The sequence below is a fragment of the Cygnus atratus genome, chromosome 2 (genome assembly GCF_013377495.2).
Source record: "Cygnus atratus isolate AKBS03 ecotype Queensland, Australia chromosome 2, CAtr_DNAZoo_HiC_assembly, whole genome shotgun sequence".
In the NCBI taxonomy this organism is placed as follows: domain Eukaryota; kingdom Metazoa; phylum Chordata; class Aves; order Anseriformes; family Anatidae; genus Cygnus; species Cygnus atratus.
The window spans coordinates 158,711,082-158,782,795 of NC_066363.1; the positions used below are offsets into that span (position 1 = coordinate 158,711,082).

At 44.2% G+C, this 71,714-nt stretch overlaps 1 protein-coding gene, 1 long non-coding RNA gene and 2 other non-coding genes across 4 annotated transcripts; 1 reads left to right on the forward strand and 3 right to left on the reverse strand.

Moving 5' to 3' along the window:
• Positions 1 to 5,620: 5,620 nt before the first annotated feature.
• LOC118257930 (uncharacterized) lies at positions 5,621 to 7,128 on the reverse strand. The gene is made up of 3 exons (XR_004781744.2): positions 6,988 to 7,128; positions 6,280 to 6,448; positions 5,621 to 5,863 (listed from the first exon to the last, which is right to left on the reverse strand). It is a non-coding gene; the product is annotated as an uncharacterized LOC118257930 (long non-coding RNA).
• Positions 7,129 to 8,550: 1,422 nt separating this feature from the next.
• ARC (activity regulated cytoskeleton associated protein) lies at positions 8,551 to 9,765 on the reverse strand. The gene has a single exon (XM_035566395.1). It carries the CDS (start codon positions 9,763 to 9,765, stop codon positions 8,551 to 8,553), a length of 1,215 nt encoding a protein of 404 aa, XP_035422288.1.
• Positions 9,766 to 28,216: 18,451 nt separating this feature from the next.
• On the forward strand, positions 28,217 to 28,289 carry TRNAF-GAA (transfer RNA phenylalanine (anticodon GAA)). Its single transcript has one exon. It is a non-coding gene; the product is annotated as a tRNA-Phe (tRNA).
• A 10,818-nt stretch (positions 28,290 to 39,107) lies between these two features.
• TRNAF-GAA (transfer RNA phenylalanine (anticodon GAA)) lies at positions 39,108 to 39,180 on the reverse strand. The gene has a single exon. It is a non-coding gene; the product is annotated as a tRNA-Phe (tRNA).
• Positions 39,181 to 71,714: the final 32,534 nt, after the last annotated feature.

Below are 71,714 nucleotides of genomic sequence, written 5' to 3' on the forward strand. Positions count from 1 at the left end.
AGTTCCCATTGTTCTTTTTCCCTCTGTTTCTGGTTTGAGATGATCTCAAATGGACCCTGAACTCCTCGGCAGGGTATAAGTGAACATCAACACAGACCACTTGAAGGATTGCACTGATATCACTGCACAAGATGAGCTCAGACATAAGGTAACGACCTTAAGTTTGGCTTGTGCTGGTGTCAAAGCTGAAAGTAGTTTGAACCCTCCATTGAATGTTTTTCTAAGCCTTCGTGTGCGTGTGTCCTAGGCTCTGTAATTCTGGTTGCAAAGAGGAATTGTTCCTCATTTTGGTTAAGGAAGGGATTCCCACTCTTCCTATGATGTTCAGAAAATCCTGCCTCACTGAAGAGTGAAACATAGAAGCACACGGAGTGTATTATTTGCAGTGAGTGAAATAATGGAGGCCGTGTAAATTCAGTAGTCAGATCAGGACTGCACAAAATGGGGTGAGCTGAAGTCAGAAGAGAAATCCTCCTAATGACTTAATGGATCAAACTGGAGCTGAAAAAAGCAAACACGACATGCCTCTGAGTCCTGAAAAAATGAATTCCATTGTCTTTGAGTTTTCTTACCTTTCTGTCTTTTTTTTTTGTTTGTTTGTTTTTGTTTTTCAATTAGAAGTCAGTTTATAAGAAGAGCTGTTTAGAAACAAAAAGTCAAACAGGTTATTTTTTAAAATGTCATGATATTATTCCTTTAGGAAAAACAAAACAAAACAAAACAAAACAAAAAAAAGGAAACAAATCCCACGCACTAAATACCAGCAAGTGGTTCTGTAAGCTTCAGGACTAAATGAAGTCTGATTTTCTGTGGACTTACGGCTTTTGTTTGAATACTTTTACATGTAGTGTTAGATGATCACATTCTGTCTGTGGCTATGTGGGAACAATGGAACAACTGTCCTCTGTTCAACAACTCCCTATCAAAAGCATACAGGCATTTAGTGATTTTGGAAGCCTTTGTTTGTGAGTGATGCAGCTAGCTGGTTAAAAGTTACTAAGTTTGCAAGGGGAAAGGCGGAAACACACACTGACACCACACGATCACTTTCAGAAATGTAGCCTAAAAAGTAATGAAAATGGTTGTCCCTTAGAAAATTATCACCTGCACTTTTTCAGCTAAAACAGTTTGCTGAAATGAGCACCATTTTGCACCTAGCAATCCTCCTTTCTATTTTTAATGATTAGGTATCGGCTGTAAAAAGCATGTCACCTGCCTGCAATGCCTACTTGTAGTATCTGTGGGAATAGGGCTAAAATAATGTCCAGCTACATTATCAGAGTGAGCGCCCAGAGCTCACCAGAGCATCGTATTGACACGGTAAGTGGAGCCATTAGAGCTGATTGTGCCAATAAGGAAAGTTTCACAGCTTCCCTAATTACACATTGCTTTGCTGGAAAGAGTGGCTCCAGGGGAGCAGTTAGGCTGTGCATAAACAGACGCCTGCCTGAGGAGTCAATAAATATGATTTACATGACTGACCGGTGCAATCAGTTTGATTAAAAAAAAAAAAAAAAGTGAAAGGGGAAAGAAAGGGAGAACACTTATTACATATGTGAATGCCATGCTCTGAGAAAGTAAATTTCACCACTTTTTTAATTGCCCTGAATAAGCAAATTAAGGGACTCATAGCTATGATAAAGAGAGAGGAAAGGAAAGGAAAGGAAAGGAAAGGAAAGGAAAGGAAAGGAAAGGGAAGGGAAGGGAAGGGAAGGGAAGGGAAGGGAAGGGAAGGGAAGGGAAGGGAAGGGAAGGGAAGGGAAGGGAAGGGAAGGGAAGGGAAGGGAAGGGAAGGGAAGGGAAGGGAAGGGAAGGGAAGGGAAGGGAAGGGAAGGGAAGGGAAGGGAAGGGAAGGGAAGGGAAGGGAAGGGAAGGGAAGGGAAGGGAAGGGAAGGGAAGGAAAGGGAAGGAAAGGGAAGGAAAGGGAAGGAAAGGAAAGGGAAGGGAAGGGAAGGGAAGGGAAAAGGATTATCAAGAATTAATTAGTGACTTTTTTTCAATTCTTTATGTGTCCAATCCCACATTCCTTCTCCACCAGTGGAAGAACATTTCTGAATAGCTCTGCATTTTGGTTCATGCCCCAGCAAACACAGGGATGGTTCCCACTTGGATTTTGGAGAGGGTTTCCATTAGTTTGAGGCAGTTCATCCATTGCTGGACTATATGTGTCCCAGGTGACTCCCTACTGATGGAGTTAGGAGTAGTAATAAGACATTTCTTCATTAAAAGAAGGTGTAGGTCCAGTGAATCTCTTGGATTTTAAGCTGGAGCTGTCAGGGAAAAAAATAAAATAAAATAAAATAAATAAAATAAAATAAAATAAAATGAAATAAAATAAAATCCAGAAGGATCTGCAACAAAAATGGAAAGCTTCTGAGTTCATCTGACGCTGTCAGGTGTTCCCCAGGGTCATCCACCTTTCCCACCTCCCTTGGCATGGTATGCTCATCCCACCCATCTTCCTCCACTGCAACTTGGCCATCAGTCCTCCACGCCTCCTCCTGTTGTCCCTCATTGCTCTATTTCTCCTTGCCCTTAAACCTCCTCCAGCAAAGCAACCATGTATCTTGCATTGCTGAAGCTGTCGGAGTGTGCAGTGCGGGGATGAACAATGATGAGGATGATTATTCTCTTCTATAGTGGTTTTTAATTTTAATTCCCACAGTGTAGAGTGGAGTTCTGCCCCCCTCTGCTGGAAGAGCTCAGCACCTCCAGCTGAGTTGCTCCTGCTTTTCACTCTGCAAGACAGGGGGTTGGTCCTTGCAGGAGACTCAGCCTTTTGGCCATGTCCATAGACCTTGCAAAGTCTAACCTTGTTCTCCTGTCCAGTTTTCTCCTATACTCTCCCAGCATGGGATGACTCTGTCTGCTCTCATGTTGCTAGTTTGACTCCTCAATGGTTTTTCACCTCTTTACCATTGACAGAAGCTGAGGGCACAAGGGTGGAGATTCAGCTGTGTACTCAGATTATATCTTTAAACTTTCTCACACTTAAGTTTGTGGTTGAATGACCTGGAGACACAAGGGTTAGCAGCTGGCTTATAGTCATCTTTCGCCACTGGACCATGTCCTGCCTTTCCAACCTGAGAGCAAAATGAATGCCTGGGAGGTGCATTTGGCAATACACATTTTAGTGCCTGTTGTGAAATAAATGAATTTATTTGTTTCTCATATTGACCAATCCAAGTGCATGCTATCTGCTGCAACACTGCACCCCACATTGTTTGTCCTAGAGTCCTTCTTGCTGGGGGGAGACCAGGGACAGAGCAGGGAGTGGGGACTAAATCCACATGATTTAGCAAAACCTTTTCAGAAGAAAAGGGAGATGCAGAGGTAGAGCAGAGTCATGTACCCCATGGAATGAAGGTCTTTGGGGTCAGATCTTTGAGCCCAGACCATTGCAGAAATGCTCAGTTCAGTTCAAAACTCTCTGAGGTATCTCCCCTGCCATGTTCCCTTCCCCTGGTCCTGATGACCTGGAGGTATTTTATAGGTAAAGAACCCAAGGAAGTGAAAATATCCCTGCTGTAGGGGAATACAACATGTAGCAAAGCACTAGACTGATAACAGCTCCAGGATATCTGTGCTGCTGAGTGTTGGCTCTTCTGACTGCTAAGGTCCCTTTGGATATCAGGTAGAGCTGATTCAGGCCTAGCAATTTCTTTACCTTGCCCCAACTTGCTCATCCATGCAAATTACCTCTCAGGCGTGGGTATGAATGTGATTGCTCTATGTTTTATTTGACTTTCTCTTAGCTGTACCCAAGGACTGAACAATCCAGTCCTGTGTCTCCCAGCCTCCTGGGCCACCACCTGGCTCAATCTGAAAGGCTAAACAACCCCTCTTAAAACACCTCCATATCCACATCCAAACCCTCCTCTCCAAAGGCCCAGTACTTTTCATTTTGATGTTAGTCATCTGCTTTTGCTGAGAAGTGAGATTTAATGACTCAAATAAGCCCAAACAACTGACAAGAATACATCTTCAGAGTGCTATAGATACTTGAGTCCCCCATGAACCAAGACAGAAAGACCAAAAAGCAAGGCACAAAGCAATTGAAGCAGATATTTCAAAGTTTTATTGTATAAATCTACAAAAGGCTTTGCTACAATAGCAAATAAAGTGTAGCACTATTCTATTGACAGGTTCTAGTGGCTTGGTGTGATCTTGTAACTCCAACATGACACATGAGGAATAACTGCCTGATACAGTCAGATCTAGAGCAAGTGATGTCGGCTTACAAAGACCTTTTGGCTTCAACCCCTATAACCTGTAGTGATTCAATGAGTTTGCCTTTTGTACAAGGTTGTTTGAATTACTAATATTTCTAGTAAAAATAAAAACTCTAAAGTAGTTTTGTCAGAGTCAAATGTAAAATTACCTAAGGAAAAAAAAAATCTCCAGTGGTTGAAATATGCTAAAGTTTCACAGACACAGCACATACACACTTCATTCACGTGACTCTACCCCAGGAAAACAAACTACCAGTCCTTCCTGGAGAAGCTGGTAATATAAACCAGGGTGCTACAAGTAAAGCTCCAATCAGCTAGGAGCAATAACTGAAATAAAACCAGCCAAGGGCGTTCAGTTGTGCACACTCCACAAAGTCAGTGGAAAATGTACAAAGCTCAGGGCCATATAATCAAGTAGTTCAGGCAGGATAACTCATAGAAAAGGCAGGAAAGTCTATGGACATTGAAAATACCCATTGAGGCAGTCAGGTCCCTTGAGAGGGACTGTGGAAATTAAGCACCTCAAAATCAAACTTCATTTTGACCTTGGGATGATACCTATGAAGTCTGCTTTTACATGGTTTCACATAATTTTCTGGTCCTGGACATTTTTGGCTGAGCAATGTTGGAATGTGCATGACGTCCCATTGGCTTGGTTCAAATTCAACAAAACTCCACAGAATTTGGTTAGGTGGATCTGATCACTCGACACATGCACACCCGCACTGACGCGCACACGCATACCCGGGACCCTTGGCTCTGGAAGAGAGAGGAACCAACGGGATCCCTTCAAATGAGATGTGAACCAAAGCTGTCTTGCAAAAAGGCTTGGTTCAACTCACTCGAGCTGTTGTCTCTCGTGCACCTTTTGTGCTCCCTGGGTCTGTATGGAAGCAGTCACGCTAAAGCCACCACAAGAGCACCGCTTCTTGCAGTAACTGTAGCCCATGCAGATCCAGGAAGCGCCTGCTGTCTCACAAGTGTCCCTTTTGGCAAGACAGCTGGCCCAGTTGTGCAGGCTCAGGTAGTTCAGACAAGCATCTGGACCCCAGGATGCTTCTCCGAACCTCCAGAGCTGTTTGAGGTTTGAAAACTGATACCCGCATGAAATGAAGCGACCCTCGACTCAGGAAAAATGAGTTACAGCCTTAACAGCATGGAGGGTTCGTAGCCTAGGGAGGGTCAGTCATTTTGCAAAGTTAATCAGGAAAGTGTTTTTGTTTTAATCTGATAATCTAGTGAAGATTTCTTTAGGTGAGTCCCAGTGGCCCCAAACTGCAGAGGTATGGCATCATCTCAACAGACAGTCGGTACAAGTCCAGCATCCTTGCTGTCCCCAAAGCCCAGACCTGGTTCTCTTGGTTTATCTTTTCTCTTGGTTTCTCTTTTCATTCTCATCACTTTCTTCTGTTGTTGGACTAGTTGGACCAGCTCAGCCTTTTCTTCACCCTGTTGGAAATGTCTCCCACTTTCATTCCGGCTCTCAGCATCTTGAATACAACATTGCACAGCATGGTTGGCTCTTTGGTGCATATTTTGCCCTCTTGTCTTTCAGCAGCACTTGCTTCTCACTTGGGAAAGCAGGTGTCTTGGGCACAGAGGAGGAAACTCAGCAACAGCAGCAGGAGTCTCTGTTAGAAAAAAAAAAAAATGGAGCAACCCAAGTTAGATTTCCAAGGTCTCCAAAGAAGTTCTACAGAGAATACCGGGGATTTTTCTGGATATAGGTTAATATTCAGCTGGTGTGCCCACCATGTGCCTGGGCCTGGAGGTCCCACTAGGCAGTGGTGTCTAAGGATTGCCAGAGGTCCAGCAGAAAGGAAGGCAGGACAGTCTCTGTCCCCAGAACACTAATCACTGGAGCTGGTGCTTGTGTTCCCACATTAAGCTGAAATCCCACCTATCTGATTGCGTCAGCCCCTTGTAGCCATCGGGTCTGAGGTCCTAAGACCAGCCCAGACATTTGCACCTGGGCTATCCCATATCTTGCCTGAGGACACTGGGGAGGCTAAGAAAGACTCTCAGGGGTAAGATGGGAGGTAATTACCTGTGCCAGGCTTTCATTCAGGCAGGGGATCCGGCACTCGGCAGCTGGGGATCCTGGCAGCAGGTCCCATGTTGAATCCTTGGTTTTGAAGTCTTTTCTCTTTGGCTTTCCTTCCGAGTCCTGAGCACCATGAAGCGATTTCTTCTCAGAGGAGGCTCTGAGTGAGTCACTGTAATCAAGAGAAGATAATGTTTGTAATGCAGGGCCAGCTCATCCTCAGCACTGACACCCACTCCTCCACCACTCATTCCCAGGTCATTCGTGAGAACTGCTCCCTTCTTTCTGCAGACACAGCCACTGCAAGCTAACTCACTCTGAAAAAGTGAGGGGAGAGCCCTCACTCCTCCTGACACTGACTCACTTCTAGGCAAGGATGCGGAGCAGAGGTTCATCTCCTCTGGGCTGTGAATAGCCCTGTGATGTGTTGTCACTGCTGGGCACTCAAGCCCATGGCTTCACGGGCCAGTTCCTTCCCATTCCTTCCCTATAGTAATTAGAAAGTGTAAGATGCTGTCCTGTTTGGAAAATTTTCCTATTCACTGTATTTTATTTCCCTTTGGTTGTCCCTCCCTTTTTTCCTCCATGCCCTAGTCTGCCACTTACAATGCTCCTGTCCCAAATATCCCACTGCAAGGATCCCACTGGACAGGCTGAGACTAATTTAGGCCTGAGGAGTGCACAGAGGACAATGTCAGAAAGTTGTCTTACCTTCAGCCTCTTGGAAGGAGGCATGCCAAAGGCCTTCTAAGCCGCCGGGGTCACACATCGCTGCTGTTGTGGTGCCAGGGACATCCCAGGGACACTCCTGTCGCTGCATCCCTGCTGTACATCTTGCAGAGGTGTTGCTTATTTGGTCTGGTGGTGAATGCAGATGATGCTCAAGATGTGTCCAGCCTCAAGAGGTTTTGAAGAGCCAAACTTCCTGCATCTTACAGCAATTTCTTCTCAATGTCCTACCATCAGGCCTTGGTCAAAACAAGGTGAATGCTGAGCATTGCTGTCTCACCATGGAAAATGTGACCGAGTCCAAGTCCATCTCCATCCATGGCAAAGGGGCTGTTGTAGAAAGTTCTATGTGAACAGGCAACTCTTTGTCCTCAGATGACAGAGGTGCCAGGCTTTCCAAGAGCATTTGAGTCTGTCTGTGAAAGCAGAAATTCTTCTTCCTGATACACAGGCTGAGGCTGTGCTGGGACACACAGCTCTTTTCTTCACTTTGATTTGCTTTTATATGGCAAAAGTTCCTGTTGTCTCCACACATCAGCATGGACACGATTTGCTGCTCTGGGGATATTTTGCTCTGAATTTTGGCTGTGTTTGTTTGTTTCATTCAATGTATAAGGATTTGTTTCCTCTAACTCCCCCCCCACACACCCTCTCAAAATAGCTCTGTTGTTTGCTTTCTCCACCTTGACACCCTCCCTTCTCTGAAAGGAGACAGGTTCTCCCTTCAATAAAATAACCCAGAATTTAATTTGAAACTCTGTTTACTGCTGAATGCACAGTGTAATGCACAGAGAAAGGGTGAAATTTGCTACTGCACTGCAGTAGCTTTGATTGGAGTGAGCAGAAACTAAGATAAGGAGTAAACCAGCCTCTTGGGAGGAAAAACATTAAAGCAGGTATTGGGTGCACTGAAATTAAAAGCACTAAACATTGCCCAGATTCTTAAGGTTTTCATTTCCTGAAGTCATAGGATTTCCTCTTAATTAAACAAAATAAATAAATAAATAAAATCTTTTATCCTTTAAAGCAAGACAGAACAGGAGATTGCCAAGTAAACAGAAGCCCAGCGGTAAATTAGAAATGGGTGAGGGTCAAAAGAAAGATGTCCTCTCAGAACCTCTTCACAAGAGGGAGGGGAGAAGGAGGAGAGATCCAGATGGGTAGGAACCCTCAGCCAATAGCTGCACTCGTCAGAAGTCCTTGAAAGCCGCCAGTGCCAAGCAGCTGCTTCTGAAGTTGGGAATTGTCTCTGGTTTCTTGTCATGGGTCTTATAAAATTGTCCGTCCCCCACAGTGGTGCAAGCAGCATCCCCGGCACCACCGTATGGTGTGGCTCGGGTGAGGTGGGCAACCACATCCTAAGGTTGCCTCTCCCCCTTCGCCTCCCTCCCCCCACAAGCAAAGTTAATTCCTTTGCTATGGGCTGTTGGACTGAGCACACCTCGTGTCGCGGCTCAGCCGGAACCTCTCTCCAGGGAGAAGTTTCCTAAATACGCCCCCTTCTCCCATTCACGTAACCCAGATTGCCATCTCTGTTGGACTAGCTCATATGACAGTAGCTGGAGGGCTAGGGGGCTCGGGTTGTGTCCCATTGCTGGGCACGGGGCTGGCGGTGGTTGAGGGAGGCATGCTCTCAACAGAGTCCCCTGACTGAATTTCGGGGGTCCTCTGTGGGCTAGGCTCGTCGGAGTGGTCCATGTTGCCTTGGACTTCCTTCCCTCTTTGGATCAGCTGCTCTAAGGTCTTGGGCAAGGGGTAACTCAAGAAGCGCTTCAGTTTGGGCTGGAGGGTGCCTACCACGTACTGGATAATCTCCTCCTCATCAGCATCAACATACAGGGTCTGGTACAAGTCTCTCTTGCGCCAGAGGAACTGGTCCAGGGGCTCGCCCTCTTTCTGGGGTAGATCCAGCTCCCTTTTGATAGCATCCCTAGTCAGAGTCCCCTCGCTGTACTGCAGGAACTCCTTCTTGAACTCAACCCAGTTCTTGACAGAGTCCTGTTTGTATTCCCACCACTTTTTAGCTGGGCCGTTCATGTGGTTCTGGATCTGAGAGAGCCAGTACTCCTCTGTCCCACCCACCTGCTTTAAGTATTCCTCCAAGTGGCTCAAAAACTCCCGGGGATCCTCAAAGACCTGGGTCTCCACTGGGGAGGCTGGAGCATCCTCCGACACGGAGACCCACTGGTAGGAATCGTGGGCCTGGGGGATGCTGGGCACCTCCCCAGGAGGAGGGGTCAGAGCATACATTTGGCTCATATCAAGGGCATAGTCATAAATCTCCCCCTCGCTTGGCCTTATCTCTGGGCCTCCCACCCCAACGGACACAGTCTGCTTGCCGTGTTCCCCAGGGCAATATTTGCCCCCCATGGACTCCAGGCGGTCTGCCCACTTCTCCAGACGGAAAAAGACCTCCTTCCAAACATTCATCTCTCTCTTGACCCATCTCTCCAGATGGGCGATGGTCTCCTGGCACCTGGCCAGGCAGGCCTTGATGGACTTCTTCCATCTCTGATTATCGGTTGGGACGTGGTCCTCTAAGTTGTTCTCTAACTTCCCCACCGATTTCTGCAAGCCCTTCAGCTCACGCTCCACCTGCTTGGAGACCTCAGACAGGAGGTGCCGGTGGGTCCTCCTGACGTGCTCCAACATTTCCGCCCTGCATTTCCCTATCTGTAAGATCACATTGGGCTTGTTGGCCACTCCACGGTGCCCCTGGAAGGAGTGGATGCCCGCATTGGTGACATTATCCAGCTGCATGGCTCCTACCGTACAAGTGTCAAACACAGAAGAAACTGGGTTGTAAGCCCCGGCACTAAAGCCTGCTCTCAAAACCCCCACTGCAACACTTCCCGAAAGACACACAGACACTTCTAAACCCCCGTCAAAGGACTTTTCGACACAAACACAACCAAATCAGATATCACCGCAGAGTGAGCTGCTCGGTCCCCGTGGATCTCAGAGAGAGTTGTAGGCAAATTTCTCCCAGTGCCCTGCTGAAAACGCCTGTCTCACGTGCTCAGGGTGTCCCAGAGAGAGCCAGGATCCTCCAGGAATGAGGAAAGGAGTTGGCTAAGATGTCCAGCCCCAAACGCGTGCCTGCTACCTGCTCGTCCGGAGCTGAGAATCTCGAACGATGAAGAGTCCCCGCTCGGTTGAAACACACAGCGATGCACACAGAGGCTGGAAGCTGCCGCAGAAGAAAGAAAGAAAAAAAAAAAAGAAATCCTGATGATTTCTTCTCCGGTAAACTTGGCGAGTCAAAAGCGCTTTCACTAGAGATGCAAGGAGCTGCTTCTCTTCCCTGCCTGAACTGCCACTAGTCCAGGCACTTCCATCTACTTATACCCCGCACAGCTCAACATGTGGGTGGTGCCCTGCCTCCTCCTGCACCCTCGGCACAGCGTTCATTGGAGGAGAAGCGAGGCCGGTGTCTGTGGCAACCCAGATCTTGGCAGCCTCCCCTCGCTTCCCACCCCCTCGCGTACGCCCCCAGACTCGACGCGAGATGCACTTGAAAGGTGCTGGAGACAGTTGGAGAGATGGATGAGTAATCGCACCTTCCGCCTTTCGGATTGCAGGAAAAACACTTATTCATTCCACAACTATTTACTCAGCAAGGTCATCATTAGCATGCTTCCCCTGGCAGGGCTCGCAGGGGGGGGAGATGAGGAGGAATTTGGTGTGTCACCCCAAGCCAGACGCCCACGGGCCCCCCGCACGCCCTCATATGCATGCACACACACACTAAGCTGCTCACTCCTATTGCACACGCTTGGAAATGGTGGAAATTCAGCAGGGAAAAAAAAAAAAAAAAAGAGAGAGAGAGGGAAAAAAAAGAGGAGGGGGGAAGGAGAGGGGGAAGCACTCAAAGAAGACACCTCAGGGCAAATTGGGGCACTCTGGACTTTCTAAATCACTGGTGGGTGGGAGTCATCCCCAGTGCTTAATTGCAGCAGACCGACCTCTATCTTGAGAATATTCGGTCAGGGAGGGGGATGGCATCCTGGTTTTTACACCGAATTAAATCCGCCCATCAGAAGCCTGTTCCGTACTTAGCTTGAATCAGATGCTTAATCAGTTAGCCAACCCACAAGCGCAGATGAAGCCACATTTGTTCTCCGCTCTTGACAAAGCAGGAAAAGCCAACCATAAAAGGAGACCCGGGGACTTATATAAGCCAGAGATAAAGGATTCCCTAATCCGAGAGAGTTCCCCACCGGAACCTCCTCAGAGAGGTTCTGAGGACATCCGGGGCTTCTTGTTCCCTCCTGATGACAGTGACCGGAGGAAGCAGGATGCTGATTCATGGATATCACCTAAAAAGGGGTTTCACGCTCAGTGCCAGCGAGGGGGTGCCTTGCCTCTGCTTCAAGGTGATGGGCAGTGTGCCAGGCTGTCTTAGGATGGGTCCCCGCTCCCGTGGCTCCTTGCCACATGTCCTCCAGTGGGACTCCAGCCAGACTGGTAAATGTAAAATGCAGAGGTGATGGGTGGTTTTTCAGTGAGGTCCTGCAGAAAGGGGGTGTCAGTGACCCCCTAAACAGAGTCAAAATAAAGTCCTCTGGGAGCAAACAAGCAGTGTTTAAGCTGTATGGTCCAAAGAAGGACATGAGGGACAGGGGGTCAGGAGTCCCTTGCTCCCCATGTCCATGTGCTACAGGAAAATGCACGTCTGCTCCCTGCCAGGTGATGTGGTAACAGCAAATGGGCAAATACTTCTGCCATATGGCTGTAAGGGGAAACAGGAGGGTTATCTGGGGCAGCAGCAAGCTGGCATAGAAGGGCTGTGTGGCTGGGTTAAGGTGGGGAGTGCCAGTGGGAAGGGAAGGGGACAAAATCTAAGGCTGGAAACCCAGGATTCCTAACCCAGCAGACCCTCCCAGTGCCACTTTATCCCACACATATCATGTTAGGAATGTGACTAGGAGACTGCTATACCCTATGTCTTCCTTATTTTTCCACTTTCATCCAGGTTTCCTGATTGTGAGAGGTTTGTACATCTGTGTGTTCAGAAAGGGTCAGATGTGGATCATCTGAGGGTTTGGGACAGATCTGAAGCCTTTTCTGCTGTGGTCCCTATACCCTAGAGAATTCTCCTTAAATCTGCCTTGCCTGTAAGAGATCACAGGAACTAAGAAAGACTGTGCAATCTGTGTATCTCTGGATTAAAGTAAGGTTGTTCTCCAGAAAGATTTTCACCCAGAATCCCCAGAAACGGCCCTTAAGAGACTGACTGTGGATGGGGACAGGTTATAGGCTGGATTTAGCTTTGTAGGAAGACACGGTTTCAACCTCGGTTTGTACCATCAAATGCCAGAGTCTGGGATGAATTCGCTGTGAAAACTGCTCCACCATATCTGTCCCTTTCCATCCCCTGGTAATTTTTTTTTATTTTATTTTTTATTTTATTTTTTGTCTTCTCCCTTTTTATCTTCTCCCTTAGGTTTCATGCTGGGGGGATTCGCCAAGGTCTGAATGGCATCACTTGGCACTTAGGTCTGGTCACAGGATAATTAGGGCTGGAAGTCACCTCAGGAGGTCTTTAGCCCAGCTTCCTGCTCCAGGAAGGGTCAGCTACAGGGTCAGATGAGGTTGTTCAGGACCTTATCCAGACACATCTGGAAGGCCCAAGGGACAGAGATTATACAGAGCTCTTTGGGCAACTTGCTCCACTTGTGACTGTCCTCAGATGGATGACATTCCTCCTTACATCCAAATGTATCTTGTTTCAGTTTATGTCCTCTCACCAACCACCTCTGTGAAGAGTTTTTTTCTCCTAGATAACCTCCCCACAGATACAGGGGGAACACTGTTTGATTCTCCCCCAAAGCCATCCCTTCTCCAGGAGGAACAAGCTGGTCCCACACCAGGCACCAACAAGTGCTTCATCCCTGGCCATCTCACTGGCCTCTGCTGAACTTGGTCCTGTTGATTGATGTCTCGTACTGAGGGGCCCAAAGGTGGTTGAAACAGATAGAAATATATAGATAGATAGAAATACATCTCGAGTAGAGGGTGTTAATGACTTCCACTGATCTCCTGGCTGTGCTTATGCTCCCTTAGCCCAGGATACCCTATTTTGCTGCCAGGACACACTGCTGGATCATGCTCAGCTAGCTGACCCCCTGCACTCCCAGATCCATTTTTGATCTCCAGCCAGAGTCATTGCCAGGGACTCTTTATTCCCAGGTACAGGACTTTGATTCTGAATATCTTATCCCTGTTCAACATCAGAAGGTTTCTGTTGGCCTTTTTGCTCCAGCTTGTCCAGGTCTCTAGGTTCACCTCCTCCTGTACCCTTTCCACTGAGCTGTCCTCCTAATCTATGTGGGGGTGGTGGTGGGGGAGACCAGAGAGGGGAGGAACGGGGGTTTTCCTTCTGGACCCGCTGGGGAATGTCTTGCTGATTAAGACATAGTGATAAGAATTTTCATTGTACTTCTAATTAAAGTAAAGTGCGTGGGTAGAGGAGGAGGAGAGAGGGGAGCCGGAAGAGAAGGGAGGAGGGAGAGCACTGAGAGCTGACAAGGAAAGGCAGTCTGAGGCAGACAGACAATTTCATGGTGCAGACAGACAATTTCATGGTACAGACAGACAGACGGGCATGGAGGAACACTAGCCATGGACTGGGGCAGGCTGGGAAGGAGGATTTCATTGCCACAGCATCTTTATTCTGTGGCTTCACAAGGAGACAGCCAGACTCCTGTTGAAATTCACTGTCTGGCTAATTTCAGGCAGCTAATTTCAGAGGAACCAGCAGTGGGATGGCTGAAGGAGGATGTGGTCTGGGGTGCTTTGGGTTGTCACTGGATTTAGGAGATGAGAGGGGGCAAGAAGAAAGAAAAGCGAGGTGCCAAATGAGGAAGGGAAAGGGGGAGCACTGAGCAGGGATAATTTCCTCCAAAACATCTGAGCAGAAAGAAGGAATGGAGAGAAAGCAGCAAAAGCCACATCTCAGCTCAGCAGGGGTGCTGCCAGTGTGGGTTGTCTCTACAGAGCTTCCTGAACAGCGTTAAGGCACAGGAGATTAGGATCAGGCCCAAAGCATGAGGAAAGAGAAAGAGAAAAGCTGACAGACTAATTACAGGCAGACAGAAGAGCACATGGCATTGAGCAGCCACACAAAACCCCACTGCAGGGAGGGGGACCAGAAAAAGGGGTCACTGAGCCATAGCCAGCACTGCACCCTTCCATGGTGCCATCACACCAAAGCTTTGCTGAGGATTCACTGCTCCCAAAATTGGTGGAATTCACATCCCTTTGCTGCCCCACTTGCACAGGTGTTTTGCCTTCCTGATTCTGTCTCATGGCAGGACATGCCATTTCAGGGGGATGAGCCTGACCTGTGAGCCAGGTGGGTCAGTGAAATGGGAGGATCTCAGGGCTCGGGGAAGTTTATGGGGCAGCAGAGTTATGCACTCCTTTAGTGTCTTATCCTCAGAAAAGCTCTGCTGGGTGCTGTGTTAACCTGCTGCAATGCCAGGGTCCCCCCCTGGTTATACACCATGCTGTGCACTGCTTTCCTTCTCTGAATCACTGTCTGGAGGGCCCCATCCTTAACCAAGGACTGTGTGAAGAGTCTCAAGGTAGAAGTGTGAAAGCAAGTGTGCAATTAACCCCATACCCTTGCAGGGACTCATTTCTTCCACTGGTGAACAAGGGATTTGTTGTCAACCTATAGCTGCTGTGCTAGAATTTTCTTTTTCACTTCCAGAAATGCCTTCTCTTTCTAGAAGGGGAAAAAAAATTAAATAAAGAAAATACAATTCCTCCCCTCCGCCTCCATGCCCTTTCAATCCCTATTGATCTTCCTATAGGTTACCACAAAAAGCTAGCCAGCCATTTGTTTCTCCGGTAGCAAAATCCTCAAGAAGGAAAGAAAACGAAAAGAAACCAAAGTATTGGTCTTTTTAATATATACATATATATATAAAACAATAATAATAACATGTTTTATTTACACCACATGTCTCTATTCAACCACATCCATCCCTGGAACACTTTATTGCATTGAAGCTGGCTCTCACAACGCAGAGCTTCGCTTTCAAAACACAGTTCGCGTCAGTGGCTTCATTGTTCCTGCCCACCCGGCACAGCCACCCATTGTCCTCCACGGCTGGGACCCACACGTCACATGCTGGGAAGGTCGGGAAACAAGCAGTGAGCTGAGGGCACTCTGCTACCAATATTAACAAAAATCCTAATAATTATTATTAGTGCCACTCCTTCTGGTGCGGAGGACTGCGCAAGTTCTCTCCATTTTCTTTTCCTCTGAAAAGCCCTCCTTTGTGGGGATGATAGAATGCTTTGTTTTTAGACTAAAAATATCTTCTGCCTTCTTTTTTTTCCCCTTTATTTAACGGGATCTTCGTTATTTTTGTTTCCTAACTGGGCAGAGGAAATGTTAATGAGTGCCTCTGTGTGCTGCATTTACCTCCTCAAGTGTGCCTGAAATTAAATCAAGCAAGTCAAAGAAGGCATCAGTATTTTCACTGTACAAACCAGAACTTTGGTGTTGGCTGTTAGAACCTTCACAGGGTCAACACAAATAGACATTTCCATATTAACTTCAATTTCCTCCCATGCATATCACTGATGAGCGGGTAGTGTACATGTGAAGCTAGCAAAACAAGAAATCTCCATATCTAAAGGCCTGATTCAGACCTGGTTTATGATGAAAATCCCAGCTGCCTTTATGTCACGTGGCTGAGAGCTGAATGTGGACCACATTTGCCCTCACTCTCGATTCTTTCCCACCCTGTCTCCATTCAGGGTGCCCTCTGAGCGATCTAGTAAAAGTTTCTGAATTTAGCGTTTTTTCACTCCTCCTCAGCAGTAAACCCTGTGGATCACAGGTCTGCTAAATAAAGAAAAGTGGTGGGGTGGCTGCAAAGCGCACAGCCCTGGTTCTCCTCCCAGCACACTGCCCCAGGGAGAACCTGAGCTCCTCACTGTCTGCCAGGACCATGCACCCATGCTGATCCAAGGGGTACCTGTGGTCCTGGGAGCTGGTCCCACCCTCCCCTGCAGGCTTGGATCTGCTTTACCATTTTTATCTGGGTATGGGATCAGACGAGGTCTAGTGATGGTAGAGGAGCACCGAGGGATCTCAAACACATAAGAAAATGGGACATTGCCCTTGTTGGTGGCAGATGGTTGTGACTTCAAACCACCAGGGGAAGCTGTGCAACCATGAGGGACCTCGATGAGGAAGAGGGTGGCTGAGACTGCTCCAGATTGTTCCTGCTCCTACTCCAGCTCCCTTGGAGACAGAGTGCTGTTCCCATGGGGTGAAACTGCATTAAACTCCTTTTTCACCTTCCCAGCACCTATACGGATTTTTCCTCCTTGACTAGGGCAGGTGGGAAGGGCATTAGGGGTGACAGGAACCTGGTTTTCCACCAGAGGAGCTGGGCTGACTCCCTGGAAGATTTCTGAGCTGCAGACTCTTAGCTATGGGATGTGGGGAGGGAAAAGCAATGGGATATTCCTGAGGTAAGTTTGGCTTCACGTGCTGCTGACCTTTCTTCCCAACATGATCCCAACACCCAGCCACAGGATCCTTCTAGGGGTCTGTTACAGAAATAATTCCTTGATGTGGTTGTTACCAACCAGTCCCACTGAGAAGCCACCACAACCCCTTTTTCTCATCACACTGCATATTCCTACCCTACCCCACATTCCTTGCCCTGCTGTGGCAACAGCTCTGTCCCCTGAGGAGGAACCCAAAAGTCAGCTCAGGAGTGCTCAGAGAAAACAGGTCCAGATTCAGAGAAGGTTCAGAGCGTCTTTGGACAAGTTATTGTAGGAATTCTCCAAGATGTGCAATGGTAACAAAAGCGTTTGGACACCAGCATGCCACCCTTATTCTCAAATCTCTTATTGACTTCCCTATGGCTGACGTCCCCAACCTGTGTTAGAGAGCTCCAGATTAATATTAGGGACCAGCTAAACAAGATTTGTTTCTGTGTTTGAGTCCAAATCCTTTCATCTGCAAAATTATAGAGTTCAATCTCCTATTCATCCAAAAATACTCTTCTCTGTCTGAAGGATGAATTTGCTGTTGTCTTACAGAATAGACAGGTAGATACACATAAACTCCCCTAAATGCTTTATTTGCCCTCACACTGAAATCCCAAAGAATTTTCAAAGCTGCCCACCCCAGACAATGCAGGATTTGGCCACATAGGTGTTTTCAGACAGCACCCTAGGCAGCTTCAAAGTTACGCTCTGCCTAGTTTGGTGTAGGGCTATCAACCCAGGTCATGTCCTTGCTAGGACACTCCTAAAACGAGAGGAAAAGGTAAATGCATTATTTCAACTCATTTGGGGGAACTTTGTTTACTTTTCTTTTTTTTTTTCTTGTAGTGTTTGGAGAGTGATTTCCTCGCCACGTCCTCCTTTGATGGTGGATGCAAGATGCTCTCATGCATCTGGCTCTTTGCAGTGGGCTCTGTCAAAAAGCACCAAAGGGCCATGGGGCTTTCCATGGTTACAGAAGGACACCAGGCTGCTGTCACCAGCCAAACCCCTATCTCCAGAGCTTTGCATGCTGACACCTGTCAGTTCTCAGCTAGTTGATCTCACAGCCGTGCCACCATGAGGTCATAAACTAGACCACCACTTACCCATTTTCAGCAATTGTGTCTCTCAGTGTTTACTTGATTTGCCTTTTTTTTTTTTTTTTTTTTTTTACATTTTTCCTTTCGCTTTTCTTCTTCTAGGCTACTTCCCTTATTTTCTTCTCCCCCAGGCACTGTTGTTGACAAAGGCTTTCCCTTAAGCATCTTTGCTTTCAGCTGCTAATCTCTCCTAGCCACGGGGAGCCGCAGTTTGAGTCAGTGCATGAGTTGTGTCCCCTTGGCTCAGGCTAACAGCAGGGCAGCTGCCTCGCTTGGTGTCGAGGAGTCTGCGTCACTAGTAAAAGAAAGGGTGATGTTAGGTCACTTCTGAGGGGAATGGAGCCCAGCGCATCCTCATCCCAGCCTAATTCAAGCAGCTTTTCCGTTTCCATTCTCTTAGTCCTTGTAAATGAGAGATGGATCATTAGGGACAGCAGGAAGGCTCAGGAGAGACGTGGAACGTGAGAAGCAAGGAGCAGACCGTACTCATTACTTCTTTCTGAATGTACGAAGCCCCAAACATCACTAAAAACATATTAGATCATGACTAGCGGTGGCTGAGGAGTAAGCTGTTGGTTAAAGCTCTCTAGGAGCTTTCCATTTTCCCCCAAAATGCTGGGACAATGCCAGAGCTCCCCAGTATGCCACTACCTCTGCACTGAACAAAAATGTTTGGTGGTCTCAGGATGGAAATCACGGGTGCATGGGAGCAAAACACTGCAGAGACTTCACATCTCTGCACTGAGAAAGGTGTGTGCTTGGGGGCATTCAAAGGGGCATTGCCTCAAGGTGCACGTGTAGGTCATGTTTAAAGCTTGAGACCTGGAAGGTCAATTTTGGGCAGGGACAGCAGGGCCCAAGTGTGGTTCTCTCTGCTCCAAGACAGGAGAACACAGGGAATGAGGCTCCCTTTAAGGACAGAGGAATAAAAATCGAACGTGCAACACAGGTTATCCCAGCACCAATCTTTCCCTTGCTGGTGTCTCCCCACATGAATTAGTTAAACCTCCCTTCTCCTCATGGAGGTTATCTCTTAGGAGGGCTGGTTCCATCCAGAAAGAAGACCGCTAAGAGATACAGGAAAGATTTGTTCCCCACAGGTTTCCCTGACATCTGAATGACCAAAAACTGGAGGGAAAAAAAATAATAAAGAATAAACATAGAATAACGGTATTTAAGAAAATAATAATAATAATAATAATAATAATAATAAATAGTCATGGGCTGCAATTGCAGCCAGGGTTATTTGAACCTTAGTTTAGGGGAAGGTCCCTAAATCCTGAAAGCTGATTTTTCAGGGAGGGTGAATGTTGTTCAGACGTGACCTGGGGAGTGATGGTCGTGCTGCAGGGCTATGGGGCTGGGAGCAGCAGCTCTGCCCTCATCCAGGGCCCCTGTGTGCAATCTGGCAGATGCTGGGGAGGCGGTGGCAGCTCCCTCCCAGCACAATAGGATTTAGCCCTCCACAGGGCCTCATAGGAACGTTGCAACAGAGAGAGAAAAGGATCTGAGGGGAGATGCAGGGGCAGCTGGCTGACCGAGCCGCTGTTCCTCTGCTGATTGCCACTGTTTCTCCCCGTTTGACACCACCAGCAGCCTCAGCGCTGCCCTTCTCCACACAAAACCAGCCCACGCTGCGGGGGAGGACGCGGTGGCCTGGATTCCCCACCTCGCACCCCCTTTTTTTTTTCTGTCATGTTATTCAGCAGGCGAGGCTAGCTGCAGGGAGGAAGGGGAGGGAAATGCAACAGCTCCATATTACAAGGTTCCTTAAAGAGCAGCCTGGCAGAGGTTAGTATCCATCCCCGCAGCTGCCCAAGGGACCCTGAACCGCCCCTGGATGAGACATGGAGGTGGGTGGGTTTGTGGGGGAGAAGGGGTGAGTGGGAGCAGGCAGAAGGGATGAGCAGTGCTGCATGAGAGGGAGACGGGATCTGCCGCACGCTCCTGCCTTTCCCCCTCCACCTTCCTGCAAGTGGGGAAGGGAGACAGCTTGCTAGGTGAGCTTTCAGGGGGAGAAAGTGGGACAGGGTGACAATGCTGAAATAAGGGTGCTGTGGGCACGGCTTCCCAAGCGTGGTGCCTGTCACGGTGTGGGTTACAGCTTTCTTTTCTTCTCCCTAAGCTCTACATCAGGGAGGGAGATAGGGTCCCCGTAGCACTGCTTTGCCCAGAGACAGCAAGGCTTTCTGGAGGGATGCTAGTGGTTAGGGAGCTTGTGACAGAGGGGAAAACCTCAAGATTTGGAGTTTTTTTGTCCCCCATGATGAACAGATGCAGTCCCCTGCTTTCCATCCCCTGCTTGCTCTCCAACATCCTTTTTCAACCCCCTCCCCAGGGTTTGCATGTGATGGATGTGAAAAGCACTGCTTGTCTGCTACATTAAGCCTTGTGAGGGCAAAGGAATCAGATCAAGGTATAGAATCACAGAATTGTTTGGGTTGGAAGGGACCTTCAAGGTCATCTAATTCCAACCCCTCTGCCATGGACAGGGACACTTCCCAATAAATCAGGCTGTTCAAAGTCCCATCCAACTCGATATTGAACACTTCCAGGGATGGGGCACCCACAGCTCCTCTGGGCAGCCTGTGCCAGGGCCTCACCACCCTCACAGTAAAGAATTTCTTCCTTATATCTAATCTAAATCTACCCTCTTCTAGTTTAAAGCCATTTCCCCTTGTCCTATCTTTACACTCCCTGACAAAGAGTCCCTCCCCAGCTTTCCTGGGGCTTTTCCTTCCCTTTAGGCACTGGAAGGCACTGTAAGGTCACTTAGGCACTGGAAGGCCACTGGAAGGCCTCACTGGAGTCTTCTCTTCTCCAGGCTGAACAACCCCAACTCCCTCAGCCTGTCTTCACAGGAGAGGTGCTCCGGCCCTCCAGTCATCCTTGTGGCCTCCTCTGGGCCCACTCCTTCAGGTCCATGCCCTTCTTGTGCTGGGGGATTCATGAGAGGTTTCATGAGAGCAGAGCAGAGGGGGACAATCACCTCCTTCAACCTGCTGGCCACGTTTTTTTGATGCAGCCCAGGATATGGTCGTCTTTCTGGCCTGCAGGTGCACATTGCTGGCTCATGTCAAGCTTCTCATCAACCAACACCCCAGGCCCTTCTCCTCAGGGCTGCTCTCAATCCACTCTCTGGCCAGCCTGCTTCGGATTGCCCCAACCCAGGTGCAGGACCTTGCACTTGGCCTTGTTGAACCTCATGAGGTTCACACAGGCCCACCTCTCAGGCCTGCCCAGGCCCCTCTGGATGGCAGCCCTTCCCTCCTGTGTGTCGACCATAACACACAGCTTGGTGTCATCAGCAAACTTGCTGAGGGTGAACTCAATCCCACTGTCCATGTCACCGACAAAGATGTTAAACAGAAGCAGATTTTAAACAGATGTTTAACAGGTGTTAAACTGAGCTTATCTCCATGCTTCTGCCAGCAGTCGTTCAGGAAGCACCAACCGCCACTCAAAATCCTAGTCAGGACATAGAGGGCATGTTTACCAGTCACATTACCAACAAGGAGTGCAACATTGTGCAGAATAGTCTAGGGGTAAGGCAGCCTTCTGAGGACCTGTGGAAAACCAGGTCCAAAATACCTCTTTTGACTAGGAGATGAATTGTGACTTCTTCATATCTGAGGAGCTCTGACCTCCACATAGCAAACTATGCTCTAACTTGCATCTGCTGCAAAAGGTTTTCTGTTTCAGATAACTCACCAAACATCCATTGGACCAGACTGAGATACAGGCCTGGCAGTCTCAAACTTCAGGATACAAATCCCAGGCTATATTTCCCATATCTCACAGGAAAGCTAACACTATCTCTCTGCTTGTTTCTGTTTAATTGCACACAAAACATAAGGATCCCACAAGGAGCAACCAAGCCTTCTCCCCACCAAGAAGGACCTCCTCAGGTGTTCACCTAGGATGCAAGAGCTGAAACCAAGAAGGGATCTGAATTCATATCATCCAGGCTGGCCACCCCCTTTCTGCCACCTTGAGAGTGCCTGTCTGTGGGACTCAGCCCCATAAAGAAATGGTTTCCCTGTTTTGTCCTGCCAGGCCTGGATGAGTTTGTGCCAAGGCCTGGTAGAGTGCAGAGGAGACCAGTGAGGCTCTGAAGTCAGTTACCCAAGAGCTTCTAGGTAGGATCCTGTCGATAGGGCACCTTCCCACCTGACAGGGCACCTTCCCACCTTCCTTCCCTTAATTTGGGGACTCATTGTGCAGCACAAAACTTCTTCCCTCTTCCTTCCTCATCTCCCTTTCTGCAAATGTTTGTGCATGTGGCCTGTGCCATTTAGAACAGCTAAAATTATCTCATTTAAATATCTCCACTGCTTTCCTTTGTTCTCTTTTTCTTTCTGGCTTTTTCCTTCCAGGCAGCTGGAACATGTTCTTTAAACACTCTTTAGAAACACAGGAAAAATAACACAACAAAACTGAACAGCCAACAGCTAAGCCTCACAGAGCTTCAATTAGGCTCTTTTTAGGAACATAGGTGAAACAGATGATGACAAAAATATAAAAAGAGTCATTACCCCGCTCTTCATCTAATCACCTGGTCCACCAAAGTCATCCCTTTGTGGACAGGTTTAATAGAACTGAGGGAGAGAAGACTAAAGGTTTGTGCACTGATTTTTGGGGCATGCCTGGTACCACTGAGTCATGATAGTGCTGCTGTGCTCTGAGATGTCACCCCAACCTGTCCACATAATCATCATAACCATATTTGACCCTTTTTATTGACCCATCAGTTTTGTAAATTCCCTGCCAATCTGTTCTGGGAGAGAAAATTCCTTCCTGGCATCAAAATTGGCAGCTGCCTCATCCCTGTGCCTGACAGCGTGAATCACCAGAGTTAAGTAACAAACCCATTTTATACATCAAGATACTATCACTGTCCAAGCAATCATTCTTATACTTTCAATGTGAAGTGGATTACTGCGGATTCTGAATGTACCTTTCTTATTCCCCCTCCTTTGTTTCTTAATTTTCTTTCTAATGTCTTCTGGATGCTTTGCAAAACAGGAAACTTCAGAAGGGGGTTGGGATGCTAGGTAGACTCAGAGAATATTTCCCAACCCCCAGAAAGTGTTGTTTACTACTAATTTTCTGAGTTTCTGGGAAACCTCTCAGGGAATCTCACCAAAGCCTGTTTGGCAAGAACAAGTGGATTGTTAATGAGGTAACGTGCCACCTGGTTCATGTATTATTGTCTTACATATATACCTACATACCCCCACACAATTTAATGCACCTGTTTTTTTTCCAAGGGATTTCTTGGTGTTGTTTTTTCTGCTTTCTTAGCATCCATTTTATTCCTCTGGTCTATTGATGTTTATTAAAAAAGTGATTCCCAAATGCATCAGATTTATCCTTCTGAAAATGAAGTTTTGATGGGTTGAAATGGCAGTGGGCGATCCATCTTGAAAGAAAGATCTGGGGAAAGCACAGAATGCTGTGAGTTTGTGGAGGCAGAGAGGGATCTGCAAATGTTATTAAGCCTGCAAAAAGTAACAGGACTTGTACACAGCACAACTGCAGGATTGCAATATCCAGTAATTGACGCAAAGCAAATTTAGACTGAACTCACTGAGGCTTGTGTGCCTCAGTGCTCAGCTCCAAGAAAATAGTCTCAGGCCAGGTGTTCCCCTGCTGTCTCATCAGCCTAGGTCTATGCAGGCCATAATCAGGGGATGGTTATTGTCTTCTTTTCTGTACGGTACCTGGGGTATTCCAATAAAGCTCAGAAACTTCTGCCCCAAATACCTTCTTCTCCCTGATCAGGGACAAGAATTGAACACAGGTGAACACAGACTTCTGTATTTCCAAAATTGCCTCACCAGTCTGAGTGAAATGTATCCAAGACCGCTTACGTCTCTTTCTGTAACAGGGTCACTAGGGCCAACATTAAAACTCAATTTTCTCAGCAAAGAGCAACCCAAAATCAGGGAGAACTTAAATGCCAGGTCTGGAGTTTCTTCTCACTGTGTTTTCCTACCACTGGATAGGTGGGTACTTCACAACAGGGCAGAATGAAAATTTTCAACCACAGCCTGTTCATTTGTCTTAGGCAGCAACAGGACCACAGCCTGCATCCTTCCACCCAAGGCACATGTTTCAAGCTTGGGGATATTGCACATAATGACATCACTGCCATTATTCATAGCCTGGATTCTTAACAGATAAGCCTTAGATGAAAATTTTAAAGAAGGCCTAGTGTTGTCCTCCCCCCAAAGGGTAGGTTAATGATCTCAGCATTTTTTAGATATCAGACTGAGGGGGGGAGAAGAAAAAGGCTATGTGACAGGCATATTTTTGCAGCCAGGCTTCATTAATTCTGTTTTTCAAATATGTATTTATCTCTCCAGAATAACAACTGACTTATCTCAGGCACCATATTTTAACCCCTTTAGTATGTCCCCTCACAGCTATTGCAGCAGGTAGCAGGCACCAACAGTCGCCCTTGTGTTATTAGTGCATCCTTTCCCTAGCATATTAAACTGCCATAAGAAAAGAGGTTTGCAAACCTAGTTTGGTGCCTGCTGGAGCCTTACATTCTGGAGCTGCTGCCATTGCATATTTTGTTGATTTTTTTTGAGCAGTCCATTTTTGTTAATGGGCTCACTTGGGGGTCTGTTGAACTGCAGGGAAAATGGAGACAAGCAACCCTCCTGCTGGGAGACCTTTGCAAACCTCAAGGAACCTTTTTCAGAAGCAGGAGTTCCATGTTCTTAATGAGATTATTTTCAGAAAAGTCTGGCAAAATAAAAAGGAGAGAAAATAGCGACAGCAAAATAGAGATAATCACTGAAAATTCTTTTCAAGTAAACCAGAAACGCACTCGGTGTAATGAGACAGAAAAAATCCAAGAAACCTAAAGGAGGAACATGTGCTTTATTTGACACATCAGAGCCAAGTCAATATGTGAAAAGCAATAGCATCTCAACCCTGCCATTGTCTGTTACTCCCCTGGTGCAAATAGATGGGTTAAGAATGGAGAAATAGGGCAAAATCTGATCAGTGGCATAGTTTGGTGCCAGGAAATCTGCAGTGAAAACTAAGATTTATGGCAAATCTGACGTGTGGAGCTGGGTAGGAAAGGTCAGCTCTCTGTACCTCCACCTGCTTGATGAATTGACCCCCATTAAAAAAGAGTGCACTCAGCAAGAGGTGATGAATCCATGCTGACCCACAAAGGCCAGCTTCCAACTTCCCATCATGGTCAGGCAGAGCAGATCAAGGGATAAGCATTCAATGGCATCTTTCTGCCTGGGTGTAATGTGATAACTTTTGAAAGCTGCATCTGGTAGATGCCAGATGGATGTTTTAAAAAGCACAGGCAGATCAGCCTTGAGTGATAGGAAGACTGGAAGAATAGAAGGAGGGAAAGTGGAAAGAGAGGGATGTCCTGTCATCTGTTTGACCTAGCCTAAGCGTCAAATATCTGTGTGGGAGTGGTAGATCACACAGTTGGCTGATAGCTTAAATTGACACCTCCAGCATCTCTCTTCTTTGCCCATCGTGCCAACAGGGTTTCACAGGTTGATGCTGTCTTGATGTCTTAGGGAGCCCAGGCATGAAGACAGGGAGGTGCCAGAGAAGATGTACAGAAGAACACCTAGCTCAAAACCCAGTTTCTGACATTTTCCATGAGTTAATGCCTACAGTAGAGTATAATAATAGAAAAAGCACGTAGTGTTATAACACCAGATACTCTCCCAGTCCCCAGAGATTTGTGGCTCAGGAACCATGTGAACTAAAATGGGTAGTTTCAAATTCACGTGGACTTTTTTTCTTCAATAAACTTACTTACTCAGTCACTCTTTGAATGACTGTATGCTTTGGTGATCTACAAGGTCCTACAGCAAAGAGTTGCATAGATATCCAGATATTGTGTGAAGAAATTCTTCCTTTTCCTTTGTTCTGAGTTTGTCATTTGATCATTTGAACTGATAAGCCTTAGTTCCTGTACCAGGAGAGACAATAAGCAGTCAACCCCTTCTGACTTATTTCTAAATCCTGCAAGATCCTTCCTTTTTCCCTTTCTTTTTCTTTTCCTTTTTTTTTTTTTTCCAGACTGAATAATCACAGCTTATAAAGCCATTCACAGTATAGAAGTGATTTTATTGCCCCTTTCAAATTGTTAGTATTCTTTTACATCCTTTGTTATATGGGAACACCAAAACAGCAGACAGTATTTAAGATGTGAATGAAACAGGAATTTTTGCAGTGGAAATGAGGACAGATAAGAGAAGTTAACAGGGAACCTCTGTGTAAAGCCCAGAGGAGCTCACACTCTGCAGACCCAGTGCAAGTGAGACTCAACTGACCTGAGAACAACAGAGGAAACCAAAGGAGAAGTATAAGGCTACCTATCAGGAACTTTCTGGCATAGGCAGGCAGACCGGAGACAGAGAGAAAAGGGACAGGGTATTTTTCAATCAGGAGACCACCATGGCTGTCTGTCTCTCTTTCATGACAGTGGATAGGATGTCAAAGCAGTTTTCCCAAATCTCTGCATTTGTACAGTGCAGTAGTGAGCTGGACTTGTTTGTGGTAGAGGGAGATGTCCACAACCCTCGCTCAAAAAAGCAGTGTCAGCTGCAGAGATTTTGACCTGCCCATAAGACAAGTAAAGCAGTGAGCCCAACTTCACTTTTCCTTCCACTTCATTCATTTCCCTTGCAGGACTCCCTACAGAGCTCCAGCCCTTAGGTCTGAAACAAGCCAGAGGGTCAGGCTGAATTTCTTTCTCTTCAATGAGATAAAGTCTGAGCTTCCAAGTCCTCCCAGTCAGACGTGTTAAACTTGCAGTTCCGCTCTATTTTCTGATAACTTTGCTCCTAGACTTTAAGTTGTGATGTTTCACCATCTGTATGAGCCAACTTCCCAGCAAGTCAGCTTCTAAAATTTCTAATTTAACTGCAATGTAGCACTTCCTTCAGGGCTTGTTCTTTATCAGGTCCTTCATTTCCTCATTTCTCCCAGCACTGCTAGCTTTTGCAAAGTGGTAGCACAGCTTATCTTTCTGTAGGAAATTTGTACCCAGCTGATGCTTGAGTATTTCCAGTAAGGCAGAGTGGGTTGTCAAATCCCACAGTTCCCATGTTGGGATCATTTCTTCCTGTCTGAGGAAAGCTGGTGAGAAACAGAACTGTTTGGGCTTCTGCAGTCATTTGCCTTTGCAAGGAGAAAGCTGGTGAAGCGAAAATGGGAGAGCTGAAAGGGAAGAGCTAAGTCGCAGGTGAGCCAGGTTTCCACAGATGCTGACCTGGCAGGTCTCCCTTTCTTAGAGAGAAACCCGAAGGTGGCTCCTTGCCAGCCGTTCACCCACAGCCAACAGGGTGTGGATGATTCAGGCTCCTCCAGGGAAAGACATCTGAGTCCAGCCTCTGAGAAAACCTGCTTGGAGGAATGTTAACAGTGGAAATGAGGCTGGAAGAATTATGCCTGTCTTGTGCCTTTAACCACCAAAGCCATTCTCATTCAAAGGTCTCTGATAGTTCTTGAGTTTGGGCCAAACCTGTGTTTCAACACAGGTTTAAGCATTGGTAATAGATCCCTAAACAGATACTGAAAGACCAGGTGGAAGTGTTCCTTCCAACTTCTTAAATATGGCTCAAAGGGAATGGACTGCAGCTAGCTGCCATACTGGTGTGCTCACCCTAATGGAGCATCTTCCTGTGCCTATTCCAGAGACAGGGGAATGAATTACATCTGACCTGCAAGGGCATATTTAATGTTCCTAGGTACTTGCTACTTTTAAAGAGTCCCAAGAGCCTTCAATCCAGGGCTGAATGCTATGAGAGAGGGCTGAAAGATTCATCTCTTTCATGGTGCATGAAGAAAGTCTACAGTCCTCTGGACTAGGAACTGTCATACAACTAGGATTGCGTAAGATATTACAAATAACACTGAATGTCTGTATTTAGGCAAAGTGTAGTCACTGTGGTGAGATTGTATTTGAGATGAAGGGCATTCTTCCATTGCCTGAAGGTTAATAGGTAATTAAAACCCCACCCAAGTCCCAAAGGTTTTAGGAGGTTTCCTGCTCTGGGGGGTCACAAAGACCCTGATTGCTTTATTTGTGGGGGCATGGATTCTACATAGCATATGGAGAAAGGAGGTTGGGACAGTAGCAAACTCAGGTGAAACAACTATAATGACAAGAAGAAAGCTACCAAATAGTCTCTGTGCAGCATTCTCCAGGATCCTGGTAATTTGCAGTTTAATAGCTTCTCAGACTGGGGAAGAAGGGACGTTTCAAGGCAACCTATGTATAACATTTTCTTGTGGAACTAAGTTTCCATTGTTCTCTAATTGCCTCTGAAGCCCTTTTATCCATGCACAACATCCCATGAAATGCCTGGAGAAGAGAAGTTGGCCTGGAAGATATACCTTGAGGGTACCTCATCAATGTATATAAATGTCTGAAGAGAGGGTGCAGAGAAGACGGAGTTATGTTATTCTCAGACATCTCCAGTAATAGGACAAGACTCAAATGTCTACAAAGGCAGTCTGAATGGTAAAAATCTGCAAGATAATTACGTTGCTTCAGGTTTGGTGAATATTCATGCCAGGGCAGGGCTGAAGTAGCTCAGCTGGGAGAGCGTTAGACTGAAGATCTAAAGGTCCCTGGTTCGATCCCGGGCTTCAGCAGCCTTTTTCCAACAGTTTTGTGGGTTCTGGGCTCACCAGTACAAGATGGACATAGTGTGGAGGTACTGGAGAGAGTCCAGTGAAGGACCACAAAGAAGAGACTGGAATACTTCTGTGAGGAAAGGCTGAAAGTATTGAGACTGTTCAGCCTGGGGAGGAGGAGAAGAGGTATCAAGGTAGGGGTAGGGGGCAGATACCTGTGGAGTCTCCTCCTTGGAGATCTTCAAGAGCTGTATTGACATGGTCCTGGGCAACCTGCTGTAGGTAGCCCTGCTTGAGCAGAGAGGTTGGACCACATGACCTCCAGAAGTCCCTTCCAACATAAATAATTCTGTGAATCAGGAACAGAGTTTTATAATTCAATGTCTTCAACAGAAAAAGTGATATGATTCTTTTGTATTCCCTCATCTTTGGGTTGCCTGTTCTTACCCCTTATGTCATGGACTGCCCCCAAAAGAGGTAGCAATGTTGACCCAGTGGTTTCTGCGGACATTCAATAAATTGGTGCAGGAAAAGGAAAACATATATTATCAGAAAGAGTTAACTTCAGTCTGAATCAGAACTAACTTTGAAGCACAATTTGTCTTTTTCCAGGAGGAAAAGTTCCAGTATGCCCCCCTTTTTTTTTTTTTAAGGAAACAGTTCCAGGTCTCTGAAGAAGCTTTCTACCCTTTCCTGAACCTCTTCTGTTCCTACACTAGCCTCTTTGAGATGATAGTATTGACGTGCAAGCACCCTCAAAGAGTTCTATAACTAAGTAACTGTGTTTCAGTTTTGCTCTCAGTTCCTTTCTGACTAATTCCCGATCTGTGGAGACCTTCAGGCAAACTGCAGAGACAAGATCTCAATTGCAAGTTCTCTGAAAAAAAATGAAGTGAGAAGCAATGAACATTTGATTACAGATTTCTCAAAGATCGATTCATCAGATCTCTCTTCCAAAATAGGGCAAAGACCTCTTGTTTCTCCCTTTCATTCTGATGGTGGACATAACCCTTTCAAACCCTGCAGTGCTTCCAGGAGATGGCTTCCCTGTTGAATAAGCAATAGTGAATAATGACTTGTGTATAAGTGAATGACATCACGACCTGCTTAAGCCTGGAAGAGACATCATGGGGCCCTCTGGGCAAATCTCTTTGCCAACAGCCACCACCCACTAGCCGGTAGGGCCAGAGCATGCACTTCCCTCCTGCGTGGCTCAGCAAATCTACCAGCTGCTCACCCAGCACATCCCTCTGCAGACCTGACTCACTCGGGCAGGATCCTCTGGCTCAAGTATAGAGCATGTAGAAAATACATTTCCTTTGACCCTTTACTCCTATTTTCTATGCCTGTGTCAGGATGCAGGCAGGTGTGTGTGCACATCCCAGGCACTGTCCTCGGGTTTAAGAACAATTTGCATGCTGTGGCTGCATACTGAACTTCTCTGACCTCATTTACTGCACCAGCGAAATGAAGCCTTGGGCCCTAAGGGCAGAAGCAAATCAGATACCAGACACGCTGATCATGAGTCAGAGAGCAATGAGCTGGCACAGGCTTAGTGTTCAAGCAGTCTGGCTAAACAATATTTTGACTTGGTGCTAGACTCCTGGTTTAATGTGTGCTGAAAATCTAAATAAGGCCAGTGCTTGGACTCAAGCATTGCCCATTGCCCATCCACACTGCTCGAATGTGCCAACTTGTGCCCTCCCAAGCAACAACCAGATGTGGCTTGGGGAGAACATGGGGCAGGGAACCAAATTTCCAAGAGGAATTTTGGGTATAGTGAATTTATTTATAGTGGGGAGAAGAGGTTTTAGCAATATGACAGAGAGACGTGCCCTACCAGTTGGTCTTAGTGCCATTGAGATGGAGACACCAGTTGTATTTGTAGGTTTTAGCATAAAAGAGGTCCTCCCAAAGAGGACCTGGTGTTTCCCACCATCTCTCTCCATCAGGCAATCTAGAAGTGCCAGCCACATTGCAGACAAGCATTTGGAATAGAGATTTATTATGGATCGCTGAGCAGATAAACCACAGCCAGCTAAGCAAATCCCCCGAGCTGAAAATGGTCAAGAGGTGGGAGAGGATTTGGGGGGCACTATCACATGTATTTGCCCTCTTCTTACTTTTCCTTGGTATCGGTTTATATATAAAATTGGAGGATTCATGGTCTAAGCCGTCACTGTTGCAGTCGTGGAGGTGCTGGTGACAGCTGGGCTTGCTCACCCTTAACATGGCTGCAGTGCAGTGCAAGGAGGAACCTGCAAACAAATTGCTTCTAATCCTCATCCACATCTGTGGGAAAGCAAAGGAAAGGCTGCCACTAATACTGACTATCAGCTCTTGATCTTACACGCTGCAGGACGTAAAGAAATCCCTAGAGACCACAGTGCAGTGCTGTCAGAAGTGATCAGACCAGCTCCTCTGTCTGCTGCTTCTCCCACCTTCGCCTTCCTGTGCCAGCTCCCCTCCTCTTTGAAGCATCTCGGGCTCAAGCCTCATGCTGAAAGTTTCTGAGTTTCTCTGCCTTTGGCTCAAAGAAGGGTTAAAACAGCCCCTTGCAGGATGGTGCTTGCTCACTGGGAGGCGAGATAAGGGATGAATAAGGGGAAGGTGCAGGATGATTAAGGGCAGTGGGCAGCGCGGGGGCGGCTGACCCGCCAGCGCCTTCGCCCAGCCCACATGCGCTGATCCATCAGCTCTCATCGGACCCCAAAACCATCTCTTCCTGAGCCCCCATGCATTGGTGCTCCCTCTCTGGGCTCCTCCCTCCCCACAAATGCTCACAGCTCTGCCAGCGCCCTTCAGCTCTGATTTCCAGCTTTTTCTAATTGTTTCCCTGTCTTTCCCTCAATTCCTTCAGTCCTGACATGCTGCTGCTGCCCATCTCCCCTGTCCTCATGATACAACTCTCTCCGTCTTTCCTGCCACAAGTGCTGGCGTGGATTAATCAGCATGCAGCCACCCCGAATGCACAGCACCAGTGTTACATCTCGGTGCTGCTGAGATGCTGGGGCTGCAGTGAAAAATCAGCTCAACAGGAATCCTCAGCAGGAGGATTTCCTTTTGTCTAGGAAAAAAAAAAAAAAAAAAAAGGGCTTTGTAAGGTATGTGGCCACTATAGGAGCATGACTGGCTCTGGGTCTGTTAGTAGGTTTGGGAAAGTTCCCACTGAAACTACTGAATGCAGATCACCCCAGGGGTTACTGCATCTGCAGTTGTTTTATGGGGTCAGACAAAAGACCCCAGCCCTCTGTTTTGCAGTCGCTGTGAAACACTGCTGCAGTGTCAACGAAGCTGCCTGAGGAGAAGGTCATGTGGAGTGGCATGCATCTTCCCATCATCACATTTCCCATTTTGCTATCTTTGTGATAGTTTGCATTGCCATGGAGTGTTTCTGCAATTGCTTCCTTCTTACGTTCTCACAGGACCTACTGTAATATTTGGACTGCTCATCTGCTTTGTCTCCTTCTTTGCCAACGGCTAACCTGAGAAGACAATTATTTTATTGATGCCTCAGTTTCACCCATCAAAAAATGGGGCAAAAATTGTCCAGTCAGCTTGGAAAATGCTCTGAGCTCTGACAGGGAGAGTTAGCCACGACAGAGACAGAGGCAGAAAGAACGCATAAGACAATAAAAGACATTCCCAGCCCTGAAGATTAATTTCCTAAATTACATGGCAGCTACAAGATGAGGAAAAGAAAGGATTATTATTTGCATACCATGGGAGCAATAATGCTATGATTACTACTCCAGGCATTAAGGCTAGGTTTGTGCTGCAGTGCAGAGCTCTCAGAGGTGTAGCAGCACTGTGCCATGAGCAGGCAACTTGCATGAGGCCCTGAAGGAATCACACACTTGTGCTTGTCGTGCAACTGGGTAGAGTACAGATTATGATGAAGACCACCCAAGTTCACATTAAAAGATGCTTCCTGCTGCCCTAGGTGCGATGGGTTCACAGGAGCTGCCATCCAGACCATTTGATAGAAAATTAAGTGTGTGCATGTTCAGTCCTGCCCCTTCCCAGCCCATCTTAGTCCACCAATCTGGACCCTAACATCTCAGCAAGTTGACTCAGAAGCACTAACTCTCCCCATTGACTTTAAAGGGAGCTTAAGGTAACCCAAAACTTTATTGCATTAAATACCTAAAGCTGAAGTCTGCCCCAAGGAGCCTTGGGAAGTGGTCCAGGGCCTGGGACCCAACATTTCACCACCCATAGGGGATGGTCCATAGGGGTCCAGCTGCTCCTATGAGCTCAGCTGAGCAGCCAATTTTCCAAACTCTGAATTTTGAGCTCCTCTGGAAATCCAGCCCTGCCTTTTTTTAGCAGGAAGTCCTTGGGTTTTGAAAAGCACAGGGCCCTAGTTCACCTACTGAATTTGATGTAGGGCATGAATTACCCAGCACTGTTTTTTGGTGGCAGATATGAGGACCTGGGTAGTTTATCCATTCAGGTCATTGAGCAAGGGTCCTCCAAAATTTTGGGATAGGATTGTTTCTCTCTGTCTAAGGAATATCCCCAAAAGTCATATGGTCATGCATCAGCTAAAATTAAAACAAAACAAAACAAAAATAAAACAAAACTAAACTAAACTAAACTAAACTAAACATTCTCCTTTCAAATGCAGTAGTGGCCCGGTCTGAATACCCAATGCTAAAAATGGAGAATAACGAAATACTTTTTGGACCCAACTCAATTCTTCAGAAGTACTAAAGTAGATAGGCAGTTAAAACTTTCAAAGGGTCTTAGCTTTAGTGTCTATGGCTGATTAATTAATTGTAGTTTAGATTGTTATTTGGTCTATTAAGTGTTCGGGCTGTTAACTTTTGGGGCAATGGGCTATCCTTTATTTCCAGTTTGAATGGCGAAGTCTAATTTTATTTGTGACTGCAGGGTGCTAGTGGAGGAAAAGGAAAGAACATCAAGCACCGCTCATTATAAGTGGAAGTAGGCTATTTAAATATGCAAATGGTGTTCAAAAACGCCCAGAGAAAGAGGGCTGTGGAGCTCCTGCTGTCGCTTCTGAGATATGTAGGTTTTCATTTCCCTGCCCAGGGTGGGATTCAGGCTGCAGCAAGGGCGAATGGTCTTCTGCCAGCCTTTGGGAGCACATAGGAGGTGCCAGACTGGGGAAAGTTGAGTAGTCCATGTAGAAGAGTGGGTGGATTGCAGTTTGGTTCCCAACAAGCATCTGCAGCGTGGAAAACATTCTTGGCAAAGCTCTAAAGCAGTTAATGTAGAAAGAAAGAGAATCCATTTCAGAAATGATTTCAATTACTAGATTTTAGGGCTTTAAACTGCACTTAGATCACCTTCTTAAGCTACACTTATAATGACACAAACATTAGAAAATGCTTTTTTAGCTTCTGTCTGCAGAAACTCAGCTATGTCCTATAATCCCTCATTATAAGCAATTGGAAATGTCTAGAAGAAAGCTTGCCTTGCCAAATTTTCTCATGGGAAAAAAAAAAAAAAGGAACAGCACAAGTTCCAGGCAGGCAGAAAACTGATAAAATAAGAAAAGAACACATGGCAGAAACAAATGCAGGAATGTCTCCCTAATGAGCAAATTCACCAGCTGTGGTCAGAAGATGATGGACAGGTTTATGCCCTAGGGATTTTGGTGAAGTCGATGTCAGGCTCAGGTTCCCATTCCTTTCACCCTGACATGGGGAAACTCCTCGAGTCATTTTGAGTCAGTGTCTCTGCCTCCGATATTTTCCTGCCAGCCTGGTTACGTGGGTGATTCTCTGCTCTAGTTTTCAAGCAGAAGTTCTCACAAATTGACGGAGGAGGCTTCGGCACCTCCACAGGAGGAGCAAGAGCGAGCAAGAGAGAGAAGTATATGGAGGAGGAGGAGACATGAAATGGGCTTTTGAAAACCATAAAATTAGCATAGAAAACGGCAGCAGCTTTTCTTAACTTGGACCGAGTGAGAGGCAGTACAGTTCCCTGCTGATTTTGAAGCCACCCCGTTAAAGATCCTGATGGGTGGCCACAGATGTGCTGGATTGTCTGTTGCTCGAGGGAAGCTGGCTTTGGAGCTACAGTGACAACCTGAAAGCAAATAACTCCAGGACTGGAAGGCTTGCAAAGCCACTGGGGATGCTTTTTTTTTTTTTTTTTCAGCCCAAAGATTTTCAGGAATTAAGGTCCCAGATCATCACCTGTAGCTTTAAACATTTAATTGAAGTTTCTAAGTTAACAGCTTCATTTTTTTTTCCCAGCTTCTCAGGGAAAGTCAGTAGAGAGAAATCAGCTCCATTGCTATTTCAGTGCTTCCCCAGGAAAAGACCTGTTAGCTCAGGGTTTGGTATCTGCTTTCCTCACTAAATATATTGGCACTTCTCAGCTACCTAGCGCTTCTGGAGTAAACGTGAAGTACCTGCACATAACCTCAACCCCACCATGTGCTCAAGGAGCACAAATTGCTTTGGATTTTTATCAGACTGCTGTTCATAGCCTGACATCTCTTGCAGCTCAACTCGTGCATCTGGGTGTTTGGCTTATAAACTTTGCATTTTTCCCAACGGGTGGGAATCACCCATGACTTCCCCAGGTGGGTTGAACACGTTGGAAGAGACTGGATATAAACAAGGCAAACAAGTGAGACAGAAGCTGTCAAAAGAAAGAGGCAAAACACTACAAATATCTCAACACCTGCAAGTATTCCCGTAGCCATCTGCAGTGTTAATTCTCCAGCAGTGCTGGGGGATTTATCCCACTCCAGGGATGGCGGTTGTCTCAATAGTTACAAAATGGTCTCACATGCTGTAGCCAAGTCAAGCAGTGTTTGCAAATGGGACAGGAAAATTTCCTCAGGAATACACTATGAATTAATGGCAGAGGAAAAAGTTTTGGATATTTGCATCATTATCTGGATGAGGATGCTAATACACCCCTACCATATCCCATCCTTCCTACTCCCAAATCAGGTTGAGCCCAGAAAATCTCCCTCTTGAAACAGACATGGTATTTCACAGGATCCCCCGTCCTATTCCCACCTCCTCTGGGGACCACTTGCTTTCCCCTCCAGGTGAACTTTCCCCCGGGGTTGGCTCCCTCTTGCAGGTGGGTGTACGCAGCCTGGAGCTGGCAGGCCAGCCGAGCTGAGCAGGTGGGCAGCACAGACAGCGAGCACGTCAGTGTTCTGGAAATGTGTTACTAGTTGTTCCTATTCCCCGCTGGAGGGTTTCTGCTCTCCCTCACAGGGACTACGATTTCCCTCCCATGTCCACCTCCTGCCATGGCAGGCACCTTTATTATAGCATGTTTTATTGGTGTGAGGAATGGGAGAAAAACAGTTGGGAAGAGATTGGAAAAGGAGAGTTCAAAGTAGTTTATAAAGAAAAGTGAAAAAAATTAGATTAAAGATCTCTCTCCCTCTCTGCCATGTCTTTTCAGGGAAATGTTCGCTTTTCATGAAACCACTGCAGGCTGGTCTGAGAGCAGATGAGATGAATGTACAGCAAAGTGTCCAGTGAGCTTGCACACAACTGGGACTCAGGTGAATGTGGGTCACTGTATGAATACAGGAGAGGAAGAATGAGCACTTTAAATCAATTCAGCTTGCTGGAGATTGGTCTCGAGGCACCTCTGACACTGTGTTGTCCCTGAATTGTGTGATGGTCTTTTCTCCTGCCAAAGTGAGCAAGGGCAATGAAGATATCTGTAAAAAGTAACAGACCTCATTAGCCAATGGTAGAAAAGGAAATAGTTAAAAAAAAAAAAAAAAAAAAAAGGCATTTAAACTGCTGTAGGGGAAAAAAAAAGAAAAAAAAAAAACTCCTTTGGACAGGTCTATCAGAGCTTTTAAATATGGCAATAACAAGGTAACTGGCAGCTGAAGAAGCCTCAGCACCTCTGGTTTGCTGAGCTGGGATAACCGAAGGAAAGGTAGCTCCACAGCTGTCTGTATCAGAGATTTTTGCAAACTACTCTCTGCTGACAAGACAGGGTTTGATGGACTATGGCCTTACCCTGTCTGGCCATCCTGCTCTTCTGGTGACCCAGCTGAAGTTGTCTCTTGACCCAAGACACAGGATCAAAGTTACCTCTGTCGATGCTCGATGTCGATGAAGGAGAGTTGGAATGAATGGCAAACAAACTTCAAAAAGAGCTTGTTCCTCAGTGAATGACACAACCACGGTGGGAGCAAGTGCTGATTCATATTTTGCCCTCCCAAGAAATAACTAGCTGGAGGAGAGGGCAAGGTCAGAATGTTTTCTTCCCTATTCTACGTGTTCATCAGACCTGACTCCCTCCTGACATCCGGTTTCAGCCAGAGTTATACCTGTTCTGTGGGACTGGAGATCCCTTGATGCAACCCACATTTCCATCCCATGTCTCTGCCATGGTCATGGGCTGATACTAGTTATCTTCTAATTAGACCAAATATTATGGCTAAAAAGGCTGCATGTTGGTCCATATCCTCTGCACCTCCTGTCGTTCCCCAGATCCTTTAGCTCTGCCAGGGAGGGAAACGTTGGTGATATGACAGGATTAGCATTGCTTATCTCATCACGTTAACCAAGAAACTCTCCCTCACACTCTTCACATGACATTAATTAGTGTATGGAAGCTGGTACTGCTGGATGCATTGAAGGCAAGCAAATTGAGCTCAAGGAAAGTTTTGGGGCACGTCTTCCAAAGCAAAAAGGAAATAAAACACATCCCAAAGTAGGCTAAAACCAAGATGTTTCTCTGGCTTGTGAGGCTTATATAATATCTCAGCTTTGCTTAAAAAAATAAAATAAAATTGCTCAGGAGAAGGAAGATGAAGAGAAAGTGTTGATTCATTATGCTTTCTTCGTCTACTTTGTTACATCTGAGAAGGCAGAAATCTCAGAATTTACAGACAAGGCACATGATTAACCACTTTAGCTCCATTCCTCTCATGCTGCTTTCTGGCCTGACCACATATTCTCCATCCTTGGTGTTTATCTCCTTCAGATGCACATAACACCAAATCTCTCCTAGACTTCGCCTTCATAAGCAAAATGATCCAAGTTTTTCTCAGCTCCATTTATATGACCTTACTTTTCCAGATGTATCCCAAAGTCCTTCTTAGCCATTTAAAATGGTCTTTATCAAAGATGACCCAGGCTTCTCTACTGCCTTACGTCACCTCCACTCTGTGATCCTCATTCCTACTCTCTCTCCGCTTTATTTACCTCATCTTGTTCTATGTTCTTCTGAGTTGAGCTGTCCTTGTTTTCTTCCCTATCCATCCCTCCTCCTTGTTTCTGTTAAAGTTTGCAGTAAATTCACCTGAAAGTCATAGGAATTCCTAAGAAACAATCTCCTGAGCACAGCTCAATGACGCTGATGCCAGCATTATGAAGACTGTTTTCCTGGATAGCATGATTGTTCACAGCTCTTGCAAATAAAAAGAATTAGGAAAAAAAAAAAAAGGAGGACTTGAGGTGTGTGAGTAATACAACATCATCCGTGGGGACGCGTGCTGGGATAACACACAAAAACAAGTCGGGAACATGAAGTATTTTCACCTGCAAGTTAACTCTCACTACACCTGGGGAAGGTAATAGGGCAGAGCTATAGTGAGGGAAATTGAGGCATGGTGATGTGGTTTGCAGAGATCATTCAGTTAGTTCAATAGAGATCTTAGGCTAAATTTGTTTTTGCTTTGGAGTGGATTGTAGCTGTCAGAGTTATGCAAGAAAACATAATTTAATTACATAATAAGAAGACAAGGCTATGAACTCCATCAATTACCAGATAAAGGACCCTGAGTAATTGCATGTTCCACCGTGTCTGCACGTGTCCATGATGCTCCCACTTGGCTCTTCACCTCGTTGCTTGTGCCCTCATTAACAGCCAACAGCCTAATGAAGCCTCTTCTCCTCCTTGCAGCCAAATATGACTTAATAGAGGCTCTAGCTCTTCCATGGGTTGCCCTTGAGCCTTCTCCGGGGCCACTGACCAAGGCAGAGCACGGAGAACACCCTGCTACCCACAGACATCGCAGCAAAGTGCTCTCCGTTGGCACGGAGGTGGTATCCGCTCCAGCTGACTTTCCCACCTCCAAAGGAGGCTGTAGCTCCACGAGGGGAACAAACACACCATAGAAGGGAAGTGAGCTGTGCCAAGTGCTGCAGAAATGGGACACAGATGGTGTCTTAAATGAGAACGGAAGTTTATTTGGGGGCTCTGCGCGTGACGTAGCGTTGCAGCTCTCGCAACAGATGACAGACACCAGGATTTCAGAGCTGGTGGTGAGATAATTTTGAAGCACTCCTTGTCCACGGAGCTATTAGCTTGTTGGGAAAAAAAAAAAAAAAAATAAAAAGTTAGAACCCAATAAATGGTTCTTTAAGGATAGGAATGTGTAAACCTGCTCTCATTTATATTTACGTCCATTTTTCTAATATCCCAATAATAATCACAGCTGTTGTTGCCTGGTTAGTCAGCCCGTATGGCTGTGCTGATTGGCCAGGTGGCCATTGCTAATGGCAATATTTGAAGATGACAATCCCTGCTGTTTACCTAAACTTCTTTCTTTCTCTACCCACAGAATCGTAACATAGTTGAGGTTGGAAGGTCTCTGGAAGTCTCCTGGTCCAAACGCCCTGCTCCAGCAGGGCTGCCTAGGACTGATTGCCCATGACTTTTCCAGATGGCTTTTGAATATCTCCAAGGCTGGATACCACAGCCTCTGGGCAACCAACCCCAAGTTTCTCAGTCTCTCTTTATATGAGGGATACTTCCATGTTCCTTAATCATCCTCCCTTTGCTGGATGTTCTCCAGTAGCCCCATTTCTCTCTTGTACTGGTCAGCCCAGAATCAAAACCCACAAAACTGCTGGAAAAGGCTGCTGAAGCCCGGGATCGAACCAGGGACCTTTAGATCTTCAGTCTAACGCTCTCCCAGCTGAGCTACTTCAGCCCTGCCCTGGCATGAATATTCGCCAAAGCTGATGCAATGTAATTGTCTTGCAGCCCTTTCCAGACAAATCTTGTTGACATTAGCTTGTGAGTCAAAGAAGTCATTTCAGGGAACAGAATGCAGACAGGTTGGGCTCAAAAGCAATGGTCTAACCATCTGCATCAACACAGGGCCCCCACTGTAAGACACCTCTCTACATATAGAGGCTCTGTGTGTGAGCCTTCGATAACAGCATGGCTCTGGGGGTAGTCTAGAAGAGAAGCAGGGAAGCAAACCTTCTGTTCCTGAAGGACTGAAAGGGGAGTACATTTACCTTCATGTTACAGAAGGGATCTGTCACTCACAAATCATTGCAAGGAAAATGAGGAGATGGAGCTACGTCTCTATAAATGCAAAACTACTGATGAGGCAGCTGAATATCAAATGACAAAGATGATGGAGGATGAAGAGAAAAGACAAATTAATAGTAGGAAGAGCTCAACAAATGACTGTGAATGGGAAGAGAATAAAAAGGGACTATCAAATACAGACCGTTCGCTCTGTTTCTTGTTTTGAACAGACCCTGTTTTTTCCTTCCTCAGATACTAATTCTTTGTCACTCTGTTTAGGGTTAGACTTAGATGTCAGTTGTGCTGGTTAATTTAATTCTCCACTGTAGAGTTAGACTCATCTGCAATGCCACCTCTGCCCTATGGACCACAACACATGCTGCTAATTAGAGAGTGAAAAAAAGAAAAGAGAATGAAAAAGAAAATAAAAAAAAGGAAAAAATGAAATAGAAAGAATTAAAAGGGAAAAAGGGAAAGGGAAAGGGAAAGGGAAAGGGAAAGGGAAAGGGAAAGGGAAAGGGAAAGGGAAAGGGAAAGGGAAAGGGAAAGGGAAAGGGAAAGGGAAAGGAAAAAATGAAAAGGAGAAAGGGAAAAGGAGAAAGGAGAAAAAAGAAAGAAAGGAAAAAAGAAAAACTTCCATAAACCCAAGGCTGTATGTTCAGAGCAGGTCTGTGTACTTTTATCTTCAGAAGGTGCTTACAGGAGCAGTTTCTTCAGCACAGTGACTAAGGATCGCACAAATACAGTTTGGAGCAGCCTGCAGGAATGAAAAATCTTTCTAGAATATTTTTCCTCATTTGCATGCTGAAGGCAGAAAGAAAAAGGATTGCAGAGCCAGCTGATTTGTTACATGACTATCGTGGAGTCTATCACAACTGTTTACTTGTGTACAAAGCTTTGCTGCGGAAGGGATAATAATGTCTGCAGTGTGTAGCTGCTGTAAGTCTATTTATTCTTTAAAGACTCAGTCTATTTTGAAACACCAGTGCTTCTGATTCTGCTGGAGGAGGCCTTGAGCACTGTTTTGTTCTTCCCTGAAGAGCTGTGAGCTATTTAATATTACCAGTACTCATGACCAGTTTTACAAAATTCCTAGAAGGCCAGATGGGGACATGAGTCTGACAGGTAACAATGACTACAAGAGAAGGCTCGTTTTGCTGAGCCTGGCAGGACTTTTTCTGCAAGCTCTGGAAGTCTGGAAAATGTTCCTGGGGTAGGATTTATTTCACCTGACTTCTCAGAGGTCGGAAGGCAAATCTCCCACTCACCAATCACTAAATAGAGCTAATAGAAATAGGAAACACTGGTGGCGAGTTCCCAAAATGAATTTCCCTTCAAAACCAGACCAAACCAAACCAAACCGAACTAAACCAAACCAGACCAAACCAAACCAAACCAAACCAAAACTGAACTGAACCGAGCTGAACCAAACCAGACCAAATCTCTGTATCTTAACTTCAGAGGACTCGATATGACACCTCAGTTGGTGTCAACATATGTCCACAAACTGAGTTTCCCCTTTCTAGCAGAGATTCATGCATGCATCAAGAACAAATTTTGGGGGAGATACAAATCAGTTCCCTGCAGCCATGCCAGAAATGATATTTCCAAGTGACAATGCAAAGGGGTATTTCCACCACTGAGTTCAGCCAAAGCGTTGACTTTCCCTACAAATTACACATGCACGTACCATGTGCTACACTGTGTTGTATGAGGTCACGGAGTGGGTGATGGTGTCACCACGTGAACATTTAGTTTTGCTCTCTACCAACAGCTGGAAAGCCGCAGGCTGCACAAGCTGTACTGGAATATAGTGTGTGGCTCAGGGACCATTTCCGCTGCTGATGCACAGCTTTAATGAAGCCATAAAAGTTTTACCCAAAGAAGCCAGGTTCTGGAATCACTCCATGGGGTTTTCCAGAAGCAGTGCTATCCCCATTGTAAAGACGGTCTGGTTCCCATCAAAAGCTTGTCTACAAATTTAATTAGAACTGACAGCCCATGTCAGTTCGGAGTCTGCACAAATCCCAGACTAGTCTTCATTCTGCTCTCGACTGTTCCTGAACTTCTGTGGTCTGTGCACTGGGATTTGGAGCTATCTGGAAAGACAAAGCCAGAGCAACAGAAACTTCTCAAGGCCAGTGGTGCCACCTAATGGGAAAATTCCCAAGGAATCAATTTTTCGGAAGTTAAGCCCTTAATTGGAGTGTTGCTAGGTGATGTAGAGATGGAGATCAGCAGCTCTGATGCAAGTCTCTCTTTTCTGCTGCTTTACGACCATCCATCCGTCAGTCTATTCCCTATTCCCCAGAATCTGAGTCTCACACATGAGGCAGCCCTGAAAAATTAATTCAATTTCCTGCTCAAATCCACTCCCAGCAATCCCTGAAGCTACTGAAGTATTTTTGACCTTCTTGGTGCTCAGGGTCTGTCTGGAGAGGAGATTATCCCAGATTTTTTAGGTCATATAAATAAATAAACAAATAAATCATAAAATAAATAAGAGAATGAGGGTCTGTCAGATAGGAATCAGGACTCTGTGGGATGCTGTAGGTTTTCTCCTTAGCTACCCCCTTTGCAGATGAGAGGTGAGATAAGCTCTCTGCATTGCAACCTCCGTGCACTGTTGCAGCTTTGGCTCTGCAAAACAAATGATAAAGTCTCAAAAGCAGAGCCTGACAAAAGTTACCACATGGCAACCCCCTGCAGCCACTTTGCATCATAAATAATCACCAGAGTGGGCAGGAATGAGCCATGAAACCTGTCCCGGGCTCAGGGGATTATTTCACTCCAACTGTGTTGCCTTCCCAGCACCTACACCTATTTCCTCCTGACAATCCCGCTTGCCACAGCACCCCTGCTGCCATCAGTTTGCAGGAGTGTGTCACAGCAGTTACAGCAGGGTCTTGACCTTTCTCAGATCTCATCTCTGCTCTGCCACCAGTGAATCATGTGCTTTAAGCTGTCTCAGCCAGCTGCTCTTTTATTTCACTTTCTTTGAGGTTGAAAAGTTATTTCCAAAGTATCTTTCTTATTTCTTCCTGGCATGATGATGTTTGAAAGGTGCTGGCAGATTTTATATGTATCCAACAAGCAAACAAGAACAAAACAAAGAAAATTATGTATAAAAGCATTAACTGCTGTTCTTGGGGTGAGGGTATAAGTTATGGGGTGGTCTGTACCCACTTTCAGTGCCTCGCTGAGCTTGAACACCATCATCACAGGTAAGATGGCAGCTCATGAAATCTCTGTGTAATTTCATAGCTGAGGAAGGAATTAACATTTAGGGCAAAGGGGAGAAACTGGCAGTTAAGAAGGCTCGAATCATTAATTCTATCTGGGAGTTAGGCCGGTAATGATGACTCTGCAGCTGTGGCTGGTGTTGCTCGAAGCCTCAAACACTGCCTGTAAGACCTGGCTCGGTAAAAGTAATTGTCCTCAGAGCTCAGGCGATTCTCAGTGACTTTCCTTTACATACCCCTTGAGTTGAGTCCAAGGGGTGCAGCAACCAAACCGGGGTTCATCTGTAGGAGTGCTGTGGTTGGAAAGTCCATGGTCCAAGGTGTGATGCTTGGAATATCCCGTGAGCTGGTCCACAAAGGGCTGAACATCAGTGAGCAGTGAGGGAATGACCACAAGTTGTGCAAGAGCCATGGAAAGCTGCATCCAGGCCCCACTTCAGCTTTCTAGAGTCTATTTTCCTTCATGCTTCACTGTGTAGTGACTCCAGGGGTATTCAAACATATAAAACCAACCCTACCTGAGACACAGTGACCTGAGGGATGGAAGGGAGTGCAGGATGAGTATCCAGAGAGCACCAGGCTTTAGCTGTCACACAGGTCACTGTGGTCACTATCACTCCTCTGGCTCTTTCCTCCAGCGTAACAGCTACATGGTGCTGGGGAGGGAGAAATGAGATCCTTCTATCTCACCCTTACCTCTAAGCAGACCCTGCTGCTTCAGCTGGCTTGGGTGAAGAGGATACATGGTGCCATGGATGGGCCTCTGCAAACCAGAGCAAGCACACACTGGGGAGCTGGTATTTATATCAGACTCTGGGGTCATTAGCTGGAGTCTGAAATGAAAAACGTGCTTGTATCTGAAAAATTTGGCTGTTAAACCCCATCTGTCTGAAACTTCCCACCACATGCCACCATCACATCTGAAGTTGAGTTCTTCCAAGCACCTCTTCTAGAGGAAAGGAAGAGGCTGTGTCGGAAGAGACCATTTGGAAGCCTTTAGAATAGAATTGTAGAATATCCTGAGTTGGAAGGGATCCACAAGGATTATTGAGTCCAAGTCAGTGCTCAATCCCATTTACATTAGTGCCCAAACCTTGTTGCCCTGCTGCCCGGCTGCTGTTTCAGGCGATATGATACCAGCTGGTGTCACCTGCTTCTGCTGCAGTCACATTAGTCACTCGCAACAGGGTAATTGCAGAGTCTCATTTCTCCATCTCAGTTTACCATCTCAAAGCTGCATTGCTTAAATCCCCTTCCCTCCCTGCACACAGAGAGGATGGTACCTTCAGGCTCTTTCAAAGTCAAAGCTTTTGTGTAGCAGTGCTTGCACCCTTTCTGGATGCAGGCTTTTGCTAGGGGATCTCTTTCCCTAATAATGGAAATTTGTGATGTTCCAGATGATTAAACTAAACCAATATGTTTTCAGAAGCCAGTTTGGTATTTGCTGTATTTTTCCCTAGAGGTGCTGAGCAGCAGCTCAGTAAAGCTAGCATGAAAAAAAGATAAATCTATCACTTTCCCTGTGCCTCAGTTCCCCCATCAGTAAAAAAGTCTTTCTCTGCTCTAGAATGCTACTGAGACCTCTCAAGCATTCACAGCTGGGATGTGCTCAGATCCCAGTGCCAGAGCTGTCAGCTCTCAGTCTGAGCAATACGTGAACCTTTAGGTATTCCCCATCTCTAAAACACATCAGGTAGATGACCCACGTGCCGATAAGCGTTGAAATCCCAAAACATCTATGTTTATTCATGAGTACCCTTCCCTAATACTTCTTCCCTTCTGGGAGAAGATCTCATTGAGAGCATCCCTGTGGAGAAGGACTTGAGGGGGGGCTGGTGGATGAAATGCTCAACATGAGCCAGCAGAGCACACTTTCAGGCCAAAAGGCCAACTGCAGACTGGGCTGCACCAACAGAGGAGTGACCAGCAAGTCGTGGGAGGTGATTGTCCCCCTCTACTCTGCCCCCGTGAGCCCCTCCCCTTGGAGCACTGCATCCAGGTCTGGGGCTCCCAGCACAAGAAAGATGTGTACCTGTTAGAGCGAGTCCAGAGAAGGGCCACAAAGTTGATCAGAAGACTGGAGCACCTCTCCTATGAAGAAAGGCTGAGAGAGCTGGGGATGTTCAGCCTGGAGAAGAGAAGGCTCTAGGGAGACTTCCTTGAGACCTTTCAATACTTAAAGAGGTCTTATAAAAAAGATGGAGAAGGACTCTTTACTTGGGTAGATAATGATAGGAGGGAATGGTCTTAAACTAAAAGAAGGTGGTTTTAGACTAGACATTAGGAAGAAATTCTTCACTGTAAGGGTGGTGAATCACTGGAACAGGTTGCCCAGAGAGGTTGTGGATGCCCCATCCCTGGAGGTGTTCAAGGCCAGGCTGGATGGGGCCTTGGCCAACATGATCTGACGGGTGGCATCCCTGCCTATGGCAGGGGGTTGGAGTTAGATAATCCTTAAGGTTCCTTCCAACCTGAATCATTCTATGATTCTATGATTCTAACTCCTTTTACCTTTAGCCTCTTAAATGCAGTCTGCCCTGAGTTCCTCCCCAGAGGAAAAACTTTGGACAATGCAAGAATAAAAATCAAAAGACTGCTGATCAGAAATTTCAAGCAGCTGAGCTGGGATGGTCAGTAAGAACCAGCTCATCTAAGAGCTGAGCAGACCCCACTCAGATCCCCAGAAGAAATGCCATGGGATGAGCGACCAACCACAGTATGATGCAAAAGAGAAGAGACATTAGGATAACATAGGGCAGGAGCAGCCTTTCCACAGATGACAGAGCTCTGCAGGTTTTTCTGGCAGAGCACCAGGTGGAAAGATGGAATAGAAAACAGTGGAAAACTTTTCAATTCTCTTGTCCTATTATGTCATATATTGTACCGTGATGTGCAATTGTTTAACTAGACTTAAATCACTCTAAACTACATAAATTACCTCCAATAATCCCCCTTCTTTCCAAACGCTGACACTTTTTTTGTTCCAAAACACAGTAATCTTGCTATCTTCCATGTAATTGTATAACATATATGGCTCATCACTCCCTCTTAAATAAATAAAAGAGTTATATTCCGCAGTACACACCTAGTCACACATAATTTTCTCTCTCTCTAATTGTTTTTAAATAGAAAGGCAGTGAAGATGATTGGAGGGTATATCTGTGCTTAAATGTAAAGTATTTGGAAAAACAACAACGGAAAAAGAACAAAACCTGATTCTAAATGTTATTGTTTAACAGCTTAACTTTTAATCGTTGTCTTCAAAACTGGAAAGAACGTGGTGTATATTATTTTGGTTATACTGCTTCTCAGTAAATTAACTCCAACTTCACGAGCAGTCCTTGTGCAGGTGCTGTTTCAGAGGACACGTGGATAGAGCCCTCACTCAAAACCCTGACAATAACTACATGCTGCATGTGAACTGGAGATGGATCTAGTAATGTAGGTGATGGACATAGCCAAGATGTGACATCCCCAGCTATAACTGGCTGCCCTTAGGCCAGAAAAAAAAGGCAGAACCACCTCAAAGTTTAACTATGTTTATACGTGGGTCCTGCAAAACTCCATAGTGAATATGTAGTGGTGGGAGAAAAAGCTGGAACCTCTTCAGTTCTCTCCATCAGGGCCTTCAGTTCACTCATCTGCTTCATCCTATGCAAGACTTCATTTTCCCATTAGTGTCTGTTTTTGAACAACGAGATTCAGAGCTTTACCCAGTCCTAAGTCTAGGTACATGATCCAACTGGAATTCGATCTCAATGCAAAACAGGGTTTCTCTATGATAATAAAAATAATAATAATTAAAAAAAAAAAAAAGCAAGTTAGAGAGGGACTATGTCTTGCAGGACTGAAAAGTGTGATCTGGAGGAGGGGAGGACCTGCATCCTTGTGGGTACCACAACTCTGACCCAACCCTGAAGTCTAAATGCTACTATCTCTTATCCATTGGAGAACTTCTCTATATACCCACCCCTTTCACAGACAAGGTGAATGCTGCATCTTTTCAAAGTTCCTTCTCCAAAATTCCACTGTCATACATAGTTAAGCCATAGTTGCTAATTCAACATCTCCTGCAAGTGCACAATAAGCTTGCTTGGAAAGACACACACATTCTCTGCCATGGAACAAGACTGCATGTGCCAGTTATCCAACTCCTCAGGCTTTGCTTTTGTTTGTGTCTAAAAGGTGATGCACCCCACAGTGTGCAGGATGCTACAGTCACATAGCACTTGAATGCTTTCAATTCAGTTTCCTTCTCTGCCTCAAAGTTTTCAGACTCCACGTATTTGTATTGCTGTGCTCAGCTTAGGGACCTTCCCACAGGGGCAATCCTCAGTCTTTGGTGCCTTTCTCAGCCCCCTGATGAAGTGTTCTGCAGAGAGCTGGGTGTTTCAGAATAAGCCCCATGGCCACAAAGTGCTTTAGCCAGAGTGGCTGGAGTCATATTATAATACATAGAATCATAGAATCATTAGGACTGGAAAAGACCTTTGAGATCATCTGGTCCAACCAGCACCCTACTACCAATGTCACCCACTAAACCATGTCCCTAACAGGGGAAACATCAGCTGCAAATTTGTTTGGGAGTCCGGTAGCTAACAGCAAGCTGTTGGGAGTTCTCTGCTTCAGATCCAGGCCTGGAAACCTCTCCTGGAGGAAGGTGGCAAGGCCAGCCAACTCTCACAAAACCTTGTTGTTTCAGATGTACACAAAATAAATGGGCTATTGCACTTGCCAGTAAGAGAGAAGATGGAGGTACAAGTCTCAAGTCTGCCAGAGAAGACAGAACTTCCAGGACCAAGACTCATGCTCTGCTCACCAGGCTCTGGATATCCTGGTGGACAACAGTTTGCCCAGCTGAAGCTGGTTCCCTGCTATTAAACACCCATTTATTGTTTCAAGCTTTGAACCCCAACTCTCAGCTTTATCCCACAGCCAGAGATGACCAAACCATTGGGTTAGGGGCAAAGCTACCTCAGGAGCTTTCCAAGTTCAGCTCTCACAATTGGACTCTTCCCTCATGGACATCTGTGGTCTAATACAAGGGCTTCCTGACAACTCATATCCTCATCACCATTTACTCCAATACTTTAACAGGAAGGATCCCAGTCCAGCACAGGATATCCTCTATGCTTGTCTAGGAGATTCCCTAAAGTGGTTTCTAACAAGTGAGGAAAGGCCCAGGCTGGATGACATTCCTGGAGAACATGGACTGGATCAAGCCCTGCAAACAACATAAACCTGGCAAGCAAAGACCCTTAGAGAATCCGTCTCTCCATCATTTTTCCATGTGAAACTTGGGAATAACCGACCTTCTCTTTTACTAGGATGTTAGAAGGGCATTGCTTTAAGCTAGGGATATCCACAGGCAGTAAACAAGATAATGGCACTAATAACCCAGCCCCAAGCCATGCAATTGATTCACCATGGCTGAAGCAAACAGCATGAAAGGGACCTGAGTGACAGTGAGTTTGATGGGAAGATTGACAGGTTTGATGTGTTTTAGTGAAGCAGGAACTCTCTGACATGGGCTGTGATGTCTAGGATTTAATGTCTGTATAAGATCTGCAAGTAAAGGAGCCTGAATTCTTCTTTTTCCCAGATTCCACCAGTTGATATGTTACTCCCCATTAGTACCACTAAACCCTTTGGACAAGCTATAGGCTGGGATGTAAAATGAGAGTATCGCATGCATAACCCATCCCTGCCTGAAATGATTTTTCCTTCTCCTCCTTTCTTCATTTTCCATTTTCCCCTGCAAACACCAAACTTTCACTCTTCATCTGGAAAGGAAAATAAATAAATAAAATAAAATAAAATAAAATAAAATAAAAAACTTTGTTCCAGCCACAAAATGACTGCACTCTGGTTTTTTTTCAAAACCACCATCCCCCAGGTGGGAAAAGACGGTGAGAAAAACCTGTAAACAGAAAATAGCAAAGCGACTCCCACTCACTGAAACTGCTGCCTCTCCCTCCGAAGGCAGCGCGCGGATGAGTCACGGCAGAAAGCATTTCTCTCCCCGCGGGGCCAGGACTCTGCCTTGCCCACCTGCCGTCCCCCGCTGAGGAGGTGGGTAGTGCAAGCCCCCAGGCACCTACTGTGAGTCAGGAGACCCCGAGGAGTGAGGCAAAGCCACCTGCCAGCTTCTTCTTCTCTGACATTCAAAGGATGTTTTATCCCAGCCCTGCTGTTTCAGATGGGTGAAACCATGGGGAGAAATTCCCATTAGTCTCCCCGGGGCTCTGTGATCTTGATTCCTTTTGGGGATGCTGAAAGTCTTGGCCACGTGAGGTTTGCAAGAGGGTGGGTCAGACCTACTGCTGTATCTTTGCTTTTCCCTATGCTGAAACAGTTTTCAGAGTTGGGCTTGATGATTCCTGTGGTTCCCTTCCTACTCTGGATATTCTATGATTCTAGGACTGGTGCTCAACCAAGCACAGCATAAGAGGAGTTTTTAAGGTTTCAGCTGAAGGCAAATATTCTTGAAAACTATCGAGGTAAATAGGTATAACTAAATGTGTGAATAACATTTGCCCTTTAAAATTGTTCCCTGCCTTACCTTATGCTTACTTTGATACCTATGTTTCTGAGTGAGAGATGCCCTGTGGAAATGGCCTCAAACTGGTGGCAAAGGGTGATTTTGTAACTCCTGAGGAGAAAGGAAAAGAAAAGAAAAGAAAAGAAAAGAAAAGAAAAGAAAAGAAAAGAAAAGAAAAGAAAAGAAAAGAAAAGAAAAGAAAAGAAAAGAAAAGAAAAGAAAAGAAAGAAAAGAAAAGAAAAGAAAAGAAAAGAAGAGAAAGGAGAGAAAGGAGAGAGGAGAGGAGAGGAGAGGAGAGGAGAGGAGAGGAGAGGAGAGGAGAGGAGAGGAGAGGAGAGGAGAGGAGAGGAGAGGAGAGGAGAGGAGAGGAGAGGAGAGGAGAGGAGAGAAGAGAAGAGAAGAGAAGAGAAGAGAAGAGAAGAGAAGAGAAGAGAAGAGAAGAGAAGAGAAGAGAAGAGAAGAGAAGAGAAAAGAAAATCCTCGAGCTGAGGGTTGCCACAACCTCCTTGTTTGTTAGCATACTGTTTTGCCCCAGAGTAGAGGGTGACCCTCGATTATAGCCCCAGTAGAGGTACTATTGATGGCTAGCAGAACAGACCACTTCCCCAAAGTCAGACTAGCTGCAAAGCTGTGCGTTTATTAGGCTATAAAGTTATTCCTGACATGTTACTACTGATAACCTAGAAACAACCAGGATAGGGGGGTGGGATGGAAGAGTTAGTGCTACTGAAAAGTTTTGAAAGCAAGCAAACAGTCTGGAGTCTTCCTCCATCTACCCCTCTCTGCAGCAGTAGCTGCATTTGCTGCTGTATTTCACTCTGTTCTTCCAGTCTTTAGTAACAGGTCTCCCATCTAATCACAGAGTATTGCCTGCAAATATACACCCTGGTTGCTTTTAGTCAGCCCTTTTTTTATTTATTTATTTTAACATCTCTCCAGGATATAGAAAGCCCCTAATTTTCCCACCATCCTAATGTAAGTGAAAGGGAGCAGCAGAGGATAGCTGCTGTGTCCATTAGGACACTGAAAGCCTAAAGACTGAACACCTCACATGGACAACAACATGTCTCCATGTCTCCCCTTGAAGGTGAAGTTTAAACCTGAAACCCACAAACCCCGAACAACTTTGGGATTCCAGGCCACATCCTCATCGAGGTGTTATTCCCACAACTCTGGGCATGACCCACCACATCTTGGGAGGGTGTTGTGGACCTTGTATACCATTCACCCTTCAGTCAGATATTTTAAAGACAAACAGGAACCCAGATGGGAAGCAGAGGTCCCTCTGTTTGCTTTCTTCTATAGTGTGGCAACAGGGTTTGTCTGCAGGGATGCCCTGAATACTCTGGGTATAAACAAACCCCGGTTATTCCAAGGGTCCTGAGTAACAACAAGGTCTCTTGTTACTGCCTAGGGCAGACATGCTTTAGTAAATGGAATTGCCCAAGAAAGAAAATCACGAGGTAAAACCCCCCTGAAAATATCTGCCTCAGAGCTGAATGTGCACAATTTACAATTTAGCCTTGGGGAGAAAAAAAACAAAAGTAGCCTAAAACGAAATATCCAGTTAACAGCTGCTTTATTTCCTCACTGATTAGAGAAAGAGGCAGTTGTCTTGTCCCATGACATTACTGCACATGTAGTGCTGATGGGCCCCAGTACAAAAGAGATCTGGACTTACTGGAGAGAACCCAGCAGAGGGCTACAAAGATGCTAAAGGGTCTGGAACAGCTCTGCTATGAGGAGGAGGCACAGGGGGATCTTATCAATATATATAAATACCTTAAGGGAGGATGCAGAGAAGACGGAGACAGGATCTTGTCAGTGCTGCCCAGTGCCAAGAAAAGCAGCAATGGGCACAAATGGGGGCACAGGAGGTTTCATCCAAACATCAGGCAGCACTTCTGTGCTGTGTGGATGATGGAGCCCCAGCACAGGATGCCCAGAGAGATGCTGGGGAATCCTCCTTGGAGATCCGCAAACCCACCTGGACATGGTGGTGGGCACCCTGCTGTTGGTGGCCCTGATGGAGCAGGGGTTTGGGACCAAATGACCTCCAGATGTCCCTTCCAACCTCAACCATTCTGCAAGCCTGTGGTTGTGTGCCCCTTTCCTTCTGGGTGGTGTAGGCAGTGCGAGTCCACTCTCTCCCAGCACTTGCCTTCCAGCAACACAAAAATAGCCACCTCCCGCTGACTCAGCCGGTGAGAAAGGGACTGGGGTTTCAACTGCAAGCTTTTTTTTCTCCCTAAGATGGAAGCATACAGGCTGTTAGCTAATGACACATAAGGATTAAAAAAACACAACCCTTCTGTTGCTTAAGTTGCTGAGTTTGAAAAATGCCAGCCAAGTATTGTATGCAGAGAGGGATATAGATACACACACTTAGAGGCAGATACATATTTCTAAAATAAAAAATGACTCTTCTCGTGGAACAGCACAAATATATGTAAGGCTTTGGACAGATTTGCAAATAAATGATATTTTCCCAGTAGCAGGGGGAGTCTCTTTTGTTGGCAGAATGCTGCCACACAGGACATGCCAGCATGTCTCCGTATCGCGCTCACACTGACAACGTGAAAACTAATTGGAATAATACCCACACGCAGCTGCTGGGCTTCCCCCAGGAGAAGACGCAACCCACGCGGAGCGTAGGTGGGTGCATATGATGTAGGTCACGGCACATCGCTTCACTTAGTAAGGGCAACCTTCCTGGTGGATGACTGACAAGTGTTTCCCTCGGCATCTCCAGCAAGTCTAGCAGACACTGTTAGCACTGGGGTTGCCTAATTACATGCAGTGGGCTAGGACAAGAAATGAGAGATGAGTCTATAACATGCACAGCTGGGCAAGAAACTGCAGCAAGGATTCCTTCCAGTCCTCACCTGGAGGGGTTTTCCAGCTTTCTCTGGAGCAACAGCATTGCAGGACCAGGGTTGAGGAGAATGTATGATTCCCAGCATGTCAACAGCCTGAACCATCATGGGGAAGATCTTTTCCAGAGGCAAATGTTTTCACTGATGCAAGCAACAGGAAGCCTCCAGGTGGATTTTGGTTATAGCTCTACAGTGAAATAGATGTTCAGATCCGGAGTCCTATGCTGGTAAGGGCATCCACAGCACAACCTGTAGAGTCAGGTCATGGTACATTAGCTCGACTCTGGGTCAGAGCTCATGGAGACTCTAGCTCCCCTAAGTCACCAAATAGCCATAAGACGATGGTATTCTTGACCAAGCTAAGTCAGGTGCTGCACTCTTGACTACTTCTGGACCATACAAAGTTGAGGGCACAGTTTAGCCCCCCACCTGCAGCAGGTTGCTAATGTTGGTGTGAAGAATAGCACCCTAAAAACCTCTCTCCTCTGATTATACAGGGGGCTGAACGTGACTAGCTCAGGTGGAGTCCTCTACAGTGAAATGAGACCCAACCCAAGCATCTCTATGTTACCCTCCACAGACACAGGTCATCCTGGTTCTTACTTTGCTTTGCAGATGGACAATAACACACCTGAGAAGTGCCAGATGCCTGCTCAGCCAGCAGCAGCGAGTCTCACGGTTACGGGAGTTCTATCAGTGAGGGTTTCACTCCTGTCTAAGAGTATGACTGTCCAGATACGAAGGCTCCAGAAGGCAGATTAACAGTGGTCCTCCCTAAAGATAGAAATGAGCCCTTGCATTTCTTTCAGAGAGGAACAGACCATTTTGCTATTCAGGCTGGACGCAAACCAAGGCAGGACTGAGGTGGGTAAAAACCTGCTCAGTTCCAGCTGGATGTCATGAACCCCTGCCAAGTCCAAAGTGCTTGAAGCTCTTGACCGGAGGGTAATGTCTGTAATTTCCCATCATTATTATCTGTTTGATAGCTTTGCCATTAAACCAAGGATATGCAAATGTCTGATGTGACCATCTGTACCTTTGCAGCTTTGTTTCTCTTATCTACCACAGTCGGTCAAGCCCAGATAGAGGACTATTTCACACACACCAATGAAGTCCTTGAAAACAAGACTTAATTACTGAGTGAGAAGCTTTCAGGATTTATATCATAATATTCATAATAAAGAAAGAAAGAAAGAACAGAGGAATGTCTTGGTTGATTGCAGCTCAAGCCACGCTTTTTGCCTTTGGTGATAGGTTTTCCCCATCTGCCTCCCTCATTCATCTTCTGCTGTCTCCCAGTGCTTTTCTTGGTTGTTGTTTTTTATTTTCCCCATTTGGGCTAGTGAGTTTATATTAAGCTCCAGGTCCCATCCCAAGTATCTAATTGGTGGGAATCATCAGGCACATGAAAAGTAAGCTCAGGGTGCTCCTGGATTTTTGGGTGGTCCTGTGTAGACCCAGGAGTTGGACTAGATGACCCTTGTGGGTCCCTTCCAGCTTGGGATGTTCTGTGATTTTATGATTCTATGATTCTACAACTAGCACATAGAGTGTGAAAATGCTGGTCAGCTTGGACACTAGTGCTAGAGCAGTGTTTGTCATTCTCCTGAGCCACTTCTCTCTGCTGACCGAAGATACTTCAGGTGATCAGCACACAGCATACACAATGTTGTTGAATGGCTTCGTGTAGGCAATCAATTCCTCCCCATGGCAGATTACTTTTTGTTATATCTCTGTCCCTTGCTGTTAGTGATCTGCGGATACCTCCACCTAGAGTTGCTTGGTGTGCACAGCTCCTACCAGGCAGGTGACAACAAGTGTGACTGTAGGAGCATTTCATGACTGTTCTCCCTGTTACAGGACATCAGTCTAGTAGTATAAAATTTCTGGAAAAAGTCCAGACACATTTCAAGACACCAAAATCATTGGGGACACTTTGGTTTCAGGATCATTCCACTTTGTCCAGAGAAGGTACTACAAAATTAACCAGAAATAACAATAATCATTATTTCTTTTGGTGACAGATTCTTCTGGGATATAGAAAGGAAGAGATCCCATAGTTTCAATGAGGCAATCCAAAGGGTTTTTCTTCAACTTGTTATGGCCTTTTTATTTGTGGGGATGGGTCAGCTGAGGGGCAGTGGATTTAAGTCCATTCTACTTAATGCAATCAACTGTTAATTCAGATGACAGGATCTTTATTAAAGCTGGAATGGGAGGTAATTTGCATTTATAAGAAACTCTAAATGACCCTTCTTTGGCATTAGCTCATTTGACACGGATAAGGATAAGGGCATTTTTAACTAGAAAGGCAATGTATGAAGGGCAAGTAGCTGCAAAAGCTAGCTTTAAGCTGCAGATTTTAGCTGCAGTAAATTGGAGAACAGTAAATTGGAGAACAGTTTATTGGAGCACAAGTTTTCTCACGGTCCTAATGCTGGAGTTCACAGAAAGGTAGTCAGCCTGCTAGTGTGAGATGAAATACCTGGATTAAACCTGAATTGGAGATATCTTCATGTGTCACATGATACCTCTGGACTGTAGCATGAACATACATGGCCCTTGGTTCATGGTGTGCCAATTACAGTCCTATCTTTCTTCTTCATTGCCTTGCCTCAGTGCTTGCACAGCAGTAACCAAGTGTCCATTTACACCTCCCCAGACTGATAAATAAAAAGCAAACTCAACAGAAAAATGACTGGAAGAAGATATTATAGCAATTTTCTTGTATATAGGCATCAGAGACTTACTGGAGCTTACCAAAGGCGAAGTATCAAATCTTCAGATTTTCATTCCTCAACTCAATTTAACAGTGTAAGAAATGAAACTGAGGCATACTTTAATGGCAGTTCATAGTGTTTATTATTATTATTATTATTATTATTATATATTGATAACATAGTAACTCTTAAAGCCCCAGTACTATGTGACAGACAGATTGATGTGGAGTTCACAGTTCGAAAGAACGGTTAGGGTAAGGGTCTAGCCCAGGGACCCTTACCACTAAATTCAGGTAATAGTACATAAAAGAAAAGAAAAAAAAAAAAAAAAAAAAACCACCACCAACCTTCTAGATTTGAATTATTAGGCTGAGATCAGATGAAAAATGCCTATTTGGTAAATCCAAAATCCTTTCTGAGTTTGTATCATTTTCACCAAAATATTGGGTCTCAGAGAGACAAAAAAAAAACTTAGCAGGGAGCAAAAAATCTGTAGGAGATGAAGCATCTCATTTCAAAGTAAATCTTTTGTATTTCTAATTGGAAATGACATTTATTCAATCACAAGTATTCTTTTTATCAGGATTCAAAAACCAAGCACCAAAGTGAAACTTTCTCTTTGAACAAAAGCATTACCCTTAGTTTACCAGAGAAAAACAATGTTTGATCAAACTCAATGCATAAATTGCTGTGGGCCTTTTTTCTTTCCTATAAATGATGCAAACCTGAAGGGAAATAAAATAAATTAATCAGTTTTCCACACAGCTTTCTTATTAAGGGGCTTAATACCTGTGTTGTGACATATGTTTATCAGAAATGAAGATGCAGGATCTGAATGTAATTCCTGCTACCTTTATACACACTTTGATAAATTTTGCCACTAAAAAAAATTATTTGGAAGCCTACTACTCCCTCAAACATCAATATTCAGAGTGGTTAGCAGTTCATCTCAGTATTCCCCACACAGTCCTTAATAAATTGTCTGGTCAGCAAGCATGATGTGAAAGCTGCAGAAAATATGATAGCAAGTCAGTAAGGTATAGAGAAGACATTTTAAAATAATACTGGGTTGCCCCACTTTTTCAGCAAGTTCCTCAATATATGCATAATTTTGAAAGTTGTGCTCTGCAAAGATAAAATTCCCAGCAGAGATGTGTGGAGTGGACTTGGAGGTGCTTAAGAAACTGGGATTTCTGCCTTCTAAAAGCAGATTTACAGGCGCACGTGCACACACCTCTATTTCTGCTTCCCTTCTAAGTAGAGCACGTACTATTCACGCGCCACGCAAGGGAGAAAACCATATCCACATTTCACAGGCAAACTAGGTAATGTCAGAATCTCATCTGAGGAGATAGGAAGGGATTTGTTTGCATATTAAAATGTATATGAGTATAGCTAAGAATAGGTATGCACTTCATTAATGGAAAGCAGATTCCTGAGGGCTGCCTGGATGGGGTTTTTTGCTCTTTATGAGACTGAAATCAGTTTTTTTGGGGGAAGGAGCCTTATCTCTTCCCCCAACTTGGGCAGGAGAATTTTATAGCCAAAAGGGTAACTTCTCTTCTATGCTGCAGTTCAGAAAATCAAATTTGTGCCAATAATGCACTGAGAAATGATGGAAAAGTCAAAATAATTTTGTTCTCAATGGTGCTTGGCTCTCTTGACTTAACCTTGAACATTTTATTAGATAGTGGTCTGGTCTCTTTGTTCAGCTCCAGCAAACAACAAGTGAGATATAACTTTCTTTTGCAGAGAGGTTTTCATCTGAAAATAGCCTAAAACTGAGAGCCAAAATTATGAGGGTACTTGCCACTTCTTGCTTATCTATATGGCCTTTCTCATTTCTGGGGGACATCAGATTAACCTGACCTCAAAGGCATTTAGCGATGGAGACAAAAATTCCTGAACAATCTATTTCAGTGCTTCACTAGTCTTAGCATTAGAAAGCTTTTTCCCAAATGTTTTCTTGCTGCAGGATAAACTCATGGCCTGTTGTGTTACTTAGCACATTGAAAAATAATAACCTATTCTTTTGTGCTAGCAAGTGTATAAACTACTCTTTACCCATCTGAAACTATTTTTAGTTAGCAGATGTAACCAGCCTGGAGACCTAGGTTAAACATGCTGCCTGAGCTATGGCATTATAGGTCTGGAAATGAGAGCATCAGTTCTGTTATTCCCACTCCAAGGTTCAATATTTCTGCATTCAATGAAAAAAAGAACCTTAGTCCAAGGGTGCCATGGGTCCTCTGTACTTGAGGTTGTCAAATCTTGTTCCAAAACATGAGCAAGGGTTCACTTAAATAGAGAAACCTCTCTAGGAATAGGTATTGGAGCATAAGGTGTCGGAGCATATCAAGCTCTGTTCCAGAGTAAACAGCATGGATGGTTGCCAGAAGATGATAGGTGTTAAGGTGACATTCTCAGACCTCTGTGGTAGTTTTACTATGCTAGGCAGCTGAACACCACAACTGCTCTCTCACTCCCCCTCCCTAGGTGAGGAGGGGAAGAAGTAAAGGAAAGCACAACTCACAGGTTGAGATAAGGATGATTTAATTAAAGGAAAAAAAAAATTATTAAGGAAAGATTATTATTGATTAAACAATTTAACTAAATAATTTAACTAAACAATTAACAATTTAACTAAAGGGGGAAAAAAAAAGGAAAGGGGAAAAGGGAGGGGGAAAGGGAAAACGAAACAAAACAAGTAAAGACTATGTGGAAGTGCAGAGGAAAGTAATTACTCTCTACTTCCCACAAATGAGCGATGCTTGACCACGTCCTTGAAGCAGGGCCTCAGCGCACGTAGCTGGTGTTCAGGAGGAGGACAGAGGTTTTCACAATGAGAGCCCACTCCTCCCCTCTTCCTCCTTTTTCCACCTTTTATTGCTGAGTGTGACATCATATGGTATGGAATATCCATTTGGTTGGTTTAGGTCAGCTGCCCTGGTGTTGTTTCTTTTCTCACATTTTTGCCCACCCCTAGCGGGGTTAGAGAGAGTCCTGATGCTGTGTCAGCACTGCTCAGCAGCAGACACAACACTGGTGTGATACCACTGCTGTTTTAGCTACGAGTGCAGAGCACAGCACTGTATGGGCTGCTGCAGGGAAAGTTAACATCCCAGCCCGACCCAGTACATCCTCAAATCCACCACCAACAGTCTTGAGGAAATTTTTCCACACCAGCGTACCCTAGTATAGTTAGAACAGACAGCACCGAGATCTAAAATAACAAATGAAACACTAAATGAAATAAAATATTAAATGTCGAGCAGGGAAGACATTGCCACAGCACAGGACTGCAGATGCAGTAAAGCATCAAAGGCTGCTGCCTGTAATATTGGTGGTGCTGTTGTTTTAACTTTCTGTTTGTGTCAGTGTCTGGTAGCTCTTAAGATGATGGCTTATTTTTAACTTATTTAACCTGACGCCCACTACGAAATGTGTTCCTGGGACTTTTTTTTTTTTTCTTTTTCTCCCCCAAGTGTTTTTCTTCTCCATCTAACCTTTTAGTTCCTTCATACATTTCAATAGGTTCATAATAACTTTGCTTTGCCTCACTACTTTCATTGCTACCATCCCCGGGTTATTTACCAAATGGAATTACTCCTGCAAAAAGGGTAAACAGCTTAAGGAATTCAGAGCTCCAACATGACAATAAGAAAATTGCATCTCTCTGCACGTGCCATAGCAGCAGGGGTGAATTGGGCAGAGCAGTTAACCTTTCTGGATTGTGGGTACATGGGAGCAGAAAATAACCGCTCTCTTCTGATTTTGCAGAGTACATTCAAGTATTCTGCCTGCTGCATTTCCTTGGCCGTCCATCTCTAGAGAACATATCATGGAAATAACAGTATATTTTTATCTTTTAAATTTTACTAGGCATGATGTGTGGGCCACTGTTTGAGATAGAATACTGCCCAGGCGCACATTTGGTCTGACAAAATGCAGCCATAAACCCCTCTAAGTATAAGGAGAAGGGCTATAACACCTGGACATGGCACAATTCTCCCACCATTCACAATCCCTGGGCATACAGCCAAATACATCGGCCATGTACAGAGTGAACATTGCAAAATTCCCAGTGCAGCCCACGGCACTGCCAGTACTCCTGTGTTAGTGTGCTTTGTTGTGATGGTAAATGTTCCAATATAACTAACTTGACCTATAAAACAACTGAGGCCACAGGTGTTGCAATGAAATGTTTGAGAATCTCTGAAGAACATAAGTCAATACTCTCAGAAAAAAATCTACTAAGTGTTGGAAGAAGCTTTGGGATCACTTTAATCTTAATGTATCTTGGAAAAATGGAGATCTTTCAAGGGACTGGAGGGCTTGCAGACCTTTAAAGCTGGACTGTAATGACTGATCCTCAGCAAGCAAAATTATTTTTAATTCAGAAGTTCATCAAAAAAAAAGGAAAATTTAAAGTTAAAAATAATGCTACAGCACCAGATGACATTATTCCAGGGAAAGTAGGTCTCGTCAAAGAAACCTGTTATGTTTTTGATAGGATTTCAAGTCTGGTTGATAAAGAAAGTCAAGATGATATAACCTACTTTGATTTCACTAGATCTAAACCACATGCCTTCCAGATTGAAGCTGCTGTCATATAAAGAAACAAAAGGCACATCCTACATCAATTAAAAACTGTCTCAGTACATCAAAATGCTATTTTAAGTGGGGACAGAAGGATTTCCAGTGAATGGTAACTTTTTGCTGCAATCTAACTGAAAGTAGACTTTGAGCCAACATTATTCAGTACTTTTTCACTAATAATTTAAACACTATTTTTGTTTGTTTGTTTAGCAAAAAATGGCATATAGCATATGAATAAATAATATGGAATAAATAATAAAAAGGACAAGTTCTGTTATGAAGGTAATCTGTCACTACAATGAGTGGTCAAAGTGCACTGAAAACAGCCAAATGAACAGTTTTTACCTCCAGAAACAAAACTGAAGGGATTAGGAAACTGAGGAGGTCATAGAAATCCTGGAGATAGATGTACCAGAATTTCTTTGAGAAATCCTCCAATAAAAGCACTAAGACAATCTTCAAAATGTATTTTTTTTTGATTTAGTATTTTACTGAAATCACGTTTCTGCTACTAAAATACATCACTCCTTCAACTTAGAAAAGTGTTAAAATAGTGAAAAGAAAAGTTAAGGTTTTTGAAAACAGGGCTAATTATTTGAATGTTGGGGAGTAAAATCACATCACTCCATTAAAGTGTGTAAGAAGCGCATTTTTTGTGCAGAGTTTTATGCAGGTAGATATCTGAGATATCAGGAGGGCAAGCTGGTAGCTTTGAGACTTGCAAGACGAAGGTATTCCTGAATCAAATAACTGGAAACTGAAGTTAGTTAAATTCAGCCTTGAAATAAGATAGACTTTCGAAAAAGTGACAGTAATTATATTTCAGGGTAATTTAACACCAGACATGGTGGACTCTACAGTCCCTGGAATGTCTAAGACAGGAATAGACAGGGGAATTAAGTGGAAATCAGGATTTACGGTTTGTTGGTCTTTTTGAAAAAAAAAAAAAAAAAAAAAAAGACATCCTTTGTTGAAAGGAGCAAGAAAACTAAAGCCATTCACATTTCCATGGAACAAGAAGTTCCCAGATCCCAGAAGTTGCTCAGCAAATCTGACATTCTTGTGCATTTCACTACTAGCTGGCAATTAACAAGCCCATTAAATGCTAGTTAATGAGAATGCTAATTTCACTGAGCAGCTGCAGGTGGCTCCCAGCATGGCCAGCTCTGGGGCAGATCCTCCAGCTGATTGCCCCAGGCTGGGAAGCATCCATCTTCCAAAATCCCCAGCTCTGGGGCATCCTCGTCAAAGCCATCTGCTCTGGAGCCAGAGAGGGTACAATGGCTAAAATGCCTGTCTCTGGATAAAACCTGCAAAGGGTCGGCGTGCTGCCAGAAAAACAGCGTTCATGACTCTGAGGACAGACTGCCCACTGAAACCTAGGCTTGATCAAAGTTCATGGGACCTGAAATACTTCTAACAAAACTCTCCAGACCAATGGGCTGGCATTTCCAGGTGCTTCTGCAGAAAAAGAAGCACGGTAGGAGCAGCAAGGTCGAATCTGGGGAATTGGAAGTCCTCGTGAGGGAAACAGTAAATCCCTCTAGTGCCTGTTGCAGAGCACGACCTAGTGTGCATGAGCTTTTGGGAGGGGAATTCAGCCATCTAGCGTCTGGTTTGGAAAGACAACCAGGGCTTTAGCAGCTGATAGAGTTTTCTTCCTTAAACTCTCATACTTGCAGCTTGTAGGTTTAGCAAAGAAAGATTTGGGTTCCTCCCAGCTCTCTCTCTGTGAAAGATTTATGTAGCAGTGGCAGCATGTGGAACTGAAAGTACAGATAAACCGCTGCACCTTTTGATGCTAATTCAAGCAGAACCTTCAAGCGTAGAAAGTTCAGCATCATTATTAATATAAAAACCTTTGAACGCAACAATACACCCCCAGCCCTGCACACCACACACCATTGTACTTACTTTACTTTTATTTCTTCTAATTACAAAGCATTACTCACAAGAATGACAGATTTTATTACTCACTATTATACAATTTCTTTATTCTCCAGTCCTAACAAAAAGAAAGTACAGAAAAAGAAGTTATTGGAGAAAAGAAAAGAATACCCCTCATAACAAATGACTTAATTTTAAGAAAGAATTTTGATGCCTAGGCATTACTTTTGCTGAATTTGCCAGTTTGGTTAAAACTCTTGCCATGTTTGACTTATCTGAATAAATGCCATGTGAAGTAATTTTGTAGTTAGCTTAAAATTTGTCACTCTCGTGACTAATTTCTTTTAATTAGACTTAACAACATATAAAAAAAAAGTCATCATTTAAAATTCAAGTAATGTATTTATTGGATGAGGACTTAACAACATAAGTAGTCTTATAGAAAATGATTCCAGCGAGCATGTTTTTAATTTCAGGCAGTTTTCTTTCCATCCCCTGGGTCTTACTCTATATTACATTTCGTGCTACGATCCTTCTAGATTTTCTGTATAGGCACACACACAGATGCACACATACATTAAGCAATTATATTCATACAGAGGGTCAAGTTGAGCATGCAAATTGAAGCGTTTATCCATTCAGTAACAAAATATTCTTTTTGAGGACACTCCAAAGCAAAATGGCCTCCTTATCCTAATGATTTCTGATGATGTTCTTCTATATGTGGCTACACCAGCAAAACAAGACTCAAGTAGGCCTTGAGAGCAAAGGAACTTCACCCCAAGACAGCCTGGGAAATCAAATCCTATTGGATTGGAGGCAGATTGTTGGCATTGCCTTTTAGCCACATACCCATGGAATCGCTCGGGTTCATTCTGTGCCACTTCCCAAAATTACAAAAATGTTTGCAAGACTTTTTGTTGCTTGCGTGTCTGAACGTGTCTGACGTGTCTGAAAAACGCCTCTTTGGGGTTCTAAAATGAGAGCTTGATCTTTGTGCTTCTCTATCTACTCTACATTCAGGATTTCTCTGCTATACACAACAGTTGCCTTCAGCATAAATGAATTTCCTGAAATAGCGTAATCTTGACCCAGATCTTTTCAATACATCATTGCACTTTGTTTTTTTAGCATCATGACGGTAATGCAATCAGCAACAGCAATGTGCTGTCATTGTACTGTTACCCATGATTGCTTGAAAAGGCTTACCCTGGAATCTCCTTCTCTTGTTCTGTTATTTATATAGGAGCATGGGAGTGCTAAATCTTACGGGATTGTCACCTAAGATAGCCTGAGGAAAATATGTAGAACCTGTAAAAATTCTCCAGATTAAAGCTATCGTTCAATACCTACAGTGCATAGGTCCTTGAGGAATGTGTATTCTTTGAGGAATGACTGCTAAGCCTGCAGTACATGGCAGTATCTCTTGTAATTCACAATATTTGTTTGAAGCAACTAGTCCACTCTAAGAAGATAAGGTCTTCAGACAAGTCTTTAGGTAACACAGGTAGGAAATTAAACAAGGCTGAGAATTCACCCTTATATTTTTCCTTCCTCCCTTCCTCCCTTCCTCCCAAAAGCACTGAATGCTAATGAACATCAGGAGAACATCAGAATAATCTCCTGAGTTACTTAGTAAAGCACTGCATTTGGCCCCAGCATCCATTACTGGTAATTGTCTTATACTAAAGAAAGCAAGAACTGAGAAAGACATCAATGAAAAAGCCAAGTGCCACGGATAAATATGAGCCCTGAAGCAGGCCATTATTTTGAGACCTGCACCTCCTTTCGAGACGAAACCTGAAATTTCTCAGAAGCAGTTCTACATCATGACAGCTCACAATGCAAAAACAAAGGTGTATGTTTTTTAAATCATTATCACTTGTTATGTCACAGGCTTTGTACTGAGACCACCACAGAAGACACAGGTGCTGAATGCCAGCTCCTGATCAGAAGAACCACACTGCAGGCTTTCCAGCCTCCATTAGTACATCTAATGCCAGATACAGAGTGAAAGAAATCTGAACGTGCATCCTATCGAAGAGATGGGGACATAACTCATTGGTCTTCCTAACATTAATCCAGTCTTTGACTATATCTCTAGACCTCGTCTTCCTTCTTCTACAAACTCTAACTAACTGCTAGCTGATTATCTGTTTCCTATAGATTTTACTCTGTTTTTCAAGAGCTGAGGGGAAATATTACCAAGACTGTAAGCTTTTTCAGTGTCAGTCACCCAGTTTGTTGCATCTAGTTTATTCCTTCTTTGCCTTTGTGTGGTTTGTCATGCCATGGCAGTACCCTATGGAAAGACTTGGCGAGAATGCTATAGCAAGATATGAATTAGAAGTTTTTGTTCAGGCTTTGGAGTGCATGTTGTTGAACTTAATTCTAAAATAACTTGTTCCTATTTTGCTCATTGGAAGACTTTCAGCAGTCCAATAGGTCAAAGGAACAACATCAGGACTGTAACAATATGGCTGTTTTGGATGAGCTCATTGTTTTCTGTAGAAACTTCTTTGGATTCATTTTTGACAGAGACTTGCCATTGTCTTCTGAGTCCCATCTATGCTTCTCGAAAAGTAATGTTACACAAGACATGAATTACAAAGTGAATGTAAGTCAACACATGATGTTGACCAGCTTGCTTTCTAGTCATTCCAAACAGGATTTCTAATGACAATCATGATGTTTCTTCACTGACTGCAATAAATAAATAAAATAACACTCTTCTCTTTCTAGATTGAAGTGCATAGCTAATGCATCTGGTGTCCCAAGTATGGTCAAAAGAAGAGCAGTTAAATAAATACAAGGTAAGACTATAAAGCAAACAGGAAGGGTATCTCTATGTTGACCAAGATGTGAAGTCAAATCTTGTTCATGACCTGTGCCAGCAGAACAATTCAACTCATTGTAGTTGTAAATGAATGCCTTATCATTAGATTTGAAGTGCCCGGTGAACCTCAAGTGAATACATACTTGACTTTGAGCTACACAAATTGCTTCTGGCAAGAAATACAACTTGGCTGGTGTAAAGCTTAAGCTACTTTCCTAGGTACTGGAAAATCTCTTTCACATTAAGCTAGCCCTTTCTCTCCTTTATGCTTGCTTCCCAAGGATATGTACACTGACTAGAACTGCAAGTTTCTTGCAATGTGGAACATAAGGGTGATGGCTCTGATGATGATGTTTGCAATGCTAAACAGCCAACACAATTTCCATTCAATACTAGGAATGTGCATAAAAATACACACTCCATCACACAGCTAGTGCTAAAATTATCTCCTGGACATCCTAAAAATGACTGTACTGGCTGTTTTTCTCCGTGCAAAGTTCTATACCCAGGGAGTATCGAGAACTTTTTCAATGTTTATCAGAAGGAAAACTTTCAAGAGAGATGATGAAAGAGTATTAATGGAAAGATTTGTAAGACAGTTTGTCTTTAATGTTCTGGTGAGGCATCTAATCTCTCTGAAAGTGAGTCCAAGCAGTTAACAAGTCTTTTTAAACTTCTACACAGCGATTCATTCCCTTTGGTGCAGAACAATATCCAGAATTAATTTTCCACTCAGCCTCTGCCTCTCCAGGCAAAGCATATTTTCTCACACTACTCAAAATGTCTGGGGGCTACAGTAACAGACATTGATCCTTCCTTTGTGATAATCTTTCCTAAGAGCATATTTTTCTGCATCAATCAGTTCCTGGGAATGCTCAAGTGGGAACAGAAGCGCCACAGGGAGGGTGCTGAGTGGTGGTTTCTTCTCTTAAATGTCAGCACAATAGTTTGGGAGTTACTTCCCTGGCAGCATTCATCAGAGGCAGTTTGTCCTTTGACAGACTCCAGGATTCTTTAAATCTGGTCACAAACACATCAGAAACGAGAGGAAGAGAGATACAGCACAGAAAGAAAAAATATCATCTTCTTATGCAGCTGGAGTTCATGGGAAGTGGAGGCAATGCACCATCAGCAAGCAGACTGCTAGTCCCCACAGCAGTCTGTGCCATGCTATAGGTGTTTGGAGACTGTCATAAAGTTCATGGCATGTCTCAATCCGCTCTTCTTCCTTAGAGGAAGACAGCTGAGAGATACTCATCACTGTCCACAGATGGTCCTCATTATCAGCATCCCATATTAGTTTCAAGGACTGGTAAAAAGAAATGTTCACCTCTGGCATCAATTTGCATCCCACCTGGTCCTGCAGTAAAACAAAATGTTGGCACAAAATAGGAGCCCATGAATTAATGAGTTTATTCCATCCAGTTATTCATGTCATCTTTCTTGCTCTGATGACTGTGTCCTGATTTCTGAGCTAAAGGTGAAAGGACTGTACTGGAAATAGTTCTATAATAATGTATCCCCTCCTAAGGGAAGTATTTTCCTGAATGCCAGCAGTTAACTTTATATCTCACAGCATGGAGAGCCATGTTCCTTCAAATTCTTTCATCTCTTCTTCTTTAGTCTGGTTTCCTGATGGACCATCTTGCTGTAAATCTACCTCCATCAGCAGCCATGCTCTCCCTTCCCACCTGCCCCAAACAGGTGGCCCCAAACACCCACTGGCCAAGTTCAATTAAATTTGGCAGAATAAAAGAAGTCCACCTCCATGGGTTACCTGCGTGTTGCTTGTTTTCACATTTGTAATATTTCTTGCTTGATCTTACACCTATGTTAGGCAAAACAGCATGATAGATCCAGATTTCCTATGATCTTTTCAGTAGGACGGTCAAAAATGAGCCTCAGAAGCTGCATACATGTTACATATGAAGACTGGCTTGGTAGACCTGAGATGTTCAGAGAGTTTCAGTATTGTCAAAGAACAAATCCTGACTTGTGAGGTTTGCCCATACTTCTGCAGACAGAATCAGCCACAGCATAATGAAGCAGCCAAGCCCTCAGTTGGTACAAAACAAGACTTACACCATAGAGTTTACTCCACTAAAGCAGAGCACTGTGCAGCTCATTTAATCTGAACCACTACATCTTTTGAAGTGACTAAGTCTGACTGTGCTTGTGGATTTCTATCAATGGTCAGGACCCAATGCATTAATGCATATGGAAGAAGAACAAAGAAGACAACTCCTTATTTAGCTTTTTATCTCTATGCAAAGGCAGATCCAGAGTATCAAGGTGGTATTAGTGACAGAGACTGCTTGTTCAGATTTTCTGAGCAACCAGGGGTTGATTTGGACTTGGGATCATTTTATTGTGAGCTTGTTTGTCCATATTCAGAAGACATGACATAAGCTGCTCAGAGCGTTAGATACCTCAAGTATCTCTCAAATGTTTTGTTTAATACACTATTAAAAATAAATAAATAATAAAATGTATACCCTTTTCTTGTCCTCCTCGGTCCTTCCTGAAAGGGAAAGCTCTCCAGTCTACTCTCTGTATCAGCGGAGAGTCATCCTTGTAGGGAAAAACAACATGTAATCAATTAAAAAGACAAAGGAGCCATGCACTGCGTTCAGTCTGGATTGCCAGAAATTTGCCTGGGGAGGCTGCTTTCTTATTTACTGAATACTTGATTACTTGAGCACTGGCCTTCCAAGACAGGCATAATTGCCAGGCAGGGAATGGAGTTCCCACCCTGGATCAGATGATCGGCCCTTTTAACCTAACAACATGTTTCTGTCAGTAGCAGTGTTGGCAACCTCCAGAGCACAAGTGAAATCAACCTCTTTGCAACATTTTCTGAGTTTCCTTAGCCACAGTGTGACATTTCTTCTGCATACCAATCGAGATAGCAGGCGTACTGGTAGTTTCTTTTTCTCGACTAGTATAGGTGCTGAGTTATGTTTATTCATGTCAAGCTCTGATCTTTTTCTTTTTCTTCCTTTTTTTTTTCTTTCCTGCTTATCTATTCCTTAGCCTTCCTAAGAAATTTGCCCGAAAAATATCACATGAGAAAGTTAGTCTGTTGTAGACAGACAATAATGTCATGTGAGAAGGAAATACAGCATCCTGAAAAACAAGACACAAATTAACCAAATACATAATTATTTCTAAAAGCCCAGCAAATAATTATTTAAAAAGACATGTCCAACAAATTTAAAATAATAATAATAACAATAATAATAATCCTATTACCCAACCAATAAGAGCAATTAGTAAAACTGCAATGTATTAGCTAGAGAGAAAGGAAAAAACTACAAAGTTTAATTTGCTGATCTTCAGACATAGGGATGCTGAGCATGATGTAACATCAGCCAGAAGAAATATGAGCTTTTATGTGCAAAAAGACAGCAGGAGATGAGAAAGCAGCTCCTCTGATGGATTTTCTGATTGCACTGAGCCCCCCAGAATGTTAAGATGGGTAGTTTTATTGTTTTGCCCACTATCTTGACCAGAGATTTAATAGATATCATTTACAGAGATGATAGGATATTTAATTTCCAGAACAAGTTTCTTTTGACTCGCTCTATTTTTTTTTTCTTTTAGCTTAAGCTTGTATCTAATCTTGACCATCAATACCAGTATATAGAAGAGCTCTTTCTACAACCTGGTAAATGAAAAAAATCCCCAGTAATGAACTTTAGAGGGTATTAAAGGATCTCAGTTATTCTCCAGTGAAATTCATGCCTCCTAAGTCCTTAAGGTGATGGCTGAAGGCTATGTGACACTTCAAGAGATGTTTTTCTACCCTGCTTTCCTCAAAAAATAAACTTACACAATTCTTGCGCAGATATATGCAACCATACCAATAACAGTTTGCCCAGACATCACCTGTGTCTGACAAGGAGGCAGAATTTGCAAATGTTATTGGTTTCTTCTGCTGTAAAACTCTTTTAGAGTACAATCCTTAACGGATATCAGAGAGGCCATCATATTCCTTTATGTTGACTCAAAACTGCTGTTCACTGAACATCCTAACATTAAACAACATCTAAAAAACATCAAGGAAAATTAAGAGTGAACCGGTGTTAAACAGTGATCACATACATTACTAATGGTTGTCTGTTTGTCCAAACATTTGCAAATGTGGAAGAGGAGGCAGATAAATACTATGAAAAAAAAAAAAAGTGTTAGACCTGTGTTAATGATGATAAGCAGGAGATATACATCATTATTACATGATTTTGCCAAGGTTATCTACTGATGGTCGATGGGAAAAGTGGCAACCATCCTGAAATTTCCTAAAAAACAGTGTAAAGTTGGAGTCTTTTTCCTCACTTGTGTCTAGTTTTCCATTCCAAGATGGATTTATCTGAATGAATTGCAGATCTAGCTAGCACATTGCCACATGACTCCCAAATCTGGTTCTGCAGTTTGAAGAAGTGGGTTCCTCTAGCAGCTTGTACACATCTAAAGAGCTGAGAAGAAGGAAAGAAAAAAAAAATCTTCCTTTTCCCCTCATTTCCAATTCCGTGGAAGTCTGAGCTGAAGACTCCAGAAACTTGGTGCCTTTGCCTGCCAAGAAGAAAAGCAGAGCAGGGATAGCAGCAGAATTTTCTTTTTGTGTTCAGCTAAGAGCCACCTGAATCAAGCATTTCCTATGCTTAGCTTTTGCAGGGAAAGATGTCCCAGTCAGCACAGGCTTCCAGTGATACCAGTTCAAGTGACAAGCCTGATAATAACAAGTTGGTTTGGATGGATCAAGCATATGTGAAACTCAGGACAAGATCTAGCACATTACCCCAGCAAACATCCTGAACCCAAGTGTCTTCCTCATCACATTGAAGCTGAGCTACAGGCAGGCGATATTCTTCACCAGGGACATGGGATGTGCAATATGTTAGGCTTACAACCCCAAACGGAGACATATTCATGTCTCTAACTCCCTAGGCCTAGTAACCAAAGGGATAGTAGTGTGTTCTTCATTACTGGAAGTGAAGGTGAATGCAGAAAAAAACTATGATGTGATCCACAGTCAAGTTGCGGGGAAGGGAGAATGGGACAGTCATGAATGCATGGTGCTGCTGCATGCTGATTGCTAGACTGGTGCCTCTAATAAACATTCTACCCCAACATCTCTGATGGGTAAGCTGTGACCAACTGCAAATACCAGATATGAAGACCACTGGTTGGTTGGTTGTTTCCAGCTTTAGCACTGGAATAGCAATGCTGAAGCAGAACAAAGTAGAGCAGAGTTTCCCTGGAATGGGAAAAAAAAATAAAAATAAAAATTGAGCTTCTCCTTTCAGCACTTTTGACTGGAGCAGATAATGAGATGGAGATCTTGAGGGCTGCTTTCATTAGGAGAGGAAATATAACATACTTCTCAGTGAGGAATGCCTTATACGTCGGGTGGCTTAAACCAGTCATATCACTAAAGAGATTTAATAGCCTTGTTTCTCAGACCCTCTATAGATTAGCAGCATGGTGATGCGTTACAAAAATGTAGATCACCAAAACATATTATTAGTGATGTATTTAATTACAAACTATCTGCTCAGCTGAATGAATCTCTCTACTAAATGTCTCTCTCACTACATAATTTGGATTTTTTTTTTAATTACTATAAAATGGTGTTTCCTTGTGTAATCTGAATGCCTTGCTCTCTTCATCCCATCTTCATTGCTATCTCAGCAAGAAACTGAAAGGGTAAAAACAAAACAAAACAATATATATATATTTTTTATTTTATTATTTTTGTTTTTTTTCTGGACCATCTCAAGCTCGAATGTCCTCTGAGAGTGTTCTTGCTCAAGTCCAGTTCAGGAATTTGGTAACACACAATATTGAGGTGACATTACCATACTGATTTGTTCCTTTTTCCTAAAGGTCCTTTAATTTAAATTTCTATTTTATATTTAGCAAAACACACTGCTGGTTTTGGCTGCTCCCTTCCCTTCCATTTTCCCACAAGAAAAAAAAAAAAAAAAGGACATTTTTTTTTTATACCATGTTATCTTCTGGATTCATAACAAGCCTTATTTTGTCAGCAAAGTATAACGAGCAAGCATATTTTGCAGATGGCATAATTTGAGGAATGCCTCTCAATTCCTCCTTCAGCATGTTCAGCATGTAAGATCTTCTCTGAAGCAGACTGTCCCACTCCCACTCTTGGATTTCAAGAGGGTTTAGTCTTATTACTACTCTAGCTAACAGAAAACACTGAAATAGATCTTTTTTATATTATTGAAAATAGTTGCTTCAAAATGTAAACATTTAGATAAATCACACTCATTTCAGTGACATTTTCCATTTTGTTATGAAAAACATTTCCACTAGCAATGTAATGAAGATTTTTGCAGCTTATTTTACTTTTAAAAAGCTGTACATTTTCACTTACTTTGGAGAGATTTTCTCACTTTTTAACTTCATGCCACCTGTCTTTTTGCAATGGAAATTCAAGAAAAGAGAGTGGAATGAAAGTGGATTTTATTACATTTTAGCAATGCTACTGCTTTCACTTTTATTTTTTTTTTTCAAGGGGAAGGACAAGGGATGATTAAAAATTTAAGTCAAAATTAATATCATGACTTTGAAATAAATATTTTTTCTTATTTTTTCCCTTTTAAAAAAGCTAAAATATTTCAATCAGATTCTTTAGAAAATGTCTTATTCTGTTTGCTTCTTCTTGCCTGAAGTCCTAAAGGCAACTACACTTAAACAATTCATGATCACGTAGTGTTTACTTTATCGTATTCCATTTTTTCTCTCTTCTATGTTCATGTGTTCTTCCTTAATAATTTATACAGCCAGCAGACAATTTCAACTTAATTTGTCAGGATGGAGAATTCTTAAAATTCTGCTTTCAATAGAATATGTGACTTGAAAAGAAGATAAAAGAGAGAGGTGTGAGATGGGTCATACCTTCTCAATCCTGCCTTGATATAAGAGCATCTGTGTTTATTCTAAGACCTGAGACAGTTTTCCTCAGGAAACCAAGGGTGGGTTCATCTGATCTGGTGTATGTGTTTCTGATGAAGGCATTTCCACGTGAAAATGTCACTGGAGGCTCCTTTCTCAGTCTCTGGTGAGCAGGGCAATGTGACCTGTGAAATCTGGGCATAATCGCCACTCTGTACCTTCCTTGGGTGTGGCAAATCAACGTCCTGTGCTCTGCTGGTTTATTCCCCAGAGGTTATTAATATTGGGAGCCCAGAGTGACTTGCTGAGATGCAGAAATATGGAGATCTAAAATTAGGTGATACAAACCCAGCCCTGGTTTGGTTTGGCTGCCTTTGCAATTGTTGATCTCCTTTTGGAGGCGTTGCAGGAAGCAATGCCTAGAGGTAGCTTTGACTTCAAAAGCTCGTGCGTTCTAGCAAAATATCTAAAACAAAACACCCCTAGATGACTAATACATTTCTGTAATTGTATCTTTCAGCTATTCTTTTGATGCTTTGTCCCTTAAATGAAGGTGAAGGGAAGAAATTCAGTCCCTTCTTCTCCC

What these genes read in the sequence shown, in the direction of transcription:
- ARC (XM_035566395.1), bottom strand. Translation starts at nt 9,765, where the DNA reads ATGCAGCTGGATAATGTCACCAATGCGGGCATCCACTCCTTCCAGGGG.